Here is a 72089-nt window from a genome sequence, read left to right on the forward strand (position 1 = left end):
CCCATTCCATTCAAACGCTTAATTCCTCTCCAGATATATATGCTCGCCTTCTCTCAAGTGTCTTCGCCCAAGCACATGCATGTCACAACTGAAACCAGTGGATCATCTTCACCAACTGTTAGGGCAAATGAACCATTCCAAATGATCAATTTGTCTGATCTTGTATTGGATGTTGCTCTCTTATCCACGGTTCATCCACCCCCTCAGAAGAAAGTTACGCCATCTGTGTCAAAGAATGTCAAGACTTCTGGTAAGTCTTCTGTGTCTGAACCTATAATCCCTAGTGAAGATAAAATTGTTGTTGAATAAGGGTCTAGGTCTAAAGGGTCTGAGATGAGAAACCATACTATGTATATTGGCGGCACTGAGAATCAAACGGAAGCGAAAAGGAGTGCCATTGATAAGGAACTTCGGAAGTTTGTTACCTCTGTGTTAAAGGAAGTGAACTCAGATGTTTTGCCATATTTTCAAACATCTTTGGCAAAAGAAACTAGCCTTGATAATGACTCTAGTGAAAAAGTTGAGGAAAGTGTTCCTGAATATACTTCTCTTGAAAGAAGGAGTAAGAAGAAGTATGATGAATGTGTCCTTTAGCATGCTGCTCATGAGAGAAGAAGTAAACAAGAAAGTTGATCATGTAGTCAATGTTGATGAACTAACTTCTGTTGAGGAACCTCTTACCAATATTATGACTCCTAGTATAGCCAAGAGACTTCAGAGACAAAAATGAAAGTCAGTGGTGTTTTAAGATTCTCCCTCCAAAGAGATAAAAAGAAAATCTAGTGGTTTGAAAAGCACTCCTTCTAGAAGCTCCATAGGAAAATCTTCTGTTGTACTAGATCATGGAGTAAAGTTGTTACCCCTACTAGGAAGAGGAAAACTGTCTCTTCTAGTAATTATGAGTTTGAGGTTGAAAAGGATGTCCAGGACATCACACCTATAAAAAGGTCTGCTACCAAGAAGCCTCATGATGTTGTGCCTGAGGCTCCACTAGACAATGTGTCTTTACATTATGTCAAGAATGTTGAAGGTGGAAGTATGTTATTCAAAATAGGGTAGTTTTAGAGAGGGAATTGGGTAAGGATGCCCTAAAATGTAAGGAGGTTGTAGATCTTATCAAAGCTTCTAGGTTGATAAAGATTGTCACAAAATTTGGCCCTTGCTATGAAAGTCTAGTCAAGGAGTTTGTGGTGACTATTCCTGATGGGTGTGATGATGTGAAAAGTGAAGACTATAGAAAGGTGTATATTAGAGGAAATGTCGTGACATTTTCTCTAGTTATGATCAACAAATTTCTGGGAAGAACAGAAGAGCCCCAGGTTGAGCTAGAGGTTATAGATGACCAAGTGTTCAAGGAGATAACTGCCAAGCAAGTGAGACACTGGCCAAACAAAGGGAAGTTGTCTGTTGGAAAGCTGAGTTTCAAATATGCTATCCTTCATAAGATTGGGACGGCCAACTAGGTGCCTACCAATCACACCTCAACCATCTCTACTGGACTTGGGAAGTTTATTTATGCTATTGGGACAAGAAGAGCGTTTGACTTTGGGAAGTACATTTTTGAACATGTTTTGAAACAAGCCTTTTCAACTACTGTGAAAATGCCTATCTTCTTTCCATCTCTCATCTATGGAATAATCCTGAACCAACATCCTGGAACCTTACTGCCTATTGATAGTGTGAAGAAAAGTGATTCCCCTTTATCCCTCCACTACAAACGTTTTTCTGGAACACATGTCCCAAATATTGTCATGACATCTTCTCAGGTTCCTGGCCCTGCCACTTCCAAGAAGAGTGTTATTGCACAACTGAAGGAGACTTGTAAAGAGTTGGAGGATTCCATCAGGTCTAACATTGCTACAAAGATCAAACTTGAGAAATCGATGAATGTTTGATGGAAGAAGAAAAGAAGGAAGCTGAATAGGGTGGTGATGACAATGGAGGAACTGATGTTGAGGACTCTACTGGTGGTAATGATGTCGAGACTGATGAAGAGAAAGAAGATGAAGGAGAGGAGTATGCTACTGCTGACTCGGATAGTCAGGAAGATATCTGATTATCGTTTATTTATTTATCTATTTATTTGGTTTTGTTTTGTGGTCTCAGACCAGGATTTTTGCACCCTTAAGTGCCCCTTGTGTGTGATAATTAACTTTATGAATGTGGTTTCTCTGTTTTGGTTAGATATTTACCTTTTTCATATTATGGCTAAAAAGGGGGAGTATTGTCTATGTGCTCTAACCACTAACAGTTGGCTGTGTTTAAGGATGAGTTCTGGTTCTGGAACTTTTTGGGCTGCTTTGAAGTGATGTTAGACATGATGTCCTGACATCAACTTGTCTGAGGAATTGTTATTGTGTAAAGTTCTTTTTTTGTTCCATATGCCTCAGATGCGGGTACTTGGACAAGTCATATTTGCTTTGGATGATCCCTTGAGGGGGAGTCCTGTTTATGTGTGACAAGGGGAGTATATAATTTGTCTGGTGTGATTGCTTGATTAGCTTTGTGGTGTGTGTGTGTTTGATTTGTTTTTTTCAATCCTATGTAGTTCTATGTAATTTGGACTGTGGTGATTGTGTGCAAGGGGTATTTGGTTGTGTAATACCCCAAATTTTACCCTCAGATTAGTCGATTCATGTCGCATGTCATCTCATTTTCGCATCAGCTAACTATTAACGGGTTGTGTAGTTTTGTTTCGTTTTGCAGAAACCGCGTCTGGTACACTTTAGTTGTTAAAGGGCAAAATGGTCATTTTCACATTGTTTACTGACAGTCCTCGAAGCTAAGTTATCATCAGGGATTTATTGAATAATTAGGGCCTTCGCTTCCGAGTTTTTTTTTTCTTTGAGGATAAACAGAGATGCACGGTAACTTTTGGCATCAGGATTTTTTGAGATACGGTAATTAATTCAACGGGCTGAGACTCTGTCGTCAATTGAGTTCCGAGACATTTATTTTGTCACTTGGGTTGGAGTATGTTTGAGACATTAAGCTGGTTCGGTTCAAATCGGGACAAGATTCCATGCGGCGGAATTTCTGTTTTAATCAGTCTATTTTTCTGTTCTTCTGCTATCTGCCAGTTATTTTTGAAGCCAAAGCAGTAGAAATTCTGATTCAGATTCGGGTTTTGATTGTTGTTTGATTGAGGTTTATGGGCTGAATTGGTTTATGGTTGGGTATTTTATTCAGAGACGCAAATTGAATTTTAATGCGGAATGCATTTCTGTTTTCACTGTTAATCGATTTTCTCTGCTTCCTTCCTGTTTTAATTCGTTCAAGACTATCATCAATTCTATCATCAAGCGCGATTTTAATTTGGAAATATTGGATTGGAACTGAAGGTTACATCATGTTTTAAGCAACACGGTGTGAGATGACGAAGTTTAATTCATTTGGGTTTTTCTGGAATTGATTCATATTGGTTTCATACGGTGAAGTTGGTTTTATTATTAATCGTCTAAATTTAACTGATTAATTTCATTCAGAGAATTTTGACCAAGTTGATTTTTAATCAGATATGGTTTTGGGTCGTTCGGTTTGCGACAAAATTAAATCATGGAAAGAAGAATCAAACGTTGTTCTTGGGTAGAAATGTTTGTAAATTTTATTCATAAATAATTTTATTACAAATTATAAAAGGAAATACATTTTGATTTTTATTTCTAGGTCCTATGATCTTCATGCCGGTTCTTCATGTTTCTTCATCCGATGTTTCCTTCCGTACCTGCACACAGACAAAGAATAGAAAAGCGGAGTAAAAAATGTTAGAATTTATTTTGACACCCTCAGAAAAATGTCATCACTGGGTGTCGGGAGGGCACGACAATTGCCGAAACCAACTCCCATTCCGATTCACGAACTCGACATCAACCAGTAGTATCCGTTCTTTTCGGGACAGCAGAGAAGAAGAGAAAAAGAAGTCCTGGGCCGAAAATGATTCTGCCGGAAAATTGTTTCGAAGCCAAACGGATTACCCACATGAATCTAAAATCCATATCCCTCTATCAAGTAAATATATCCAAGACAAATCCAAATATCCATATTTCAAAGCCAACCGAAAATCCAAATCTGGAGCTATGGATCCAAGAAGAATATTTTGGCAAATCCAATATCTGAAAATAAAACGGATATCTAAATCAACATCAGAAAAGAATCAAACTCATCCAAGATCCGTAAATCATAATTAAATCCAAAACAATATCAGCCAGCAAATCCGAAATAAAATCAATAAACGTAAAATCCGGATCCAAAAGCACAACAACAACATAACAAAGTCGTTCAGTCAAAGACTCATTAACAATCTGTTCCGAAAATACCTCAACAAATCTAGCAACAACTTCAGCGGAAATCATGAAAAATCAAAGCCCACAGTGGATTCGAGGGGGATATAAATATTAAGAGGGATCCCCAATCCTGAGGGGGAAAGAAAAAAGCCAGAATCGCAGCTTCGTCGTAACGGATCAACGTCGGGAACTCGTGGCGGCCGTGGATCCTTCCGATTGCCACTACCACCGGGACCCATTACCGTCATCGAGCAACGCCTCAGTCGCAAAACATCACCGGCTAACGAACCTCAACAAACGCCGTCGATAACAAACGCGTACAGGTAGGATTTTATTACCGTAAATCGTTTTGCTCTGATGTGTGCATTTCAGGTTTAAGAAGAAGATGCGTAGGATAGAAGAAAGAAACATGGAGCATGCAACAATGGCCGCCGCCGGCGGTATAAGGATTGACAAACCCTAGCAGCAAGCACAAAGCCAAATGACCTTTTTCTTTTCACGTTTATCTTGTCTGTTGGGTTTTGGTAAATTGGTATTAGTAATTGTTTTAAATAAAAAAGCACCATTAGTAGTCAATTAGTCATTAACATAGTAAATTGAAAAGTTTTTTAATAACTTCTAATTAATAAAATTAGTAACGTTAATAATTGCTATTAAGTAAGTTTTTTTTATATAACTTTTACGTAACAAATTTTCTTTGTTAAAAAAAAAAAGCTAGGTACATAATTTATAATCAAGTTTGTTTTTGTTATTTAGATTAATTTGTTTTTATTCATAATCTATAATTAATTTGTTTTAAAAGCTAGGTACATAATTCATAATTTGTTTTTATCATTCTCCACCGTTTAAAAAAGGATAATAATAACACAGTTTTTTTTAATATTTAGATTAATTTGTTTTTATTTATTTACCGCAAAAGTTAAAAATAAGTGCTTTTCTTAATCAAAAAACCTTTCAAATTAAAACAATTTGTTTTTTTAGAAAAAAGGCATTAGCCTTAAAATAACCCTTCCTTATCAAAAATATAAAAAAATATATAATAACTTTTCTTTTCAACAAAGAAAAATCTCAAAAATTCAGTTTTGACTTATCCGTTTCATTTTTGTCTAACCCCCGTAATTTGTTTGTTCCAGTTTATCATTATTATTTCATTTGTTCGTTTTTGTTCCATGGATGTAATTTATGCGAGGCCATGGTCGCGGTTTATTTTATTTCGCATTTTTGGGGATTTCTAATTTACGCGAGTGGTCGCGATGCTTTCCTTTACTGCTTGCTTTATTTTCATATTTTTTATGCCTGCCATGTAATAATTTTGTTGCTTGCATGTTTTTACCGTCTTGCCCTCCGAAGGAATTAGGTTTAGCAGTGTGACCGCCGAGTCAATAACCCTAAATTTTGACCCTTTTCAAACCCTTGACCGTTTCCAAAACCTCAATAGCCTAGGCGTCCCGCCGTGGACGAAAACGCCCTTTACCCTAGCATTAGGTCAAAGAGTCGTCGTACTCTGCTTTAGGGTTTCCCGCCGTGGAATCCCTAATTTTAGCCCTAATTTCAATTCAACGCCTCAACGTAGAAATAGGAGTTTCAACGCTCCACGTAAGCGTTTCCTTAAGAAATGCTTATGCCCCATCGAAACCTTGACCACAGTCAAGAAGTTTCTAGCCTCCCTTTCGAGGGGAACTACAATTACTCTGATTCCATTCCCGTCAGGATATGTAGGCACAAGATGCGACGTCTTGCCGAGTAAACTTAGGACTAACCCTTAGGTCTCTTTTAGGTCACTTTATCCTTTAGCTCAGTACATATTCCAAACAGATAATAAAAATAAAAAGACATACAATAAACAAAAGGTTCCTGTAGAGTACTACAGAAGTTTAGGGTGCTAGTACCTTCCCTAAGCTTAACCAACCCCTTACCTAGGTATCTCCCCGCCTTGTGCTTACGATGCAAGAATAGGTTTTTCCTCTTTTGACCTTTTCCTTCGGATAAATCAAAGAGCGGTTGTGAATTAAGAATTGTGATTCAAGCTAATTAATAGTTTGATATCCTATTTCCACCGCAACAGAAAATGGCGACTCCACTGGGGAACAATATAATTAAGGGTTGCCCCTATTTTGTTTATTGTATGATGTTTTATACTATTAATTGTCTGTATATATTATTGTGTATTATGGGGGGTATCTTTGTTGTGAGATAAGTCCTACACCCGGATTTGAGTGAACTTATTATAGGAGGTGATAGATTCAACGAAGCTTATAGGGAGTTGAATCCCGACCAAGCCGACTTGAAAATCACCGCTCAGTTGAGGCCCTTTTGAAAGGTAGTTCTGTTGAACGAGTAATCGTGAAGACACTTACTATCTTCGATGGGAGCCTATGACACTGGGGACCGTAGTTACCTTAACACCACTTTGGCCTTATATAGGACGTAGTGCGGGGACTATGAGGGAGTAATCCCAAAATAGTTGCTACGCGATACCACACTCAAAAGAGGTTCTCTTGAGAATATTATTAACCACCGAGTCAATTGGGAAATTGATAATATCCGAAAGATGGACTGATGACTTTGGGCACCGATTTAGAACCCTTGTTCCGCAGGTACAATTAACCCTATAGTACATACCTCTGTGGGATGGGTAGACCTTGACTTCCGCTCATATACCTTTAACCTAGGACTTTGTGTGTTTATGTTCATTACAGCCATAAAACATCACATTGCATTACATCTCATGGAATTCAAACTTTATTTATGAACATCGCAGGCTACCATGGATTACAATAAGAGAAACACCTTGAAATACTCTTTTAAGAATTTTAAGTTGGATGACCTAAGGAAGCTAGGAGCTTTGGTTGAAGATCAAGAGGGGTTCAAGGATAAGTACGGAAGGCTATTATCCTTATTGAGAATCCAAGTGAAGGATGGGCTTCTTTCTACATTACTACAGTTCTATGATCCGGATTACCATTGTTTCACGTTCCCAGATTATCAGCTATTACCTACCTTAGAAGAGTACTCTCAGTTGGTGGGGTTACCTATTATGGATAAGTCTCCGTTCCCTTTCTTAGAGAAGGACCCTAAAGAGGAAGACATTGCTAAAGCCATATGCTTAAAGGTGTCCGACATCAAAGGCAACATGATCGCCAAAGGCGGAACTGTAGGGTTACCTACGCATTTCTTAATCAAGAAAGCCCAATATTATGCCGATCATTTAAGCATGCCTACCTTTGAAACAATCCTTGCTTTGCTTATTTATGGAATGCTACTCTTCCCAAGTTTTGAAGGATTCGTTGACATTAACGCCATCAAAATATTCATGAAGAACAATCCAGTACCAACGTTATTGGGTAACACTTATCATTCCATACATCTCCGGAATTTTCATGGTGGAGGAATGATCACCTGTTGTGTGCCTTTATTATACAAGTGGTTTATTTCGCACTTGCCCAAGTCTTTTTTGAGTCTTGACAAGGGATTTTGGTCACCAAGGGTCATGGCGCTGACACACTCGGACATCGTTTGGTATAATCGTGTGTATGATGGAATACTAATTATTGACAGCTGTGAAGACTTTACCAACGTACCTTTACTTGGTTTTAATGGAGGAATCAACTACAATCCAGTCCTAGCTCGCCGACAGTTAGGGTATCCCTTGAAAGAACCGCCTAAAAGTGTTCATGTGGAGAAAATCTTCTTTAAGGGTGACAAGGAACTTCAAGATTAGATTGTATCCGCTTGGCGTCATTTGCACAAGAAGGGCAAAGAAAGTTTGGGAAAGCCGAATTGTGTGTCCATGGAACCTTATCTTCGTTGGGTCCGGGAAAGAGCCATCAAGCTGAAGATGCCTTATCCTCGCCAAGATCCTTTACCTCCGAGAAGAGAACCTGTTTTAGTATTCATGTCCGAAGCTGAAAAGTTGGAAATCGCTTTGAAGAGAGCACAACATGAGGCAGAAACGTGGAAAAATAAATATCAGGTTATCGTCAGTGAGAATGAAGAGCTACAAAAGCAGCTGCAGGCGAAGAATGAAGAAGTGCGTTCCTACAAAAAGAGAAGAATCTACGAGGATTTATTTTCCTCCGACTCTCCGCCTACTCGTTGAAGTTGTGGACTACGCTTCCTTAGGGCTTTCGTAGCTTTTATTTAGCTATTTTCTTGTTAAGATTTTTTAAGAATATTTATTTGTAATTCATGTTCAAATTAATAAATAAAGATTCCAGTGGTATTCCGCGATATTCGTAAAGGCTTGAATTCCATGAAATCTTTCATTCGCATTTTGCATCACATTTTGCATTTCATGTGTCTCCCAGTTGTCTCATACTCGGTTCTCTCGCGTACAGTTTCGTCACCCTGAATCGATACAACACTAGAGCTCAAGCTCGAAGAAGGATGGAAGAGCACGCTCAAGAGATGGATCGCGTTAACAACGAGCTAGCAGACCTTCGAGGGAATGTAGGAACAATTATGGAACTACTTCAGGTTATTAATGCAAAGATGGATACTCAGCCTACTGTGGTTTCTGAGATCAACACTACCGCTGCCGTAGATCCGCCGGTTGTTTCAGTTGAGAACTCGTTTCCTTATGGTCTTTCGCAGAGTTTCATACATCCGCCTGTTGTTACGTCAGTTCAACAAACTATGCCGGTTGCACAAAGTGGTCAACAAGCCATGCCGGTTATACAGAACGTTCAACAGACTGTGCCTTTGGTTCCCGAGCCTCCAAAGGTGGTCCCTACCTTCACACAAGCTAATGTCCATACGCGGGTGCAGCCTTATCTTAATGAGCCTGTTTATGAAATTCTGGATGATAATGATGAAGGTTACCATCCGCGTGATAAGCTCCGCGAGGAGGTTGTTACTATTAATAAAAGATTAAGAAAGATGGAAGGAGACCAGATCTTTGGTGCTGCTGCTAGAGACATCTGTTTGGTTTCCGATTTAGTTATTCCGCCAAAGTTCAAGACTCCGAACTTTGACTGCTATGAAGGGACTACATGTCCGAAAAGCCATTTGATAATGTACTACCGTAGGATGGCTGCCCATGTGGAAAATGACAAGTTGATGATCCACTGTTTTCAAGACAGTCTGAAAGGTGCCTCGTCGAAGTGGTATTTAACATTGGACCAATCTCGCATCAAGTCTTTTCAAGATTTGTCTGACGCTTTCATTAAGCACTATAAGTACAACATGGACTTGGCTCCTAACAGGAGACAACTTTTGAGTATGACGCAGAAAAATTCTGAAACCTTTAAGGAATACGCCCAGCGATGGAGGGAAATTGCTTCCCAGGTTGAACCTTCATTGACTGATAAAGAATTAGCTGACTGGTTTGTTGACACCGTTCGTCCTAAGTTCTATGAAAGGATGGTGGGTAGTGTAACCACGAATTTCGCTGATATTGTTGCTGTTGGAGTAAAGGTTGAATTAGCTATGAAGAGTGGAAAGATGTCCAGTGGGTCTAGCAGTACGAGTTCGAAGGACCAAGCTAAGAAGACTTCCGTCAATCCTCAGAGAAAGAAGGAAGGAGAGACTCATGCTGTGTCTTCAGATAGGAGAAGGAATAGGCAGTATCAATATCCTCCACATTATGCCCAACCATAGGGATACCCGGTCCAGTACGCGCCACCGCCGTACGTGGCTGCTGTTGCACCATCTTTTAACCAACAAACTCCACAAGCGCCCGTTTATCAGCCCATGCAACAGGTTCCTGGTTATCCGCCTCCGGTTTATCCTCCTCCGAATTATCAACAAGCATCCAACGCTCAGGCGAGTCAACAACCGAGGAACCAGGCACCTCGCCAGAATGCTCCAAGGAGACCATACAAGACTTGTCCACCGATTCCGATGACGTTCACCGAGTTGTATCCTTACTTAGTGCAACGCGGTTTGGTCACTACTCGAGCTTTGGGACCGCCTCCGAATCCTTTGCCAACCAACTACAATGCCGCCGCTCATTGTTTATTTCATGAGGGTGCGCCAGGTCACGACTTGGAGAACTGTTATGCTTTGAAAAACCTTGTGAGGGATCTGATGGAAAAGAAGATTCTGTCATTCAACGATCCGCCGCCCAATGTCAAAAGTAACCCTTTGCCTGACCATGGGGTTGTTAATGCCATTGATGCTTCGTCTGAAGAGAATTCTATCCTTGATGTAGCTCAGATTAAGACTCCGCTCAAGGCATTCCATTCAAAGCTGTTTAAAGCAGGCCTAGTATCTGTTTCCCATATCGGTTGTACGAGCTGTAAGGGATGTGATAAGGGTTGTGTTATGGTTCGGAAAGACGTTTAGAGATTGATTGATGATGGTTTTTTGCAAGTAGTTAACCAGGCGAAAGAAGTAGCCGCAATTGAGCCTACCTTCAACTTGCCAGAATCACGGGGTAGGATACTAGTGTTTAATCTGCCAGCACCAAATTCTGTCATGCCAGTGTTCAGTATACCGACTCCCGTTACTCCAACAGTGGACCAGCCTAAACCGTTGATTATCCAAAAACCGAGTCCATTTCCATTCAATGATCCCAAGGCAGTACCTTGGAAGTATGATGTAACCGCGATTGACAAAGAATCTGGGAAGGTCATTCCAAGAGAAGAAGTGAAGGTTGATGGTGAAAGTGTGACTAACATAGTTGGGGCAAGCAGGATGACTCGCAGTGGTCGCGTGTACACTCCCCGTTTTGATGAGGCTCCACCTAGAGAGACAACTACTAACACTGTTGTGCCTGCCAGAGATAAAAATAAAGAGGTTATTACTAATGATGAAGATGTTGAATTCTTAAGGATCATCAGGAAGAGTGATTACAAAGTCGTTGATCAGCTTCATCAGACCCCTTCGAAGATCTCTATCCTGTCTCTGTTATTGAATTCACCCGCTCATAGGGCTGCTTTGCAGAAAGTATTGACGCAAGCTCATGTCGCTCAAGATATTACTACCGGTCAGTTTGATAGTGTGATCGCCAATATTACCGCATGTAATACTCTTAGCTTCAGCAAGGAAGAGCTACCGAAAGAGGGCCCGAATCACAACCGTGCTTTGCACATATCAGCGAAGTGTCAAGAGGATAATTTAGCCAGGGTGCTTGTGGATACCGGTTCATCTTTGAACGTCCTACCCAAGAGAGTTCTTAGTAAGTTGGCTTACAAAGAAACTATGGTGAAGCCTACTTCTTTGATTGTCAAGGCGTTTGATGGTTCTGGTAGAGCTGTTATTGGAGAAGTGGAACTTCCAATTCTGATTGGTCCGCATGTTTTCAATATCACTTTCCAAGTCATGGATATCAATCCCAATTACAGCTGTCTACTTGGAAGACCTTGGATCCATGCTGTTGGGGCTGTGACTTCTACCTTGCACCAAAAGATGAAGTTTGTAGTTGATGATAAGCTGGTGATTATTCACGGTGAGGAGGATTTAATGGTCAGTAATTTATCTTCGTTCCGTTATATTGAGGCCGATGAAGACGCGTTGGAAACTTCTTTCCAAGCTCTTGAGATCGCTAATGCTGTTTTAGTGGAGGTTGAGGAGACTGTAGAAGGCCAGAGTAATCCATCATTTGCATCGTTGAAGAGTAGCAGATCAACAATTGACAGGGGAATTCCTGAAGGTTGGGGAGAAATAATCAACGTCAAGACAAAGACTAATCGCCACGGGTTGGGTTACAGACCAACTCATGAGAAAGCTACTACCTATGCCGAAGGACGTCCGAAGATTTACCTAGAAGTGTTTATCAGCGGAGGTTTTCAAGTTAATGCCGTCAGCGAGGGTGATGAAGATGACGATTTAAGCAACCTGGTGTTCAAGAGTAGTGCAACATTGAGTAACTGGGAGGCTATAGAGATTCCTGTTATTTTCCCAGTGTCAAAGTAATTTAATTTTTCATTTGTGTTTTCAAATCCATTAGCTCTGCCCCAGGCTATTGGATCGCATTGTAGGGCCACCTTTCATTTCAAACAATTATTAATAAATGCATTTTGTTTTGTTCCAAGTTGTTCCACTGGTTTTTTTTTTCACCTTTAAAAATGAAATTGGCAATCTTTTCAAAAACAAACTAAAATACATTTTCACTTCTCTCATTTTCATTAAACATTTAATAAAATAAGCCTTTCAACATGCAGTGACATTACAAACCTTGTTGAATCCAATGACGATATTGTCTCTCCTGATTGGGATTCACCCATTTATCAAGCTGAAGATGAGGGTGAGGAAGATTCTGAAGTACCCACTGAACTGACAAAGTTGGTCGAGTACGAGTACACGGAACTTCAACCAGATAAGGAACAGGTAGATTTGGTTAATCTTTGCACAGACGAGGACAAGAAAGAGGTCAAGGTTGGTACAATGCTTGGGGCTGAGATCAAGCAGGGGTTGATAAAGATTTTGAAGGAATATGTTGATGTGTTCGCATGGTCGTATCAAGATATGCCCGGGTTGGACCCAGATATTGTTGTCCACAAATTACCACTTAAGCCAGATTGTCCGCCTGTCAAGCAGAAACTTCGAAGAACCAGACCTGACATGGCTTTGAGGATTCGAGATGAGGTTAAGAAACAGTTGGATGCGGGTTTCCTTGCAGTTGCGAAGTATCCTGATTGGGTTGCCAACATTGTTCCAGTGCCCAAAAAGGACGGTAAGGTCAGAATGTGCGTAGACTACAGGGATCTGAACAAAGCTAGTCCAAAAGACGATTTCCCATTGCCTCATATTGATACCCTTGTCGATAATACCGCTAGTTTTGCAGTTTTCTCATTCATGGATGGTTTCTCCGGTTATAACCAGATCAAGATGGATCCCGCCGACAGAGAAAAGACTACATTCATCACTCCTTGGGGAACCTTCTGTTATAAAGTTATGCCTTTCGGTTTGAAGAACGCAGGGGCAACCTATCAGCGGGCCATGACTGCCCTCTTCCATGACATGATGCACAAAGAAATTGAAGTTTATGTGGATGATATGATCGCCAAATCTTGAAACGAAGAGGACCATTTGGATCATTTGATAAAGTTATTTGAACGACTCAGAAAGTACCAGTTGAAGCTGAATCCCGCTAAGTGTACCTTTGGTATTCGATCTGGAAAACTACTTGGTTTTATTGTCAGTCAGCGAGGAATTGAAGTAGACCCTGATAAAGTCCGAGCCATTCGAGACATGCCAGCTCCGCAGACTGAAACACAAGTCAGATGTTTTCTGGGGCGTTTAAACTATATTTCCAGGTTTATCTCTAATTTGACTGCTACTTGTGAACCGATCTTCAAGTTGCTATGCAAGGGGCAGACAATTGATTGGAATCCCAATTGTCAGCGAGCGTTTGAAAGGATCAAGGATTATTTGCAAGAGCCTCCTATCTTGATTCCTCCTGTTCATGGAAGACCATTGTTCATGTACCTTACCGTTCTTGAGAAGTCTATGGGTTGCGTACTTGGGCAACATGATGAGACTGGAAGGAAGGAACATGCCATATACTATCTAAGCAAGAAGTTCACTGATTGTGAAAACAGATATTCACTCTTGGAGAAGACTTGTTGTGCGCTAGCATGGGCTGCTAGACATCTCCGGCAGTACATGATTTGTCATACCACATTATTGATTTCGAAGATGGATCCAATAAAGTACATTTTTGAAAAGCCGGCTCAGACGGGGAGGCTTGCCCGTTGGCACATGTTGCTATCGGAATATGACATCCAGTACGTACCGCAGAAAGCTATCAAAGGAAGTATTTTATCAGATTATCTGGCAGATCAGCCCGTAGAAGATTATGAGCCTCTCAAGTTCGACTTTCCTGATGAAGACATCCTATTGATAAAGAGAGATTGTGAAGAGCCAGGTCCTGAGGAAGGTCCGGAACTGGGTCTCTGGTGGAGGATGATGTTTGATGGTTCTTCAAATTACAGTGGGCATGGTATAGGCGCAGTTCTGATGAATCCGAAAGGTGGGTTCACCCCTTTTACAGCAAGGTTAGACTTTGAATGTACAAACAATGTCGCAGAGTATGAAGCATGCATTCTTGGCCTTGAAGCAGCTATCGACCTCCGAATCAAACTTCTCAAGGTAAGTGGAGATTCAGCCTTGGTTATTTATCAAGTAAAGGGTAAATGGGAGACGAAGCACGAGAATTTAATCCCTTATAGAGCCTACATCATCGAGTTGATTAAGTATTTTGACGAGATCAAGTTCGAACATGTTCCGAGATCTGAGAATCATGTGGCTGATGCTTTAGCCATGTTAGCATCCATGTGGAAGGTCCAATTGGTCAATGAAGCACCTCTCATTCGAATTGAACGCAGGACCGAGCCCGCGTACTGTCAGGTGGTCGAAGAAAATGAGGTGGATGAAAAGCCCTGGTTTCATGATATTAAGAATTATGTGCTCAAACAGGAGTATCCCGAGGGTGCTTCCTGTCTTGACAAGAAGACATTGAGAAGACTAGCATCCCGTTTCTTCATCAGCAATGGTGTGTTATACAAAAGAAGTTACGACATGGTTTTGCTTAGATGTGTTGACAAGCATGAAGCAGACATGTTACTTCAGGAGATTCATGAGGGAACCTTCGGGACTCATGCCAATGGTTATGCGATGTCTAAAAAGATGTTAAGAGCTGGATATTACTGGTTAACGATGGAGTCTGACTGTATCCAATACGCCCGGAAGTGTCCCAAGTGCCAAATCTATGCTGACAAAATGCATGTTCCTCCTGCACCGTTGAACGTTCTGACTTCACCGTGGCCTTTCTCCATGTGGGGCATTGACATGATTGGGGCAATTGAGCCAAAAGCTTCCAATGGTCACCGGTTCATCCTAGTTGCTATTGACTACTTCACCAAGTGGGTAGAAGCTGCTTCCTACGCCAATGTGACCAAGCAGGTGGTTGCCCGCTTCATCAGGAAAGAAATTATTTGTCGTTATGGAGTTCCAAGTCGGATCATAACTGAAAATGGTACCAATTTGAACAATAAGACTATGAAGGAGTTGTGTGATACCTTCAAGATTGCACATCATAATTCTTCTCCATACCGTCCTAAGATGAATGGAGCTGTTGAAGCTGCGAACAAGAACATCAAAAAGATCCTACAAAAGATGGTTAAGACTTACAAGGATTGGCATGAGATGTTACCATTCGCTTTGCATGGATACAGAACTACTGTTCAGACTTCAACAGGGGCAACACCTTTCTCACTAGTATATGGAATGGATGCCGTCCTCCCCATTGAAGTTGAGCTACCTTCCTTAAGGGTATTGAGGGAAGCCAAGCTAGATGAAGCCGAGTGGGTTCAAGACAGATTCGACCAGCTAAACCTCATCGACGAGAAGCGTTTGACGGCTATGTGCCATGGTCAGCTATACCAGAAACGGATGAAGAGAGCCTTCGACAAGAAAGTCCGAATCCGTGAGTTTCAACAAGGGGAACTTGTACTCAAGAAGATCTTGCCAGTTCACAAGGACATGCGCGGGAAGTGGATGCCCAATTACGACGGTCCATTTGTTGTTAAGACAGTCTTCTCCGGAGGATCGCTAATTCTTACAACAATGGATGGAGAAGAGCTCGCACATCCTGTGAACTCCGATGCAGTCCGAAAATATTATGCCTAAAGAAAATAAAAAAAATAATAATACTATGGCTCGCTAAGTTGAAAACCCGAAAGGGCGGCTTAGGCAAAAAGGAGCGTCCCGGTGGATTGAAAACCCGAAAGGGCAGTCCAGGCAAAAGTTAGGGACATGGCATTTCACTGCATCGGATGACACCAAACATCGCAGACACATTTACAGAAGTCCACTTCAAATCCAATCACTCTCTTCATGAGCAAGGTTTTGGGTAGTCTTAGTCATTAGGGATAGTAGGTCGTTGGATTCAATGTAACCTTTCCCATATTGCCAATTTAAAATTGTAATTTTCCATGGAGCTATGCCTTTAGCAAGTTACCATTCTTCAATAAAATGTACCTTTTGCTATTCAATTTCCTTGTTCACATTATCTCCGTTTTATTTTGTTATGCAATTTGCTTTTGTTAATAAAATTTGAACGTGAAAAGTGTTTTCAAAACCAAACTAATTTTCTCGGAAATACATTTGGAAACGAAAGTTACTTTGACTCATGGAAATTTGTGAAGGATCTCTTCGCTCCCCGATAAGTCTCGGTGTTGCATAAGCATTTGATCATTACCAGCATCTTCCCAGAGACAATCCCCAGCGAGATTTTAAGTTGACAACACTTTTGGGATCCATCCGATAATCCAGTGACTCTCAAGACTGCAGAGATATCCCGGTATCCTCCAAGTGATATCCATTCTGGAAGACCCATCCTCAATGGGATCATCTGTTCCTCAGCGGAATTGCCTTACTTGCCTCAGGAATACTTCCCCCAGGAATGGCTGTTGAATTCTCCCCAGGAGGAAGCCGAGGTACTATTCCCAGGAAGTTGCTACGTTGTCTCCATGAAGTTGCCTAATTCCACATCGTCCCCACGAGGCGGATATTTATTTTATCCTCGGAAGTCTTTGATCCTAAGAGTTCTTTGGCTGACTATGGTTTATGACAGCTATCCCCCACGGGTAGTCCTGACATCGTATCCTCATGCATAGGTCAAAGATCCCCAGTGGAAGTCATGATATTCTCTCCCCAGGGAAGTTATACTTTGAAGCCAGATTCGGTTCTCCCATCAGCTCTTCTTATCCCCTGAGAGGGGTACTATTGCAGAGGTCCCCGGATATTCCCGTCGAAATGCTTATTTCATCTCAGGTACTCCGCTCGTCGGTTTTGTCAGCATACGCATGAGCCTAAGCATTGCATACTCATTGCGTGACGTTTTCATACATATTTACATACACATTAGTATACACTTTGGCATGCACATTAACATGTTTGTTATTCATCTTCATCCTTTGTCGTTACCGCCGAGTAACTGGGTTAGTCCGCCCTCTCCAAGTAGATCGTCAACCTAAGCATAAAATACTATTTATTTCCAACTAATCCCCATAGAGTTCAACCCTCGTGGACGATGGTTATTTCAGTTATCTTTCCGCGTTAGGATAAGATAATCCCCATTTGAGGTTATTTCCCCAATGGAGTCTTGTTGGGCAGTTCTTTCTAGCCCAGTTCCGGATCGAACTTCGGTCACGTCGGTCACTGAACCTACCTGGACGTGCCTTTATTTTGCACTATCTTTCAAGGAAATCATTTACAATCCTTTGCAGACAAGCGACAGTTCCCAGCCGAGGATCGTATCACCTACATCAAACCTTAAGATGTTGAGTCACCGCACTCATTCTTGAGCATCCCGCCGTGGACATATCTTTTCCTAAACTTCAAAACGTGGAGTCGTCGTACTCATTCTTGGGCCTCCCGCCGTGGACCATTTTATCCTTTAGTAAAAGAAGGAGCTGGATCATGTTCAGGGTGCCGACCTTGAAGTATGAAGAAGTTCATTTTATCCTTTAGTAAAAGAAGAATCTGAATCGTATTCCGGGCGCCGACCTTAGATATGAAGAGGTTTATTTATCAGATGAGTGACAATTCCCTCCAGCGGAGCTCATCAATCAATCAATTTTTCATCTATTATCCACAGATAAGCAACAACCTCTTTATTGGAAAGCTTATTTAGTTTGGCATATAAGTCCCTTCCAACGATAAGTGGCAGTTCTCTCTCGAGAAAGCTTATTAGGGCATTTCCCATTAAAGTCCATTTATTTTGGCATACAGCCGGTTTTACCCCGTATATTTCCTACGGATTCCTAAAAATTCCGTTTGATCCTGTCACGAGGGAGAGTTTCCAGAAGCTCGGAGGTTATGCTTTGCTCAATGCTCCAGCATCTTGTTAATCGATCCTACAGTCGTGCCGATCCTACTTTTTTACCCTAGAGTATCAGTCGGTCACACCTGAACCTGTTGATCATTTACTCTCAGATATTCCCCAGTGGAGGCCGTCCCATCGGTGCCATCTCCATTGAGGATCCCGTTTTACCATTCCCTTTCTAAAAGTGACGGTTGGTCGTGCTCGCACCAGTTGACCATCATCTTTAGAATTCCCCGTGTCACGCTGATTCCCCAGTGCGTCATATTCCCCAGTGTGGTTCGTTCATTGCGTCTGTCCCCTGTGTCGTCGTATCGTCTGTATCATTGCATTTATCATTCCATCATCCGCATCATACGCATCATAGCATGGTCAGCATTATTCTATTCCGTTTTGTCCCTAGCAGTGCATATCGCCGCATCTAAGGGCAAAATTTTCGGTTATCTATATTTAAACCTCTCCACCGTGATTTCTCGAGTCTCTGCCGCTCAAATCATCCGGTGTAGCTATTTAAATAGGGGCAACTGTAATACCCCAAATTTTACCCTCAGATTAGTCGATTCATGTCGCATGTCATCTCATTTTCGCATCAGCTAACTATTAACGGGTTGTGTAGTTTGGTTTCGTTTTGCAGAAACCGCGTCTGGTACACTTTAGTTGTTAAAGGGCAAAATGGTCATTTTCACGTTGTTTACTGACAGTCCTCGAAGCTAAGTTATCATCAGGGATTTATTGAATAATTAGGGCCTTCGCTTCCGAGTTTTTTATTTTTTTTTCTTTGAGGATAAATAGAGATGCACGGTAACTTTTGGCATCAGGATTTTTTGAGATACGGTAATTAATTCAACGGGCTGAGACTCTGTCGTCAATTGAGTTCCGAGACATTTATTTTGTCACTTGGGTTGGAGTATGTTTGAGACATTAAGCTGGTTCGGTTCAAATCGGGACAAGATTCCATGCGGCGGAATTTCTGTTTTAATCAGTCTATTTTTCTGTTCTTCTGCTATCTGCCAGTTATTTTTGAAGCCAAAGTAGTAGAAATTCTGATTCAGATTCGGGTTTTGATTGTTGTTTGATTGAGGTTTATGGGCTGAATTGGTTTATGGTTGGGTATTTTATTCAGAGACGCAAATTGAATTTTAATGCGGAATGCATTTCTGTTTTCACTGTTAATCGGTTTTCTCTGCTTCCTTCCTGTTTTAATTCGTTCAAGACTATCATCAATTCTATCATCAAGCGCGATTTTAATTTGGAAATATTGGATTGGAACTGAAGGTTACATCATGTTTTAAGCAACACGGTGTGAGATGACGAAGTTTAATTCATTTGGGTTTTTCTGGAATTGATTCATATTGGTTTCATACGGTGAAGTTGGTTTTATTATTAATCGTCTAAATTTAACTGATTAATTTCATTCAGAGAATTTTGACCAAGTTGATTTTTAATCAGATATGGTTTTGGGTCGTTCGGTTTGCGACAAAATTAAATCATGGAAAGAAGAATCAAACGTTGTTCTTGGGTAGAAATGTTTGTGAATTTTATTCATAAATAATTTTATTACAAATTATAAAAGGAAATACATTTTGATTTTTATTTCTAGGTCCTATGATCTTCATGCCGGTTCTTCATGTTTCTTCATCCGATGTTTCCTTCTGTACCTGCACACAGACAAAGAATAGAAAAGCGGAGTAAAAAATGTTAGAATTTATTTTGACACCCTCAGAAAAATGTCATCACTGGGTGTCGGGAGGGCACGACAATTGCCGAAACCAACTCCCATTCCGATTCACGAACTCGGCATCAACCGGTAGTATCCGTTCTTTTCGGGACAGCAGAGAAGAAGAGAAAAAGAAGTCCTGGGCCGAAAATGATTCTGCCGGAAAATTGTTTCGAAGCCAAACGGATTACCCACATGAATCTAAAATCCATATCCCTCTATCAAGTAAATATATCCAAGACAAATCCAAATATCCAGATTTCAAAGCCAACCGAAAATCCAAATCTGGAGTTATGGATCCAAGAAGAATATTTTGGCAAATCCAATATCTGAAAATAAAACGGATATCTAAATCAACATCAGAAAAGAATCAAACTCATCCAAGATCCGTAAATCATAATTAAATCCAAAACAATATCAGCCAGCAAATCCGAAATAAAATCAATAAACGTAAAATCCGGATCCAAAAGCACAACAACAACATAACAAAGCCGTTCAGTCAAAGACTCATTAACAATCTGTTCCGAAAATACCTCAACAAATCTAGCAACAACTTCAGCGGAAATCATGAAAAATCAAAGCCCACAGTGGATTCGAGGGGGATATAAATATTAAGAGGGATCCCCAATCCTGAGGGGGAAAGAAAAAAGCCAGAATCGCAGCTTCGTCGTAACGGATCAACGTCGGGAACTCGTGGCGGCCGTGGATCCTTCCGATTGCCACTACCACCGGGACCCATTACCGTCATCGAGCAACGCCTCAGTCGCAAAACATCATCGGCTAACGAACCTCAACAAACGCCGTCGATAACAAACGCGTACAGGTAGGATTTTATTACCGTAAATCATTTTGCTTTGATGTGTGCATTTCAGGTTTAAGAAGAAGATGCGTAGGATAGAAGAAAGAAACATGGAGCATGCAACAATGGCCGCCGCCGGCGGTATAAGGATTGACAAACCCTAGCAGCAAGCACAAAGCCAAATGACCTTTTTCTTTTCACGTTTATCTTGTCTGTTGGGTTTTGGTAAATTGGTATTAGTAATTGTTTTAAATAAAAAAGCACCATTAGTAGTCAATTAGTCATTAACATAGTAAATTGAAAAGTTTTTTAATAACTTCTAATTAATAAAATTAGTAACGTTAATAATTGCTATTAAGTAAGTTTTTTTATATAACTTTTACGTAACAAATTTTCTTTGTTAAAAAAAAAAGCTAGGTACATAATTTATAATCAAGTTTGTTTTTGTTATTTAGATTAATTTGTTTTTATTCATAATTTATAATTAATTTGTTTTAAAAGCTAGGTACATAATTCATAATTTGTTTTTATCATTCTCCACCGTTTAAAAAAGGATAATAATAACACAGTTTTTTTTAATATTTAGATTAATTTGTTTTTATTTATTTACCGCAAAAGTTAAAAATAAGTGCTTTTCTTAATCAAAAAACCTTTCAAATTAAAACAATTTGTTTTTTAGAAAAAAGGCATTAGCCTTAAAATAACCCTTCCTTATCAAAAATATAAAAAAATATATAATAACTTTTCTTTTCAACAAAGAAAAATCTCAAAAATTCAGTTTTGACTTATCCGTTTCATTTTTGTCTAACCCCCGTAATTTGTTTGTTCCAGTTTATCATTATTATTTCATTTGTTCGTTTTTGTTCCATGGATGTAATTTATGCGAGGCCATGGTCGCGGTTTATTTTATTTCGCATTTTTGGGGAGTTCTAATTTACGCGAGTGGTCGCGATGCTTTCCTTTACTGCTTGCTTTATTTTCATATTTTTTATGCCTGCCATGTAATAATTCTGTTGCTTGCATGTTTTTACCGTCTTGCCCTCCGAAGGAATTAGGTTTAGCAGTGTGACCGCCGAGTCAATAACCCTAAATTTTGACCCTTTTCAAACCCTTGACCGTTTCCAAAACCTCAATAGCCTAGGCGTCCCGCCGTGGACGAAAACGCCCTTTACCCTAGCATTAGGTCAAAGAGTCGCCGTACTCTGCTTTAGGGTTTCCCGCCGTGGAATCCCTAATTTTAGCCCTAATTTCAATTCAACGCCTCAACGTAGAAATAGGAGTTTCAACGCTCCACGTAAGCGTTTCCTTAAGAAATGCTTATGCCCCATCGAAACCTTGACCACAGTCAAGAAGTTTCTAGCCTCCCTTTCGAGGGGAACTACAATTACTCTGATTCCATTCCCGTCAGGATATGTAGGCACAAGATGCGACGTCTTGCCGAGTAAACTTAGGACTAACCCTTAGGTCTCTTTTAGGTCACTTTATCCTTTAGCTCAGTACATATTCCAAACAGATAATAAAAATAAAAAGACATACAATAAACAAAAGGTTCTTGTAGAGTACTACAGAAGTTTAGGGTGCTAGTACCTTCCCTAAGCTTAACCAACCCCTTACCTAGGTATCTCCCCGCCTTGTGCTTACGATGCAAGAATAGGTTTTTCCTCTTTGACCTTTTCCTTCGGATAAATCAAAGAGCGGTTGTGAATTAAGAATTGTGATTCAAGCTAATTAATAGTTTGATATCCTATTTCCACCGCAACAGAAAATGGCGACTCCACTGGGGAACAACATAATTAAGGGTTGCCCCTATTTTGTTTATTGTATGATGTTTTATACTATTAATTGTCTGTATATATTATTGTGTATTATGGGGGGTATCTTTGTTGTGAGATAAGTCCTACACCCGGATTTGATCGAGTGAACTTATTATAGGAGGTGATAGATTCAACGAAGCTTATAGGGAGTTGAATCCCGACCAAGCCGACTTGAGAATCACCGCTCAGTTGAGGCCCTTTTGAAAGGTAGTTCTGTTGAACGAGTAATCGTGAAGACACTTACTATCTTCGATGGGAGCCTATGACACTGGGGACCGTAGTTACCTTAACACCACTTTGGCCTTATATAGGACGTAGTGCGGGGACTATGAGGGAGTAATCCCAAAATAGTTGCTACGCGATACCACACTCAAAAGAGGTTCTCTTGAGAATATTATTAACCACCGAGTCAATTGGGAAATTGATAATATCCGAAAGATGGACTGATGACTTTGGGCACCGATTTAGAACCCTTGTTCCGCAGGTACAATTAACCCTATAGTACATACCTCTGTGGGATGGGTAGACCTTGACTTCCGCTCATATACCTTTAACCTAGGACTTTGTGTGTTTATGTTCATTACAACCATAAAACATCACATTGCATTACATCTCATGGAATTCAAACTTTATTTATGAACATCGCAGGCTACCATGGATTACAATAAGAGAAACACCTTGAAATACTCTTTTAAGAATTTTAAGTTGGATGACCTAAGGAAGCTAGGAGCTTTGGTTGAAGATCAAGAGGGGTTCAAGGACAAGTACGGAAGGCTATTATCCTTATTGAGAATCCAAGTGAAGGATGGGCTTCTTTCTACATTACTACAGTTCTATGATCCGGATTACCATTGTTTCACGTTCCCAGATTATCAGCTATTACCTACCTTAGAAGAGTACTCTCAGTTGGTGGGGTTACCTATTATGGATAAGTCTCTGTTCCCTTTCTTAGAGAAGGACCCTAAAGAGGAAGACATTGCTAAAGCCATATGCTTAAAGGTGTCCGACATCAAAGGCAACATGATCGCCAAAGGCGGAACTGTAGGGTTACCTACGCATTTCTTAATCAAGAAAGCCCAATATTATGCCGATCATTTAAGCATGCCTACCTTTGAAACAATCCTTGCTTTGCTTATTTATGGAATGCTACTCTTCCCAAGTTTTGAAGGATTCGTTGACATTAACGCCATCAAAATATTCATGAAGAACAATCCAGTACCAACGTTATTGGGTAACACTTATCATTCCATACATCTCCGGAATTTTCATGGTGGAGGAATGATCACCTGTTGTGTGCCTTTATTATACAAGTGGTTTATTTCGCACTTGCCCAAGTCTTTTTTGAGTCTTGACAAGGGATTTTGGTCACCAAGGGTCATGGCGTTGACACACTCGGACATCGTTTGGTATAATCGTGTGTATGATGGAATACTAATTATTGACAGCTGTGGAGACTTTGCCAACATACCTTTACTTGGTTTTAATGGAGGAATCAACTACAATCCAGTCCTAGCTCGCCGACAGTTAGGGTATCCCTTGAAAGAACCGCCTAAAAGTGTTCATGTGGAGAAAATCTTCTTTAAGGGTGACAAGGAACTTCAAGATTAGATTGTATCCGCTTGGCGTCATTTGCACAAGAAGGGCAAAGAAAGTTTGGGAAAGCCGAATTATGTGTCCATGGAACCTTATCTTCGTTGGGTCCGGGAAAGAGCCATCAAGCTGAAGATGCCTTATCCTCGCCAAGATCCTTTACCTCCGAGAAGAGAACCTGTTTTAGTATTCATGTCCGAAGCTGAAAAGTTGGAAATCGCTTTGAAGAGAGCACAACATGAGGCAGAAACGTGGAAAAATAAATATCAGGTTATCGTCAGTGAGAATGAAGAGCTACAAAAGCAGCTGCAGGCGAAGAATGAAGAAGTGCGTTCCTACAAAAAGAGAAGAATCTACGAGGATTTATTTTCCTCCGACTCTCCGCCTACTCGTTGAAGTTGTGGACTACGCTTCCTTAGGGCTTTCGTAGCTTTTATTTAGCTATTTTCTTGTTAAGATTTTTTAAGAATATTTATTTGTAATTCATGTTCAAATTAATAAATAAAGATTCCAGTGGTATTCCGCGATATTCGTAAAGGCTTGAATTCCATGAAATCTTTCATTCGCATTTTGCATCACATTTTGCATTTCATGTGTCTCCCAGTTGTCTCATACTCGGTTCTCTCGCGTACAGTTTCCTCACCCTGAATCGATACAACACTAGAGCTCAAGCTCGAAGAAGGATGGAAGAGCACGCTCAAGAGATGGATCGCGTTAACAACGAGCTAGCAGACCTTCGAGGGAATGTAGGAACAATTATGGAACTACTTCAGGTTATTAATGCAAAGATGGATACTCAGCCTACTGTGGTTTCTGAGATCAACACTACCGCTGCCGTAGATCCGCCGGTTGTTTCAGTTGAGAACTCGTTTCCTTATGGTCTTTCGCAGAGTTTCATACATCCGCCTGTTGTTACGTCAGTTCAACAAACTATGCCGGTTGCACAACAAGCCATGCCGGTTATACAGAACGTTCAACAGACTGTGCCTTTGGTTCCCGAGCCTCCAAAGGTGGTCCCTACCTTCACACAAGCTAATGTCCATACGCGGGTGCAGCCTTATCTTAATGAGCCTGTTTATGAAATTCTGGATGATACTGATGAAGGTTACCATCCGCGTGATAGGCTCCGCGAGGAGGTTATTACTATTGATAAAAGATTAAGAAAGATGGAAGGAGACCAGATCTTTGGTGCTGCTGCTAGAGACATCTGTTTGGTTTCCGGTTTAGTTATTCCGCCAAAGTTCAAGACTCCGAACTTTGACTGCTATGAAGGGACTACATGTCCGAAAAGCCATTTGATAATGTACTACCGTAGGATGGCTGCCCATGTGGAAAATGACAAGTTGATGATCCACTGTTTTCAAGACAGTCTGAAAGGTGCCTCGTCGAAGTGGTATTTAACATTGGACCAATCTCGCATCAAGTCTTTTCAAGATTTGTCTGACGCTTTCATTAAGCACTATAAGTACAACATGGACTTGGCTCCTAACAGGAGACAACTTTTGAGTATGACGCAGAAAAATTCTGAAACCTTTAAGGAATACGCCCAGCGATGGAGGGAAATTGCTTCCCAGGTTGAACCTTCATTGACTGATAAAGAATTAGCTGACTGGTTTGTTGACACCGTTCGTCCTAAGTTCTATGAAAGGATGGTGGGTAGTGTAACCACGAATTTCGCTGATATTGTTGTTGTTGGAGTAAAGGTTGAATTAGCTATGAAGAGTGGAAAGATGTCCAGTGGGTCTAGCAGTACGAGTTCGAAGGACCAAGCTAAGAAGACTTCCGTCAATCCTCAGAGAAAGAAGGAAGGAGAGACTCATGCTGTGTCTTCAGATAGGAGAAGGAATAGGCAGTATCAATATCCTCCACATTATGCCCAACCACAGGGATACCCGGTCCAGTACGCGCCACCGCCGTACGTGGCTGCTGTTGCACCATCTTTTAACCAACAAACTCCACAAGCGCCCGTTTATCAGCCCATGCAACAGGTTCCTGGTTATCCGCCTCCGGTTTATCCTCCTCCGAATTATCAACAAGCATCCAACGCTCAGGCGAGTCAACAACCGAGGAACCAGGCACCTCGCCAGAATGCTCCAAGGAGACCATACAAGACTTGTCCACCGATTCCGATGACGTTCACCGAGTTGTATCCTTACTTAGTGCAACGCGGTTTGGTCACTACTCGAGCTTTGGGACCACCTCTGAATCCTTTGCCAGCCAACTACAACGCCGCCGCTCATTGTTTATTTCATGAGGGTGCGCCAGGTCACGACTTGGAGAACTGTTATGCTTTGAAAAACCTTGTGAGGGATCTGATGGAAAAGAAGATTCTGTCATTCAACGATCCGCCGCCCAATGTCAAAAGTAACCCTTTGCCTGACCATGGGGCTGTTAATGCCATTGATGCTTCGTCTGAAGAGAATTCTATCCTTGATGTAGCTCAGATTAAGACTCCGCTCAAGGCATTCCATTCAAAGCTGTTTAAAGCAGGCCTAGTATCTGTTTCCCATATCGGTTGTACGAGCTGTAAGGGATGTGATAAGGGTTGTGTTATGGTTCGGAAAGACGTTTAGAGATGGATTGATGATGGTTTTTTGCAAGTAGTTAACCAGGCGAAAGAAGTAGCCGCAATTGAGCCTACCTTCAACTTGCCAGAATCACGGGGTAGGATACCAGTGTTTAATCTGCCAGCACCAAATTCTGTCATGCCAGTGTTCAGTATACCGACTCCCGTTACTCCAACAGTGGACCAGCCTAAACCGTTGATTATCCAAAAACCGAGTCCATTTCCATTCAATGATCCCAAGGCAGTACCTTGGAAGTATGATGTAACCGCGATTGACAAAGAATCTGGGAAGGTCATTCCAAGAGAAGAAGTGAAGGTTGATGGTGAAAGTGTGACTAACATAGCTGGGGCAAGCAGGATGACTCGCAGTGGTCGCGTGTACACTCCCCGTTTTGATGAGGCTCCACCTAGAGAGACAACTACTAACACTGCTGTGCCTGCCAGAGATAAAAATAAAGAGGTTGTTACTAATGATGAAGATGCTGAATTCTTAAGGATCATCAGGAAGAGTGATTACAAAGTCGTTGATCAGCTTCATCAGACCCCTTCGAAGATCTCTATCCTGTCTCTGTTATTGAATTCACCCGCTCATAGGGCTGCTTTGCAGAAAGTATTGACGCAAGCTCATGTCGCTCAAGATATTACTACCGGTCAGTTTGATAGTGTGATCGCCAATATTACCGCATGTAATACTCTTAGCTTCAGCAAGGAAGAGCTACCGAAAGAGGGCCCGAATCATAACCGTGCTTTGCACATATCAGCAAAGTGTCAAGAGGATAATTTAGCCAGGGTGCTTGTGGATACCGGTTCATCTTTGAACGTCCTACCCAAGAGAGTTCTTAGTAAGTTGGCTTACAAAGAAACTATGGTGAAGCCTACTTCTTTGATTGTCAAGGCGTTTGATGGTTCTCGTAGAGCTGTTATTGGAGAAGTGGAACTTCCAATTCTGATTGGTCCGCATGTTTTCAATATCACTTTCCAAGTCATGGATATCAATCCCAATTACAGTTGTCTACTTGGAAGACCTTGGATCCATGCTGTTGGGGCTGTGACTTCTACCTTGCACCAAAAGATGAAGTTTGTAGTTGATGATAAGCTGGTGATTATTCACGGTGAGGAGGATTTAATGGTCAGTAATTTATCTTCGTTCCGTTATATTGAGGCCGATGAAGACGCGTTGGAAACTTCTTTCCAAGCTCTTGAGATCGCTAATGCTGTTTTAGTGGAGGTTGAGGAGACTGTAGAAGGCCAGAGTAATCCATCATTTGCATCGTTGAAGAGTAGCAGATCAACAATTGACAGGGGCATTCCTGAAGGTTGGGGAGAAATAATCAACGTCAAGACGAAGACTAATCGCCACGGGTTGGGTTACAGACCAACTCATGAGAAAGCTGCTACCTATGCCGAAGGACGTCCGAAGATTTACCAAGAAGTGTTTATCAGCGGAGGTTTTCAAGTTAATGTCGTCAGCGAGGGTGATGAAGATGACGATTTAAGCAACCTGGTGTTCAAGAGTAGTGCAACATTGAGTAACTGGGAGGCTATAGAGATTCCTGTTATTTTCCCAGTGTCAAAGTAATTTAATTTTTCATTTGTGTTTTCAAATCCATTAGCTCTGCCCCAGGCTATTGGATCGCGTTGTAGGGCCACCTTTCATTTCAAACAATTATTAATAAATGCATTTTGTTTTGTTCCATGTTGTTCCACTGGTTTTTTTTTTTCACCTTTAAAAATGAAATTGGCAATCTTTTCAAAAACAAACTAAAATACATTTTCACTTCTCTCATTTTCATTAAACATTTAATAAAATAAGCCTTTCAACATGCAGTGACATTACAAACCTTGTTGAATCCAATGACGATATTGTCTCTCCTGATTGGGATTCACCCATTTATCAAGCTGAAGATGAGGGTGAGGAAGATTCTGAAGTACCCACTGAACTGACAAAGTTGGTCGAGTACGAGTACACGGAACTTAAATAAAAAAGCACCATTAGTAGTCAATTAGTCATTAACATAGTAAATTGAAAAGTTTTTTAATAACTTCTAATTAATAAAATTAGTAACGTTAATAATTGCTATTAAGTAAGTTTTTTTTATATAACTTTTACGTAACAAATTTTCTTTGTTAAAAAAAAAAGCTAGGTACATAATTTATAATCAAGTTTGTTTTTGTTATTTAGATTAATTTGTTTTTATTCATAATCTATAATTAATTTGTTTTAAAAGCTAGGTACATAATTCATAATTTGTTTTTATCATTCTCCAACGTTTAAAAAAGGATAATAATAACACAGTTTTTTTTAATATTTAGATTAATTTGTTTTTATTTATTTACCGCAAAAGTTAAAAATAAGTGCTTTTCTTAATCAAAAAACCTTTCAAATTAAAACAATTTGTTTTTTAGAAAAAAGGCATTAGCCTTAAAATAACCCTTCCTTATCAAAAATATAAAAAAATATATAATAACTTTTCTTTTCAACAAAGAAAAATCTCAAAAATTCAGTTTTGACTTATCCGTTTCATTTTTGTCTAACCCCCGTAATTTGTTTGTTCCAGTTTATCATTATTATTTCATTTGTTCGTTTTTGTTCCATGGATGTAATTTATGCGAGGCCATGGTCGCGGTTTATTTTATTTCGCATTTTTGGGGATTTCTAATTTACGCGAGTGGTCGCGATGCTTTCCTTTACTGCTTGCTTTATTTTCATATTTTTTATGCCTGCCATGTAATAATTCTGTTGCTTGCATGTTTTTACCGTCTTGCCCTCCGAAGGAATTAGGTTTAGCAGTGTGACCGCCGAGTCAATAACCCTAAATTTTGACCCTTTTCAAACCCTTGACCGTTTCCAAAACCTCAATAGCCTAGGCGTCCCGCCGTGGACGAAAACGCCTTTTACCCTAGCATTAGGTCAAAGAGTCGTCGTACTCTGCTTTAGTGTTTCCCGCCGTGGAATCCCTAATTTTAGCCCTAATTTCAATTCAACGTGTCATACCCCAAAATTTGCCCATTAATTTTGCAAAACATTTCTCGAACCCTTCGTTATGCCACTCGCCCAGCGAAGCACCCAATCCAGAAAAAAGCCCAAACTATCTTGCTCGCTAGGCGAGCAACTCCTTCGCCTAGCGAAGCTTGCGATATATTAGAATTTTCGGGCTTCATTCTGAGCCCATTAGGTCACAACAAGAGCATTATAAATAGCCAAGCTTCAGTCAGAAGAGAGGCACGAAAAGAAGAACGAAAAGGAGAACGAAAAGGGAACGAAAAAGATTCGAAGACGGACAGAAACCCTGGCATAGAAACCCTGGAGACTAATTCAGAGTATTCCGAGTAAAGAAACCCTGAAGGCCGCTCATCCGCGTCGAAGCTACTGCCGCCCAACTCCATCCGATACCAAGAGTGATCAGTCCTTTCAACATCGCAGCTCAGTTGCAAACAGGTTTGCGCATCACTACTGTTTTATGCTTTTAATCGGTAATCTCTACATACATAAGGCATCATGATTAAAGTTTTGGATATGTAATTTGATTTCACATGTGAATTTAAGTCCGCCTGAATATCTTGAATGTTTGTCCATGCTATTCCTGTAATTAAATGCCATAAAGTTCAGGTTCCGGAGATCATGCTGCTATCAAATTCAAAACCCGTGGCCGCTCGCTAGCACATCGCTAAGCGAGCCTGTAGCGAGCACTCGCTAAGCCTTCGCTAGGCGAAGCAGGAGCGAACGGGACAGTGGCTGTTTTGTTCCTTTTCTGTTCTGCCTTATGTTTATCTAATCAAGATTCATTATAATTCTGCATTATTTGGCCTGACTCTATGACTGTTGTGTTGTAGTATAATTTTCAATTGTACTTTATCTCGATGCTCTAACCCGTGTGCTGAATTGTGTAAAGGTTTACATACTCCCGAGGAAATGGCCGGCTAGGTATTCCACTTTATGTGTGGGATATCCTTATGGAGATGGATTCTGAATTACTTAATTTTAATGTGGAGATTCATCCTAAATTACTTAGCTGATTTTAATGTATTGATTTCATCGATTTTAATGTGGACCTAATTACTTAATCGATTACGGCTATCTAACTAATTGTAAGACCTTGCCTTTAAATAAGTGATCTTGGACCTCTCTTTGTTACCCTACGATTACGGTATTATGGTCATGTCCCGCGAATGTGGGGATGCACTTAGCAAAGACCCAAAGACCCTTCGGTTAAATCATCATAGTCCCTCGAATGTTGCCTTTGTCCCTCGATGACCCTTCGGTGTAGCCTACGGTTAAATGATGATCGTCCATTCGAATGCTAAGGTATCCTCACAACTGTTGCCTTCAATGACCAATCGATGACCCTACGATGACCCTTTTACATCCAAATGGATAAGACTACCTACTTCTCAATAGTAGGACAGTTTTACCCTTATAAGGATAGGAAATGCCCGTAAAGACCTTGGGTAGGTATAACTCTCAATTGCTTATTCACAACTTAAAATACCTTTCACACCTCACACCTTTCAAAATATCTTTCAGAAAATCAACGCGAGGCATACATTCGTACTCGAATCATTGCCAAGTTATATTTTTCTAAACGACTTTCAAAACTAAACGAGATAACCACTTTGTATACATTCATTCAAGAATCATTGCAAAGTTAAATTCTCCTTTTCAAAACATTTTCTAAACATTTCTCAAACACTTTTTCAAACTAGAAAAAAAACATAAATGATTAAGCAATTAAGAGCCCATGGATAACCATGGATACAAAGGGTGCTAACACCTTCCCTTTGTATAATGTACCTCCCGAACCCAAAAATCTAAATTAAGGTCTTTTCCTGTTCTTTTCCACCTTTCCTTATTGGATGAAAGAAAAGTCGGTGGCGACTCTTGCTAACCGCGACATTTGCTTTCCAAAGCAAAAACACATAAAGTCAGTTCACCGTATGACATAACTGGCGACTCTGCTGGGGACTACAAAGAGAGGTCACCTTAAGAAAAAATCATTTATGTTGGCAAATTGTTCCTTCTTTTAAGGGTATTTTTGAGCGAAAGATCCTACACCCGGATCTAGTGTACCTTAGGTAAGTAGCAATAGATCATCGCGACTATCCGGCGTATACTGGAATGGTCAAAATGATGGCTACGGTTAATGTGACGCTTTGGATGTCCTGATGTTCCTCATGTTTACTTGAGGAAAAATTTGGCTTCCGCGTGGTGTCATCAAAGCATTAACCAGGCCTTTAGAACTCTAATTGACTCATCCTAGCCATTAGAAAGTAGTGAGATAACTGACTTCGGTTCCGACTGGGGTTGGTTGAGACTCGATACTACACTCTTTGAGATTGGACTTTAGGGAAGCTTTGGTCAACCACTTGGTGTTGCACTGAAGTGGACTTAAAGGAAGGTCAATGATTTGAGATCCTTCTAGAACCCGGTTACTATTCTAGGACAGGTTAAACCAACCAAACTTCAGTGGGGAGGGTACTTACCTATGGAACTCATGCAAGCCTTAAAACCTAGGAATGATTGTTGCGTGACTTGCTTGTGCTTGTTATTTACATAACATCATAACATCATAACATCATAACATCATAACATCATAACATCATAGCATTGTACTAACCATTTCAAGGACTTAGGGATTTAGCTTTGCTCCGTTAAGCAGGTTATGGCTTCCAAGAAGACTATCCGGATCAATCTTGTAGCAACCTCTCCTCAACTCAAGGATTTAGTGTCAGAACTTCCCGATCATGCTCAGTTCATCAAGAGACATGGTTCCCTCCTCAATCTGGTTACCACTGGTTTCAAAGAAGATATGATGAGAGTTCTATTCCAGTTCTTCGATCCTAAACATCACTGCTTCACCTTCCCAGATTATCAGTTGGTACCCACATTAGAAGAATTTTCCAGGCTGCTTGGGATACCTATCCTTGATCAAATGCCTTTCAGTGGTTTGGAAAAGATTCCGAAGTCTGAAGAAGTTGTCGCGGCTCTACATATGACAAAGTCCGACATTAAAGCTAATTGGGTAACAAGAAGTGGAGTTAAGGGTTTACTTGCCAAATTTCTGATAAATAAGGCCCGAGAATTCCTAAAAATTATGAGTGTCCATGCTTTCGAAGATGTCCTAGCATTACTAATCTATGGTTTGGTGTTATTCCCTAATCCAGACCAATTCATAGACATGAATGCTATTAAGATATTCCTCACTCATAACCCTGTGCCTACCTTGCTCGGAGATATTTTGCATTCCCTTCACACTCGTACTATGAAAAGGCAAGGGACTCTCATGTGCTGCGTACCTTTATTGTCTAGGTGGTTTATTTCGCACCTTCCTCAATTAGTCTTAAAGAAGGAGCAAAATCTGAAATGGTCTCAAAGGATAATGTCGCTCTCCCATTCAGACATCCGTTGGTGTCCTCATTTCAAAGAAAATGTTAGCATCATTGACCGTTGTGGAGAATTCTCTAACATACCACTCCTGGGGATAAGAGGAGGTATTACTTATAACCCGGCTTTAGCCCTACGCCAGTTGGGGTATGCTCGAAGAGATGGTCCGCATGAAATGATCCTTCAAGGTACTGTGTTCGACTATGACGACGACTCCCAAGGCCTCCGTCAAAGATTTGTACGAGCTTGGGGCATGGTGAAAAGAAGCACTTTAGGACAGAAAAATTCTATTCCTATGGAGCCTTATCTCAGATGGGTACGCGCCAGAGCTCGTGAACTTGTCATGCCATATCTTGCGGTCGGACCATTGATTGTTGAACCAGGAGTTGAAGGAGGTACTTCTCAGATCATTCCTTATCCAGATATGCCTACTGATGTTGAGGAATTGAAGAGATCCTGGACCCAGTTGAGAGAGGAAAGAGATACTTTTGAAGCTCAGTTCAATGCAGAAAGGAAGAAGGTACTAGAGCTCACCAGCCAGCTTAATGAGGAACAAAGACTCAATGCATATCTTCGCCCAAAAAGAAGCCGCCCCTGGGAGGCCTAAGCTTTTATTGTATTTGTAATGAACATTGACTAAGAAATTAGTAATAAAAGTTCCTCTCTTTTTGGTAGTTTACGCAAAGTTAAATTCCAAAAGTCCTTGAAAACATTTCATACATTGCATAGCATAACATTGCATAACAGGTACTCTAAAGGGATCAGTGTTCTTATGGTCTTCCTCCTAAACAGAAAAATGGCTCTCGAACAAACTGTCAAAGATCTCCAGGCTCAGAATGCTCAATTCCAGGAGATGATGCTGAGCTTATCCAAGGGGAAGGAAGAACTGAAGGCTCTCTTGCTCGAGAAGAAGAAAGACCCGAAACCTGTGAGTTACATTAACCCGGGAAGGAGGCGTAAAGGACAGGCTGCAGGAGTCAAGATTAGACTTCCGAAAGAGCAAGAAGAGGAGACCGAAAAGGATTCAGGAGAGGAGGATGTTGATCTCTCCAACTCTGAGGACGACGATGAAGATTATGAGAATGAACAGTACTCTCCAAGAGATGGCAAGTACAAGTTGCTGGAAGAACGCATGCTAGCTATGGAGGGTCAGAAGGCGCCCGGCCTGGATTTCGAAAGCTTGGGTCAGGTTTCCGACGTGGTCATTCCCCGCAAATTCAAGATCCCCACTTTCACTAAGTACGATGGTGCGTCTTGTCCTCAGATGCATCTAAGAGCTTATGTGAGAAAGATTCAGCCGTATACCACTGACAGGAAGCTTTGGATCCATTTCTTCCAAGAAAGCCTGTCTGGCACATAGTTAGAGTGGTACTATCAGCTCGAAAGCTCTAACATCCGCACCTGGACTGATTTAGCAACAGCTTTCTATAAACAGTACCAGTATAATTCTGAACTAGCGCCTACTCGGCTACAGTTGCAGAATATGACTATGGGATCTAAAGAAAGTTTCAAGGAATATGCTCAAAAATGGAGAGATTTGGCGGGCAGAGTCAAACCCCCTATGACTGATCGGGAATTAGTAGACATGTTCATGGGTACACTGACTGGCCCATTCTACAGCCATCTACTGGGAAGTTCTTCATCAGGTTTCACTGAACTTATATTGACAGGTGAACGGGTAGAGAGCGGCATTCGAAGTGGAAAGATACAGGCGACTACCTCTGCAAGCACCAAAAGGTCCTACCAGGGGAGGAATGAATCAAATGCTGTGTACGGTCAAAAGGGTCGTAACAAGAAAAATCGTGACCATACCATTGGAGCAGCTACGATTGCGGCACCGCCATCTCAAAACTTCCAGCACAGACAAGACAGGCCGAGAAGGCAGTTTACCAAGATCAATATGACCTTGGCACAGGCGCTGCAGGGTATGCTAAAAGCAAATTTGATTACCCTCAGAGATCCTCCTGAAAAACCCAACACTACTTCTCCTAGTTACCATCCCAATGCCAGGTGTGCATATCACTCTGATAGCCCCGGGCATGATACAAACGATTGTTGGTCGTTGAAGAATAAAATCCAGGATATGATCGACGCTGGGGAAATTGAATTTGAGCCTCCGGAGACTCCTAATGTCATCACCGCACCTATGCCTAATCATGACAAGGCTGTTAACTCTATGGACGACAACTCTCACATTTCTAATGTAGCTGACTTAGCATCTCCTCTCCTGGACATCAAGAAGAAGTTGTTGCGAGCTGGTTTATTTCCAAGTTGTGCTGAAAATTGCGATCTATGTATACTCCGACCCAGTGATTGCTTGAAGTTGAGAAATGGTATTCAACGGCTGATGGACGATCATACAATCCTCTTCGAAAAGGTTCCTAAGGTGGAAAACACTATTGAAGAGATATCTGTGATTTCAAGGTCCAAAGTTCCAGTGAAGATTACTGCTACCAGAGCACCTGTGAAGATTACTGCTGAGCCCAGGGTAGCTCCCCTAATCATTACTGCACCTGGCCCAGTACCGTATTCCTCAAGCAAAGCCATTCCGTGGAATTATGGAGGTGATGTTTATATCCATGGTGTAAAGCAAGATGATAATTCTGCTAATTCTGATGACGTTGACATTGTTGGGACTAGTAAAATTACTCGAAGCGGAAGGATCTTTTCTCCAGAGATCTCACCTCCAGTCCCCGAAAATCGAGGAAAGGAACCGGTCAACCCTTCTCAGTCAGAGACCCCGGTCGAAGTTACTACCGAAGATGTTGCCAAACAAGAAATGGAAGAAGTGCTGAAAATCATCCGCAAGAGTGATTTTGATGTGGTAGAACAGTTGGGGCATACCCCGTCTAAGATCTCGATGTTATCCTTGTTGTTATCGTCTGAATCTCATGCCAATGCCTTGATGAAATTCTTGAAGACTGCTCATGTACCTCAGGAGACCTCCGTCGATCAGTTCGAAAACTATGTTGCTAACCTGACTGTTGACAATGGCCTAGGTTTTTCCAATGCTGACCTGACACCAGCAGGGAAGAATCACAATAAAGCTCTGCATATCTCCATTGAGTGTAAAGGGATCACCTTGTCTCATGTGTTGATTGATAATGGCTCTTCTTTGAATGTGCTACCGAAAGCCGTGCTCGATAAACTTGACTGCAAGAGCATTGAACTGAAGCCTAGTGACATTGTGGTGCGTGCTTACGATGGTGCGAAGAGTGTTGTCCATGGTGAAGTGGTTCTCCCTATCAAGATAGGACCTCAAGTCTTTGACACTACCTTTCATGTAATGAACATTCGTCCTACCTATTCCTGCTTGCTGGGACGCCCTTGGATTCATGGGGCAAGTGTTGTAGCTTCATCTCTCCATCAAAAGCTGAGATATCCAATAGAGGGTAAGATCGTCACTGTGTGTGGGGAAGAAGAGTATATTGTCAGTAGTGTGCATACCTTCAGATACGTCGAGATGGATGGTGAATTCTTCGAGACTCCGTCTCAATCATTTGAAGTAATTCCTCCGACTAATCCTGTCCTTAAGCCAACTTCCTGTGCGCCCAAGGTCATTCGTGCTCCTCCTACCATGATTTCTCTGAAAGATGCTCAAGCTGTGGTTGAAGATGGTGGTCGTACTGGCTGGGGTCAACTGATTGATGTACCATACAAGTCTGATAGATTCGGCCTGGGATTTAGCTCTGAGAAGGTAGTCAAGAATCAGATTAACGTTGTAGAAGATGCTGATAGTGATTGCGACCTGGATAGCTGGATCTTCCCAACAATTGGTGACGGACTCAATAATTGGAAGGCTGAAGACACTATTCCGATTTCCTTTAGTAAGGAGTAATTGTCTATTTTAGTGTTGCAAATTTTTAATGTTTACAATTGAACTTCTCAAAGCATTGTGTCTATGCCCGGGGCACAATAGCTAATTTGTTAAGGGTTTTGTCATTTTCATAAGCATATTCACATTCAATAAATCAATGGACGTTTTGCATTCAAATATTGCGCTCTTTATCTTTCATGTCATCTTCCAAACAAGCTATGCTTTCTTACACACACTCATGTAACAAATTGCAGATCCGCACCCACTCTGGATCCTGTTGATAATAATGCCACTACTGTTTATTATGACTTTGAAAATCCGATCTACCAAGTCGAGGATGGAAGTGAGGAAGAGTGTGAAGTCCCTGGTGAACTTGCCAGACTGTTACTGCAAGAAGAAAGGACTATACAGCCGCATGAAGAGTCAATCGAAATTGTAAATCTGGGTACTGAAGTAGACAGAAAAGAAGTCAAAATAGGAGCAGGCTTGGAAAACAGTATCAAAGAAAGATTGATTCAGATGTTACATGACTATGTAGAGATTTTCGCTTGGTCTTATGAAGACATGCAAGGACTAGATACTGATATAGTAGTGCATCAGCTGCCAATGAAGGAAGACTGTCGTCCTGTTAAGCAAAAGGTTCGTCGCATGCGTCCTGAAATGTCTGAGAAAATCAAAGCCGAAGTTATGAAACAATTTAACGCCGGTTTTCTAGCCGTTACTTCTTATCCTCAATGGGTTGCTAATGTGGTACCAGTGCCGAAGAAGGATGGTAAGGTGCGAATGTGCGTAGATTATAGAGATTTGAATAAAGCGAGTCCCAAAGATGACTTTCCACTCCCGCACATCGATGTTCTAGTAGATAACACCGCTCAACACAAAGTATTCTCCTTTATGGATGGATTCTCAGGTTATAACCAGATTAAGATGGCGCCTGAGGACATGGAGAAAACTACGTTTGTGACGCAATGGGGCACTTTCTGTTACAAAGTGATGCCGTTCGGTTTAAAGAACGCCGGGGCAACGTACCAGCGTGCTATGGTGGTTTTGTTTCATGATATGATTCATCATGAAATAGAAGTATATGTGGATGACATGATAGCCAGATCCCATACTGAAGAAGAACATCTCGATCATTTATACAAACTGTTTGAGAGGTTGAAGAAGTACAAGTTGAGATTGAACCCGAACAAATGCACCTTTGGAGTAAGATCCGGTAAACTCTTGGGCTTTATTATCAGTGGTAAAGGAATTGAAGTTGACCCGGCTAAGGTGAGAGCTATTCAAGAAATGCCGGCTCCTCATACAGATAAAGAAGTCAGAGGTTTTTTGGGGCGCTTGAATTACATTGCCCGATTTATCTCCCATTTGACCGCTACCTGCAGACCCATCTTCAAATTACTGAGGAAAAATCAAGAGATGATATGGAATGATGAATGCCAAGAAGCTTTTGACAAAATCAAAAAATATCTCCAGGAACCTCCAATTCTGGTACCACCAGTTGAAGGAAGACCTCTAATCATGTATTTGACCGTGTTAGAAAATTCAATGGGGTGTGTGTTGGGGCAACATGACGAGTCTGGTCGAAAAGAGCATGCCATATACTACCTTAGCAAAAAGTTTACCGACTGTGAAACAAGATACTCACTGCTCGAGAAAACTTGATGTGCTTTGGCCTGGGCTGCTCGCCGACTAAGACAGTATATGTTGAATCATACCACTTTGTTGATTTCTAAGATGGATCCTATCAAATACATATTTGAGAAACCTGCCCTCTCCGGAAGAATAGCAAGATGGCAGATGATTTTAACAGAGTACGATATCCAGTATACTACCCAGAAAGTAATCAAAGGAAGCGTGCTGGCCGATCATTTGGCTCATCAAGCAGTGGATGATTACCAATCTATGAATTTTGAGTTCCCAGACGAGGACGTCATGCTTGTTACTGATTACGAAGAACCTGGACCGGATGAAGGACCCGAACTGGGATCCCGATGGACTATGGTTTTTGATGGATCTTCTAATGCATTGGGCAATGGTGTTGGTGTTGTAATCGTTTCCCCCAAGGGTGGCTATACTCCTTTCACTGCTAGACTATGTTTTGATTGTACCAATAATATGGCTGAGTATGAAGCCTGTATTTTGGGACTCAGAGCTGCTATAGACCTGAGAATCAAGTTTTTGAGCGTGTACGGGGACTCAGCATTAGTAATCAGTCAGGTCAAAGGAGAATGGGACACTAAACATCCGAATCTCATCCCTTATCGAGAGCGGGTGTTGACATTAATCCCATACTTTGAAGAGATTACATTCGAACATATCCCACGAGAGGAGAATCAGTTGGCAGACGCATTGGCTACCATGTCGTCTATGTTCAGAGTCAGATGGGATAGTGAAGCTCCCAGGATCACCATTGAACGATTAGATGAACCAGCATATTGTTATGAACTTCATACTGAGGGAGTAGAGGAGAAACCTTGGTTCCACGAAGTGAAAAGATATTTAGAAGCTCAGGAATATCCTGAAGGGCATCCATCAATGACAGAAAATTCCTGAGGAAGTTCGCCGCTAAATTCTTTTTAAGTAATGGAGTATTATACAAACGTAATCATGATTCGACTTTGCTTCGCTGTGTGGATAAAAAGGAAGCAGAAAGGATTATGGAAGACATGCATGACGGTATTTTCGGGACTCATTCTAGTGGACATACAATGGCCAAGAAGATTCTGAGGTCAGGCTATTATTGGTCTACCATGGAAGCTGATTGCCACCATCACTCTAGAACTTGTCACAAGTGCCAGATCTATGCGGATAAAGTACATGTGCCTCCTGCTCCATTAAATGTGCTGACAGCTCCTTGGCCCTTTGCAATGTGGGGCATTGATATGATTGGAGAGATTAAACCTACTACTTCTAACGGACATCGTTTCATCCTTGTTGCTATTGATTACTTTACAAAGTGGGTAGAGGCGGCCTCATTTGCTTCTGTTACCAAGAATGTGGTGGCCCGGTTCATCAAGAATAGTCTCATTTGTCGGTATGGCATCCCTGAAAGAATTATCACTGACAATGGTACTAATTTGAACAACAAGATGATTACTGAACTTTGCACGCACTTCAAAATAAAACACCATAACTCTTCTCCATGCCGGCCAAAGATGAACGACGCCGTGGAAGCTGCTAATAAGAATATCAAGAAGATCATACAAAAGATGGCAGTAACGTACAAAGACTAGCACGAGATGTTACCGTTTGCTCTCCATGGTTACCGCACTTCGGTACGAACTTCGACAGGGGCAACTCCTTTCTCTTTAGTCTACGGAATGGAAGCCGTTTTACCAGTGGAAGTTCAGATTCCCTCTCTAAGAATCATGAAAGAGGCGGGCTTAGATGAAGATGAATGGATACAGACTCGACTCGATCAGATAAATTTGATTGATGAGAAGAGACTTGCGGCTGTTTGTCATGGGCAGATATATCAGAAGCGCATGACCCAGGCATTCAACAAAAAGGTCAAGAGACAGGTGTATCAAATTGGCGACTTGGTGATCAAGCGTATCATTCTACCACAAGGTGATCCCAGAGGCAAATGGACCCCCACATACGAAGGGCCATTTGTAGTTAAGAAAGTGTTCTCTGGTGGAGCCATGATGCTTGCTACAATGGATGGCGAAGATTTCCCGCATCCTGTGAACGCGGACATAGTTAAAAAATACTAAGCATAAAAGAGACCCGCTAGGTCGACGTACCTAGGCAAAAGTAAGGGCATCCCGGCAAACCAAAAGGGTTCGGGCAAAAATTAGGGATAAACATATAAAAATGTGCACCCGGCAAGTCGAAAACCTGAAAAGGCGGCTTGGGCAAAAAAGGGTATCCTGGTGGACTGAAAACCTGAAAAGGCGGTCCGGGCAAAAATTAGGGATTAAAGCGTATGACTATGTCCCGTTCTCAGTCACCTTCATCCAAGTTCAAAGGACTGAACAAGCCAATCACTTCTATCCGACAGCAGGAGATGAGACGCTTGAAGACATAATGACAGTAGTGGAATTAAAATCAATAGGACTTTTTCTGCGTAGCTTTCTCTTTGTTTTTTTGACAATTTCCTCTTACTAGGATTTCTGTCTCCTTGTACGCAAACTGCCTGTTTATAGACCCTCTTTCAAAATCAATACAATTTTATTTTCAAAAAAATGATTTTACTTTCTCTGTTTTGTTTGCGTAAACGTCCATTGATTTAATTTGAATTGATTTATGCATTTGAACATGATCAATGTTTACCAAAAATACATGCCTAAAATAGCAATAGCAATTACTACACGACTACAGGATCGAGGAGAAGGTCTAGCCATGTGTTCCAATGAATCCGGTTGCTGATTCTATTCCCCAACAAAGCCAGTTATTCCCCAGAAGAAATTGGCATCACCAGACAGACTGGTCATCTCTTCCATCCCCAGCCAGGCTCTATTGAGTGTTTCCATCGTCAGACAGAAATCAAGTATCCCCCAGCTAAGAAAGGATCATCAATACAAATATCTCCGACCAGCAGACTGAGATTTACATCCCCAATAGAGTCCCCTGGAAGAACGCTTCAGACGCATAGTGCATTCATTACATCATTTCATAACATATACATGCATACAGTGTTCGCATTTATTTCAGACGCGTAATTCACTCATTACATCATTTCACAGCACATGCGTGCATACAACATATGCATCTCATGCATCATGACATGGCATGAAGCTAACTTTATTTTTCAGGTTGATTATCCTCTTGATACAATCAAAACAAAGGTCCATTCAGATGGACATCTTTATCAACTACATTCAGGATTCAACTACATCTTTCAGATATACTCCATGTCGACATTCATTCCGACATCCTCCTAACGATGGCATCTATAAGCCCATCCCAGACATTTATTGCAAATACTGCCTATACAAATACTATCAGATATAGCCTAGCGTACAGTTCATCCTGATTCATCCCAACATATGACTCCTTCAACTCAGATGCGATCTAACGTACGGTCCATTCTGACCTTCAACAACTCCAATACGGTCTAACATACGACCCAGTTAGGCCTTCAAGTCCTCAGATGCTACCTAGCGTACGGTACATTCTGAAGTGTAGTCTAGCGTATGACTACCCCTTTTGTCATCGGAAACAGCCTAACGGACGGCTTATTCTGCAACTCAGATACGATCCAGCGTATGATCCATTCTGATCTTTCATCCCCAGCGAAGTCATCCGCCTAATGAACAACTCACTCTGCTATTCAGATAGGGTCTAGCGTATGATCTATTCTGATCCCTTATCTCTAGCAGCGTATAACACACTCTGACTCCCCGGCGAAGTCAACAGCCTAATGGAGGGCTCACTATACGGTCTAGCGTATGACCCGGTATGACACCCATGTCTTCAGATATCGTCTAACGTACGACACGATCTGAAGCTCCCAACATCAAACTTCCTGGATGGCATCTTTAAGCCCATCTCCATCAAGACTAATCTTTGATTAACCAGTGCAAATTTTTGGGGCATTCTAGTGTTCAATAATCTTCCACCTCCAGACCACGAATGGCGTGCATACCATTCTAACTCTCTCGGTTCAAGAATATTGAACAGGGGCAGCTGTCATACCCCAAAATTTGCCCATTAATCTTGCAAAACATTTCTCGAAGCACTCCAACTTATTCTGCAAGGCATTGACCTTAAAGGAAAAAAGGCCCAAACTAGCTTGATCGCTAGGCGAGCAATTCCTTCGCCTAGCGAACCCTTCATTATGCCACTCGCCCAACGAAGCACCCAATCCAGAAAAAAGCCCAAACTAGCTTGCTCGCTAGGCGAGCAACTCCTTCGCCTAGCGAAGCTTGCGATATATTAGAATTTTCGGGCTTCATTCTGAGCCCATTAGGTCACAACAAGAGCATTATAAATAGCCAAGCTTCAGTCAGAAGAGAGGCACGAAAAGAAGAACGAAAAGGAGAACGAAAAGGGAACGAAAAAGATACGAAGACGGACAGAAACCCTGGCATAGAAACCCTGGAGACTAATTCAAAGTATTCTGAGTAAAGAAACCCTGAAGGCCGCTCATCCGCGTCGAAGCTACCGCCGCCCAACTCCATCCGATACCAAGAGTGATCAGTCCTTTCAACATCGCAGCTCAGTTGCAAACAGGTTTGCGCATCACTACTGTTTTATGCTTTTAATCGGCAATCTCTACATACATAAGGCATCATGATTAAAGTTTTGGATATGTAATTTGATTTCACATGTGAATTTAAGTCCGCATGAATATCTTGAATGTTTGTCCATGCTATTCCTGTAATTAAATGCCATAAAGTTCAGGTTCCGGAGATCATGCTGCTATCAAATTCAAAACCTGTGGCCGCTCGCTAGCACATCGCTAAGCGAGCCTGTAGCGAGCACTCGCTAAGCCTTCGCTAGGCGAAGCAGGAGCGAACGGGACAGTGGCTGTTTTGTTCCTTTTCTGTTCTGCCTTATGTTTATCTAATCAAGATTCATTATAATTCTGCATTATTTGGCCTGACTCTATGACTGTTGTGTTGTAGTATAATTTTCAATTGTACTTTATCTCGATGCTCTAACCCGTGTGCTGAATTGTGTAAAGGTTTACATACTCCCGAGGAAATGGCCGGCTAGGTATTCCACTTTATGTGTGGGATATCCTTATGGAGATGGATTCTGAATTACTTAATTTTAATGTGGAGATTCATCCTAAATTACTTAGCTGATTTTAATGTATTGATTTCATCGATTTTAATGTGGACCTAATTACTTAATCGATTACGGCTATCTAACTAATTGTAAGACCTTGCCTTTAAATAAGTGATCTTGGACCTCTCTTTGTTACCCTACGATTACGGTATTATGGTCATGTCCCGTGAATGTGGGGATGCACTTAGCAAAGACCCAAAGACCCTTCGGTTAAATCATCATAGTCCCTCGAATGTTGCCTTTGTCCCTCGATGACCCTTCGGTGTAGCCTACGGTTAAATGATGATCGTCCATTCGAATGCTAAGGTATCCTCACAACTGTTGCCTTCAATGACCAATCGATGACCCTTTTACATCCAAATGGATAAGACTACCTACTTCTCAATAGTAGGACATTTTTACCCTTATAAGGATAGGAAATGCCCGTAAAGACCTTGGGTAGGTATAACTCTCAATTGCTTATTCACAACTTAAAATACCTTTCACACCTCACACCTTTCAAAATATCTTTCAGAAAATCAACGCGAGGCATACATTCGTACTCGAATCATTGCCGAGTTATATTTTTCTAAACGACTTTCAAAACTAAACGAGATAACCACTTTGTATACATTCATTCAAGAATCATTGCAAAGTTAAATTCTCCTTTTCAAAACATTTTCTAAACATTTCTCAAACACTTTTTCAAACTAGAAAAAAAACATAAATGATTAAGCAATTAAGAGCCCATGGATAACCATGGATACAAAGGGTGCTAACACCTTCCCTTTGTATAATGTACCTCCCGAACCCAAAAATCTAAATTAAGGTCTTTTCCTGTTCTTTTCCACCTTTCCTTATTGGATGAAAGAAAAGTCGGTGGCGACTCTTGCTAACCGCGACATTTGCTTTCCAAAGCAAAAACACATAAAGTCAGTTCACCGTATGACACAACGCCTCAACGTAGAAATAGGAGTTTCAACGCTCCACGTAAGTGTTTCCTTAAGAAATGCTTATGCCCCATCGAAACCTTGACCACAGTCAAGAAGTTTCTAGCCTCCCTTTCGAGGGGAACTACAATTACTCTGATTCCATTCCCGTCAGGATATGTAGGCACAAGATGCGACGTCTTGCCGAGTAAACTTAGGACTAACCCTTAGGTCTCTTTTAGGTCACTTTATCCTTTAGCTCAGTACATATTCCAAACAGATAATAAAAATAAAAAGACATACAATAAACAAAAGGTTCCTGTAGAGTACTACAGAAGTTTAGGGTGCTAGTACCTTCCCTAAGCTTAACCAACCCCTTACCTAGGTATCTCCCCGCCTTGTGCTTACGATGCAAGAATAGGTTTTTCCTCTTTTGACCTTTTCCTTCGGATAAATCAAAGAGCGGTTGTGAATTAAGAATTGTGATTCAAGCTAATTAATAGTTTGATATCCTATTTCCACCGCAACAGGTTGTTTTAGCCAAAATTTGCCAAAGGGGGAGATCGTTAATTCTATGTATTTGTGATTGGCAGTAATTTTGGTAAAACTAACTTTGCCACAACATGTTGAACAAGATGTCCTAACATGTGGATTTGACATCTTATCTGAAACAAGTGACTCTTGGTAATAATTGATTGATTAACTGATTATTGAATATTCTACGAATATTAAGTAATCCCATGTGGCATCCAAGATTGAGGAATCAAAGATTTTATTTTATTTTAAACTTATTTTGTTTTCTAAATGCTGAGACATTTTAGAAAACTTTTGATTATTGACCTAATGTTTTGCAGTTGTTTCACTATGTGTATGAGGCCCAAATCTAGTCCAATATTTTGCTATATATAGAATGCCTCAAACCTAATTGGGAGACGAAGGAAATAAGGTGTGAGTGTGGTGTTAGGGTTTGAGTGTTCTTGTTAATTGTGAGCCTCTCTAATATCATCTTGATATATGAGTAAGACTATTTCTATTGAGTTGTAAGTTTTGTCAAACACTCATAAGCTTTTAAGCATTGAGTGGTTGTGTGTCTGTGAAGTGTGACTTCAGAATCTTTTGTAATTGTTTGAATTTTCACTGTTGTGATTGAAAGGGAGGTGAGAAGGGTCTCATACCTAGGAGTGTCTTAGGTAGAAGTTAAGCACGAGTAATGATTAAGGAGTAGATTATAACTGGAAATAGTTTGCTGAAGGTCTACAAACTAATACTATTTAGTGGATTTCCTCCCTGGCTTTGTAGCCCCCAGATGTAGGTGTTGTTGCACACCGAATTGGGTTAACAACTCTGTGTGTTCTGTTATTTTCTGTTCTTATATCTGTCAGTTATCTTATTATTGTATTTTGATCAAATATCAGTGTCTCAACATCTCTTAGGACATCTGATATCTGCATACCAAAATTGTATATCCCACTTGGTAGTGAAGTAAGAATTCAATGAGGTATATGTATGAGGTCATGAGTTTGAATCCCATGTTTTCCAATTTTAGAGTTTTTTTCTCTTTTTTGTGTTTTATCCATCCATATTCATTGGTATATATAAAACTTCCTAATCCGAATCAATATCATTCAAGTCTTGACCTAATGTTTACAATATAAATAGGACCTACAATTTTGATGAAAATCATCCATAATTTTACAAACTTAATATCTTAATGTTGTTGCTCTTCACATTGAAAAATAACAACAACTAAACCCTAATCTCAGCTTCAGCCGTCCCCACAACCAAAGATCCAGTAAACAGTCCCTCGCACCAAAGGAAAACAAGAATATGAGTTAGAAGGAATTCAAGGTCGAAAGAGGAAAGAAAGAGAAAAGAGCAAAGATAAATGATACATTTGCTCAAACTAGGGAAATCATCCTCCATATAGGTTGGTCCTCCATTCCTATTTATCCATTTGCATAAAGTTTTATTGTTGTTGCACCTTATTGTCTTAATCTATTGTATGATGCTTGTGTTTAATTGTGTGTTTCATGTATGTTAGTACTAAGTAATAACCTGTTAAAAAAAACATAACCATTTTCTAATCAAATTCAAACTAATCATAAATCAATTTTTTTTAAAAACAAATAGCATGAATCAATTTTTTTTAAACATATATCAATTTTTTTAACTAATATCATAAAGTAATTTTTTAAAATCAATTTTTTAAAATCAATTTTTTAAACAACTTTTTTTAACTAATATCATGAGACAAATTTCTAAACAAATATCATAAGTCCAACTTTTTTAACTGTTGTCATGAGTCGATTTTCTTTAAACAAATATCAGGAAGCCAATTTCTAATCAAGTATCCTAAATCAAAATTTTCAAAACAATATCATGAATTGATTTTCGTTAAGCATGCATCGCGAATCAAATCTTTTTAAACAAATGTCATGAGTGAAGTTTCTTTTATAAACAAATAAGACTCAAAACTGAACTAAGTTATAACATATTCATATCAAAATAATACTCAATTTCAAATCAATTCCAATCATAATAATAACCAAGTTTCAAATCCTAATAATACTACCGTTCAAATCAAGAACCAATACCCCCGTAAAAAATCAAAATGATACTCTGTTCACATCTAGCAAAGACAAATTCAAATCAAATACAATTTTTTTTTCAAATCAAAACCCTTGTTTTTAATTCACTTATAATTTAATTAATTAATTTAATTATTTCATTTAATTTAATTACTTAAATTTTGATCTTATTTTCAATTTGGTCATTTACTTATGTTAGTGGCGATCTACCCATCTTAAACTTATTTTTTTTTAACTTTTTTAAATTTGATCCTTTTAGTTAATGTTTTTTTTCAAAGTAATCCTATTTAATATTAAAAAAGGAAAAATACTTATTTTTTATTTACATTAAATACCCAAAAATATGTTTCTTTCTTTTAATGATAAAACATCAAGAACAAATCTTTTCTCTTATAAATAATTCTTATTTTTATCTATCATCAAATTATTTAGTAAATCAAATTAAACATATTTTTGCAAATAAAGTGGGTACACATTCACTACACCTTTAAGTGATCAATGGATTAGTGCTCATTGCGTCGATCGATCACTTGAGATATTTAGTAAATCAAATTAAACATATTTTTGCAAATAAAGTGGGTACACATTCACTACACCTTTAAGTGATCAATGAATTAGTGCCCGTTGCGTCGATCGATCACTTGAGAGCAAATCAACATAAAACCAACATAATTCATCAAATCTATTTTGTGCCTAATGCATTTAATTCAATTTTTTTTCATAAATTTAAATCGACCAGTAAACCAATCTTTTTCTACAAAATACGGAGCTCTAGTTTTCTCATTGCACCCGAAAATACGTAGGCATGAGAGTTTGAATCCTCCGAGACCTCAATAATAAAAAATATGTTCTTTTTCTCTTTTCTTTTATAAATAAATTTCTCTTTTTAAATACTTTAATAAAAATAAATTGATAAATACGAATAAGAATAAAACAAATTCCCTTAATAAGCAATCAACCCTTAGAAGTATAGGAGGTTCCCGTTGAGTACATCGAAAGTGAGGGGTGCCTAATACCTTCCCCTCACTTAACCGACTCCTGAACATATATTCGGTTGCAATGACCGTCTTATCCTTTTCCTTTAGGGTTTTATCATTATTTCCCTATTCCTTAGGAATGAATAAAATATGGTGGCAGCTCTGTGCAATCTTGCGGCACATAGTGTAAATACTCATTTTCTTCTGAATCAAACTGTCTAACTAAATCATCAATCTCACCATGGACAATAATATGTTCAGGTTCAGGTTCTTTCTCAGTATTATATGAGATATTGATGGTTTAGTCATAGGAATCAGGGGTTAAGGGTTCATTGTTTCGGATATGTTCCATGAAGATATCAATGACAAATTCACTTATGATGTTAGGTTGAGGGGTGAAGTTGGTGTATATTCTGGAAAGGCACGACCTTCTGGAAGAAATAAGGTGAAGGAATTGTTAATAGGATGGATCGTTTCAGAAGTAGGATTTTCTAGCTGATTATGTTGAGTTTCTATGGGGATTGTTTCAGTAATTGGTGGTTGTGTTTGTTCAGATGGTTGTTTAGTAGTTGTAATAATGGGTTGTTCAGGTGGTGTATCAGTATATTGGTTTATGATTTGTGAGAGAAGAGTCTTTGGAATTTGTGGGGGTTCTGTTATAGTGGTTTCATATGGTTTGGGTACAAAAGTAGTCATTGTTTCAGATACAATAGGCTGTTTTTGTTTGGGGTTGGAGATGGTTCCAAATGGTATGGATACAAAAGGTGTTAGAGTTGGTTGGACAGGAGTAGATGAAGTAGTGTTAACAATATTATCCGAATTAAAAGAGGCCTCAGCTAAATGAGAATTACCAAGAGGTCTATTTTGAGCAATAAAAACTTCAGTTGGCTTATCTCTCCCAGAAACTATAGCTTCTTCATCTTGTCTCATAGTATTCCTCAAGATGTCAGAAGTTTTGGCCACTCTGGTTGGGGGCTTCACTGTTCCAGAGGGCCCATCACTTATTAACTTGGGCTTCCTCTTCCTCTTGAGAGATTAAACATTAGGAGCGGTTTTTGGAAGTTCATCGTAGAAGTATGCTACTAGAATGAGGCCAATGGTAAGACAACCAGTGATGTAAGATTCTAGAAGTTCTACGGGATCTTCCTTGATGAAGATTGGATAATCATCAATAGGAATATTTCTAGAGGCAACGTCATTCTTATCCAGATCTTCTAAAGGGTCATTGACATCACTTATCATTGACATATTTTTTTAGATTCTTCCCATTGAAGCTTTTCCCAATCTCAATTTCAACTACATTGGTCAAAACAACATCAATCAAAGTCTGAACCAGCATGCTTTCAAAAAGCACATCTGAAATAAGTCTACCAAGAGGAATCTATTTTCTGGGTTTTGGGGTTCTATTTCTGGTTTCCTTAACCAGCTCCCTCAGATACTTGAACATGATTGAGGGTAGATTCACCTTTGTTCTAGAAGAGAGATAGAAAAGCTTGTACTTATGATATATGTTGATGTACTCAGAAGAGTTTGTTGGGGGTCTATGGTGCATACAACCCAAAAGACTTGAACCATACCCTGAGATGGTTGTGCAGATTCTTGGCGTTTGAAGAATTCTTTCCATCTTGGAAAGTAACTTTAGCAATCTCCTCTAGCTTAGACCTCTTAGATGGCATCTAAAAACACCTCTTCCCAGAACCATCATGATTGAGAAGTTTTGCTATGGACTTCTCATAAATGCTGATCTTGTGCCCTAACACATAAGAGGTAACTTGAAGTTTTGAAGCTTTTGAAAAAATCCAAAACTGTTTTACTAACTCATGGTAAATCGGCCCTTTGAGACAGTTAAATAACTCCTCCCAACCTTGAGATTTCACCCCTTCAATAAGATCAAACCCATTTTCTTTGAGGTTGTCGAAATGCACGATAATCTCACAGAGAACCTCTAATTCATTAACTGGAGTAGAAAGAGTGAGCTCTTGTATTCCTTCTTTATGTCGATCTTGAGTAGATTGTTGTTGATGGTATTGAACTTGTTGTTGTTGATCTTGAGTCATGGTGTAAAACTGGTGATTAGGGTTGTAGAGAAATGAAGGTTTGAAAGAGAGAAAATGCGGGTTTGTGAGTAGCGTAAGTGTGTGAAATGTGAGTGAAGTGGGTTTTATAAAGTTTTTGCAATCATGACAAAATCTTGAATAGTGTAATAAATATGACAAGGGGGAGACATAGAAATATTTTACTTATTCCCGATAAATCTCTTTTCCCAAGGTCACTCAGTCGTTAGAAGCGTTTTAGTTTAAAGACAGTTGTCTTTAATCTGATCCGCAAACCTAGGTTGATTGATAGGTAATTAATGTAGCAAATGTTCAGTATCCATAAGGTAATTTTTTTTCCAAAGAGGTTCTAATTGAATACTTCTTAACCATGAAACCTTCTCACTTCAGAAGACTAAATTTTCAGAGCCAAAAATCTCAGAGTCTCATTTGATCATTTTGAGAAATTAGACATTTTGACATAAACATATTTTTCATTCTAGACATAAGTCCATTTTTAAATTCTTTAGAATAAAAACAAATCTATCTTCAGCAAGGGTTTTTGTAAATATATCAGTCCATTGATGGTCTGTATTAATAAATTTTAAGTTTAAAATTCCCTTATGAACATATTCATGTATAAAATGATGTTTAATCTCAATATGTTTTGCTCTAGAATGTAAAATTGGATTTTTAGATAAACAAATAACTTAGGTATTATCACAGAGAATAGGGACATTATGTAACACCCCGAATTAAATAAGAGGATTATTTAAATTAAGTTAATAATATATTTAATAATTTAATTAAATAAATTGAATTATTGGATTATTATTATTATTATTATTTGGAATAATAATTATTTGGAAAATATATAAGTTGGAATAAGGAAAAAGGGTTTTCATTTTTGGTAAAGAGTTTTCACGTGAAACAGAGAAGCGGCTGAAAAGTGAAAAGTGGAGAAAGGGCAAAGAGGAAGAGCTAGAGAGCAAAGGTTGAAGAACGGAAAAGCTTGAAGTTTAGAGATTGCCGGATTATCTCAGGTAAGGGGGGTTTATCGTCGTTTGATGGGTATTATAGATTAACATGTCATGGGTAGTAATAGCCGTTGAAGTGACCCTAATTGGGATGTTGAATGCTGAAATATTGTGATGAATAAGTTGTATTAAAGCTGTAATTGAGTCTGTAATTGTGTGGGTCGTGTTCCCCCGAACGTATAGCTTTTTACGGAAATTGAATCGGAGGTCCGGAAGTCCTCCAACGGCGGAAAATGCGGAGAACTCTGCATTCTGCCTTGTGTTAGCGCAGGAACTGCTGTTTTGTCTGTGTTAACCGGTTAACCCAGGGCGTTAACCGGTTAACACTGTTATATTTTGTGAAAATGTGCTGTTTTGCCTGCGTTAACCGGTTAACCCAGGGCGTTAACCGGTTAACACTGTTGCGTTTTGCCAGAAAATGAATTTTGTCCTGCGTTAACCGGTTAACCCAGGGCGTTAACCGGTTAACACTGTTGGAAATCAGAAAAATTGGTATTTTAATGTTGTGAACATAATTGGTGATTAGCCTATTATCGTTAATTTTGATGAGTAATTCTGTTGGGTTATGTTATGAAGTGTTGATATAAATATGTTGATAAGTTGTGTTAAAGTTGTTGAAAATACTGAGTTGTAGGCTGGTGAGCCAAAGTTGATTATAAGTTGATTTGTTGAAAATACTGAGTTGTAGGCTTGATGAGCCAAAGTTGATTACAAGTTGATTATGTTGAAAACCTTGTTGTGTTGCTATTATTATTATGTTGTCGGAATTTAAAGTCGTGTATGCCATGTACATTCATATGCATTAAGTCGGAGCTTTGCTCACACCACGTTGGCCTGGATTGGCAAAAAATCGGAGCTTTGCTCACACCACGTTGGCCTGGATTGGCAAAATTTTAAGTTGAAAGTTGAAGGCTTATGCCTTGATGCCCACTAAAATGGCAATGATTTTAAGTTGGGAGTTTTACTCCGAATGGTACCACATGCATGACGAGTCGAGTCTCATTTGAGTTGCATTTTATGTTGTTATTGAGTTGCATTTTACGTTGTTATTGAGTATGATATTTGAGTTGATGTGCCGTTACTGAATGCAGGATATGATTAGGGTGATTAACGTGTAAATTTACTTAGCATTACATGATGATTTATAATGCTTATTATATCGATTGAGGAACTCACCCTTACAACTATTTTTCAGGTAACGAGCAATGAGTGAGTAGAAGCTAGTGCCTGGAGTCTAGTGTAGTCTACGTAGTGGGTCGTGCTCAGATAGATGTAACATCGGGACGGGATGTTTTAATTGTTTATTGTTGATTGTTGAACCTTTTTACCTGTAAAACGTTATATGTTTTGAATGGTTGGTTGATTCTATCCGCTGCGTATTTTGCAAGAAGTGTTTATGTTGAATTAAATAATGAGCATGACTGATTTTTATGGTGAAATGTGTGAAGTGTTGTGTGACACCCTTAACTGCAATAATTACTCTGATTTATATATTGGTTGTTGTAAATTAAATATTTGGGGTATTTTAGAAGGGTGTTACACATTACTCTCATATATTTGAAAATCTTCTAGTTGTCTTTTCATCCAAAGCATCTGAGGCTTGCAGCTAGAAGCTGCAATATATTTAACTTCTGTTGTTGATAATGCAATAGTTGATTGCCTCTTGCTGGACCATGAGATCAAGTTGTCTCCCAGAAACTAACAACTTCCAGAAGTACTTTTTCTTTCAAGTCTGTCTCCAGCGTAACCAACATTATAATAACATATTATCTTGTACTCTTTTGATTTTATATAACACAATCAAAGGTTAGTAGTACCTTTCAGATACCTGAAGATCCTCTTAACAGTTGTTAAGTGGGTTTATCTAGTATTTGATTGGAAGCGAGCACATAAACAGACATTAAATAAAATGTCAGGTCTAGAAGCAGGTAAGTATAAGAGAAAACCTACCATACCTCTATATACTTTTTGTGCTACCTTTGTGCTTACCTCGTCCTTCTCCATACTACACGTATGACTCGTTGGAGTTTTAGCTATCTTACATTTTGACATGTCAAACTTCTTCAGAAGTTCTTTGGTGTATTTACTCTAATGGATAGATGTTGCTTCTGGACTTTGATTAATCTGAATACCAAAAAAGAACTTGAGTTCTCCCATCATGCTCATCTCAAACTCTTCCTTCATTGACTTAGCAAACTCCTTGCACAAGGTAGCCTTAGTAGAACCAAATATGATATTGTCCACATATATTTGAATAATAAGAATATCATTTTTAAATGTCTTACAGAACAAAGGTAGTATCAACCATTCCTCTGGTAAAATCATTTTCTAAAATAAAATTGCTTAGTCTTTCATACCATGCTCTAGGAGCTTATTTCAGACCAAAGATTTCTTAAGTTTGAAAACAAAATCTGGATTTTTTTAATTTTCAAAACCATGAGTTTGGTGTACATACACTTCTTCAGTTATGTAACCATTCAGATATGCACTCTTAACATCCATATAATACAAGATAATTTTATGATTAATAGAAAAAGAAATTAAGAGACAAATAGACTTTAACCTAGTAACTGGTGCAAAGGTCTCAATATAGCCAATCCCATCTTGCTGACTATAGCTTTGTCCAACTAGTCTGGCCTTGTTCCTTACCACTTCTCTTTTTCATTCAGCTTGTTTTTGAAGACCCACTTTGTCTCAATGACATGAGTTCCTTTGGGTCTAGGAAGAAAAGTCCACACATCATTTTTGGAGAATTTGTTCAATTCTTCTTGCATGGCCATAATCCAATCAGTGTCTAGAAGTGCTTCATCAATAGATATAGGTTCTATGAGGGACATTAAACCCAAAAGCGTCTCTTCATAAGGTTTGAATGAGGATTTGGTTTTGACTGGTTCTATTTATCTCCCATAATCAATTCTTCAAATTGTGAGGATCTTTGTTTGTGCTTTCTCATAGGAGTCTGAACTTCAAAAACTTCTGGTTGAATAGTTTCAAAGTCTTTTGCCTCAGCATCTTTAGCTTCTGAAGCTTTACCTTTAGAGCCTGAATAAGTGATCTCCAGATCTACAAACTTCTCAACTACCTTTGACTTTTCAGAGTCAAGCTTATCATCAAATCTAACATGAATTGATTCCTCAACAACTTGTGTTTCAGTATTATACATTCTATAGACTTTAGAGCGTTCAGAGTATCCTAACATTATACACTTTTGTGACATAGAATCAAACTTGTTCAGATTGTCCTTAGTGTTCAGAATTAAACAAGTTCATCCAAAAGGATGGAAATATGAAATGTTGGATTTTCTACTCTTCCACAATTCATAAGGAGTCTTACCCAGAATAGGTCTTATAGAGATCTTGTTCAGAATATAGCATGATGCATTAACTGCCTCTGCCCAGAAGTGCTTGGCCACATTAGTCTCACTAATCATGGTTCTGGCCATTTCTTACAAGGTCATATTCTTCCTCTATACAACTCCGTTTTGTTATGGAGTTCTAGGGTAGGAGAAATTATGGGAAATTCCATTTTCACCAAAGAGTTTTTCAAAATCTTTATTTTCAAATTCACCACCATGATCACTTCTGACTTTAACAATTCTAAAGTCTTTCTCGTTTTGCACTTGTGAGCAGAAGGTAGAGAACACATAGTGCGACTCATCCCCGTGTCTTAAGAATTTGACCCATGCCCGTCTGTTGTAGTCATCAACAATGACTACACCATATTTCTTGCCATTGACTGAAGCAGTTTTCACTGGTCCAAAGAGGTCAATGTGCAAGAGTTCCAAAGGCCTAGAGGTAGAAATAACGTTCTTTGCTTTGAAAGAAGTTTTTTAAAACTTGCCTTTCTGACATGATTCACAAATAGGATCTGGAGAGAACTTCAGATTTGGAAGGCCTCTGGCTAAATTAAGCTTATTTAGATGAGAAATCCTTCTCATGCTAACATGGCCCAATCGTCTACGCCAGACTCATTGCTCTTCATTAACAAAAATGATACATTTTACATTTTGATTTTTGATATCATAAAGTCTAATTTTGTAAATGTTATTTTTCCTCTTGCCATTGAAAAGAATGAAGCCATCCTTATGACTTACAACTTTACGAGACTTTTGATTAAAGATTATATCATAACCATTGTCACTTAATTGACTTATGGGCAATAAGTTATGCATTAATCCATAAACTAATAAAAATTAGTAATAGAAGGGATGAAGTTTTTACCAACTGTTCCGGAGCCTATGATCTTCCATTTCTGATCACCTCTGAAACCTATGAAGCCACTTGACTTAAGTTCCAGATCTTGGAGCATATTACTTCTTCCTGTCATGTGTCATGAGCACTTAGAGTCCAGGTACCATGATTAGTGTTTCAATTAAGCTGCTAAGGATGTCGACAACATATATTATCTTGTCCTTAGGTACCCACATCTTTTTGGATCCTTTCTGGTTAGTTATCCCAAATTTCTTAGAGAACTTGGGTCTTTGTGAAGAATAATCATTTTGTGTATGTACATAAGAGAAATGGGAATACATGGCTTTTGGTTTTTGCCTTAGGTTTTGAAATAGGTGTTTCTTTAGGAACATAACCAATTCCTCTTCTTCCATTTCTGCTAACTCCATAGATAATTGAATCCATTTTGCTTCTATCTATGTTTCTAGCCAGAAATGTCTGAAAAATTTGTCATATTTCTTTATGACATTTTTCAGAATCCATAAAAGCTTCTGAAATAATTTTTTCCTAAATTTTAGAAATTCTACTTTGAAAAGCAGAGTTTTCATTTTTTAGAATAAAATTCTCTTTATTCAAAGTGGAAAAATATTTCTTAAGCTTATTATGTGCTCCAGATTCAGATACTTGGACTTGTTTCAAATCCTCGTATTTGTTCTAAAGCTTTTTATATTTCTCCAGTATTTCAGAAAGAAAAGATTCTAATTCAGAGTGAGATAAGTTAGGAAATACCTCTTTAGAGTCTGACTCAGATTTTGATTTTGATTCTGGTTGGATCTTTTCATCAAATGCTTTTGTGCTTGTCATCAATGCCACATTAGCTTTCTCTCCCTCAAAGTCATCTTCTAAGGATTTATAGTCATCCCAAGTAACCATCAGACCTTTCTTCTTCCCTCAGCTTGGGACACTCATTCTTGTAGTGACCTGGATCCTTGCATTCAAAGCAAATAACACCGTTGTTTGCACCTGACTTCTTCAGTCCAAATGTAAACTTAGAGCGACCACCTATCCTTCTGGAGCCTCTGAACTTGCTTTGTCTTTTCTTCCAGAGTTAGTTAACTCTTATGGAAAGAAGATACAATTCATCTTCTTCTTTAGAGTCTTATTCAAAATCCTCTTCTTCTTCAGATTGAAAGGCTTTAGTCTTTTCATACTTTCCCATTGATTTCAGAGCCACAAATTTAACTTTTCTTTGAGGCTCATTCTCTTCAAACTATATATCATGACTTCTCAAAGAACTCACTAGTTCTTCAAGAGTTGTGGTGTTCATATCCTTAGATAGTTTTAACGCAATTACCATAGGCCTCTATCTCTTAGATAAGCTTTTGATAATTTTCTTAACAGGATATGTATTAGAGTAACCTTTGTCCAGAACCTTCAGTCTTGCAACAAGAGCTTGAAACCTTGAGAACATGTTCTCAATAGTTTCATTATCTTCCATCTTGAAGGCTTCATACTTTTGTATCAAGGCAAACACCTTAGTTTCTTTCACTTAAACATTTCCTTCATGAATCATCCTTAAAGAATCAAATATAGAATTAGACGTATCTCTATTTCTGATATTTTCATACTCAGAGTATGATATAACGTTCAACAGGATGGTTCTTGCTTTATGATGATTCTTGTAATCTTTCTTTTGTTCATCACTCATCATACTTCTTTCCACCTTGTTAGCACTGCCATCAATGGGATGAGTGTATCCATCAACTAGTATATGCCATAGATCCACATCATGACCAAGAAAAAAACTTTTTATTCTATCTTTCCAATAGTCAATTTTTTCTCCATCAAAGACTGGGGGGTTTGGAACTATAGTGGCCTTTTTCATTGTTACTAGCGACTGCAGCTGGTGTATAGATTTCTGCCATAGTGTTTTACAAGTCTTGATCTTTATCTTACACAGTGAAGTGTTTGATACACAATCAATACCAAAATCGGAGCTCTAATGCCAATTGAAGGTAATGGAAACACAAGAAATGGGGGTTTGAATTGGGTTTCAATAATTAAAACTTTTGCAACCCAAAGATACAAATAGAAAACTGAGAGCAAAAATAAAGAACACAATTATTTTTATCCTGGTTTGTTGTTAACAAAGCTACCTCTAGTCCACCCGCCAAGGTGGTTTTGCCTTATCACAAGGACTTAATCCACTATAACCAAATTGATTATAACACAAAGACTAACCATCAGTGTCTTCTTGAGTAAGTCTGACTAAATCCTAGTCACTAAAGGAAATACAATCGCAAAGATTAAGATACAAAGCGTGTTTATAAAATACTTCTAAGAAAGCAGAATACACAAATGAATTACAATGTGTTTCACACAAAATATATTCTATGAATATTACGAACAAAAATTCCTTGTGTGTAAGTTTGTTTTGCTCTCAAATGTTCCACAAAGTGCACGATTCACGTATATGATTATCTCTTAGAGTGTAGTACTGTTCCATTCTTCCAAGTCTTCTTTATATAGGCAATATAGAGATCTGTTGGAGCGTAGAATTGGAATACTCAAATATATTTGTATCCTTTCATAACGGTATGTGAAAATGGGAGACATAATGGTACAATAGTCAAGTTCTTATCCCACACAATCAGTATAGTGGAAGGATTATTTGATCTTGTACTGTGTACTATTTTCTCACGTAAAACCTTTAAGATCTTATCTTCAATATTCAGGGGCTTCTTATAGAGAGGTGATGAAGCGTGCATAAAAGAAGAGTAAGAGTCTGGTTGATAGAATATTAAAAAACATGGTCTTCAAAGTCTTGATCCAGTTCATCCGAGTTGTTTGAGCGCAATACTTCAAAGCTTGAAAACGTCAGAACTTTAGAGTCATAAAGCTTTTGATGAGTAGAGTTCAAAAGCGATGAGTACAAAATCCAGAGTTTGGTTATCTTGTAGAACACACATCTCAAAGTCAGAGTGCACTAGATTCAGAATCTAATGATGTGACACATCATTTCATTAGAGCTAGAACTTGTATCTAGTATCTGCATACTAAAAAAATCATTAGGATACAGAATTGTTCTTTAAGAGTTTATGTATTGTTATCATCAAAACATAAGGCCATATGTAAAACCAAATCTTGTTCTTACAAACCTTTAATCTATCACAAAGGTTGTTATTAAAGAACGTGATTAAATGTTTTTCAATTAAATAATAAAAATTTCAGGCGCGCGAAAATGAGTTATTACTACGGTTGTTTAAACGGTTGTGATAAGATATATTCTGTAGTAGTGTGAGTTCTTCTAGATATAGACTCTTGAATGGTGTTCCCTCGTTGAGGCGCGTTATGGAGGTTTTCCTCAAGGCAAATCAACATTTCTTCTATCGATTGTGAATTTTGCTTCCGAACGATGTGGTACATTTTGTTCAACAACTCATTAACTACTTACAATCCAAGGTTAGCTTGCAGTAGCTGGAAGCTAGGTAAGACTTTAGCTCATAAGATTGGAGGTGGAATCAGAGTTGCGACTAGAGGAACTTGGACAAATCAACCTACTTGAAGAATCTGGACCAGATTTAGATGTAACAAAACTTCTTCTCCAAGATTTACAATGCCTTGTTAATTAAAAATATAAATAAATAAAAAGTACTTTTAAGTCTAGTCTCCTTTTTTTAATGTGATGATTAAGTGTTTTTTTATATAAGTGCTAGTACTCATAAAAAGATTTACTTTATATATTATTATTTATCATCAAAATATTTTAGTATATTAATTTTAAATATATAACAAAAGAATTGGAAATAATTGAATTTAAAAATTTAGGTTGTACGTTATATTTAAAGAGTTAAAGTAAATAATTATTGATTAAGAATGTAAAAAAAAAATTACTTTTAAATCTAGTCTTTTTTTATAATGTGATGATTAAGTGTTTTTTTTATATCAACCGTTAGTACTCATAAAAATATTTACTTTATATATTATTATTTATCATTAAAAAATTCTAATATATTAATTTTAAATATTTTTTATAACCAAACCAAAAATGTAAATACATTTAATATAAATAAAAATAAAATGATAACAATATAAAAAAAGAAAATGAAGAGTATATTACAATAGTAGGAACCAATTATAAAAATTAAAATAAAACATAAAATTTATAGTAAATGCATTTCAAGCTAAACAAAGAAAATATGCTATGCTTAAGAAGTAGATTTCAACACCTTTTTTTTTAAATCTTAATTTTCTTCTTTTTATAACAGAAAATTTTAATATAAGATTTTGATTTAAATTTTAATTGATTCGGTTTTCACCTCCAGTATCCGGTCTACTAAGCTGATTAATCTAATTTAAGAGTTATTTCTGACATCAAATGGTTGCAACCCCTCTCAATCGCATTTGTAACTTTTAGTTGGCGCTTCAACAATTCGAAAGACGCATAGTTATAAGAGTGAGGAAAGAAAAACTCAAAATAAGTTTTTGGTGTATTTTGAAATGAAACAAGGAACTTTCTTATATAATGAAGTGAGGAATGAAATATATCTCACCCAAACAATGTGAGACTAAGGAATTTTTTTCAACTAACACACAATGTGGGACTTGACTTAAGGTACTTTTTCGAATTCATCTCCGTATATTTGAATATTGACATAATGTTCCAACAATCTCCCACTTGAATTTAAAAAAGTGTTTCAGAAGTATCGTCGAAGTTTCTAAGATTGGCATAAACAAAGGTGTCTACGACTCGAACCTTTGCGTAGCAAGTAGGATTCGGATTCAACAAGAGTGACACAATTGTCTTGAACTCTATCTCAGACATCAAACCTGCACGCAATCTTTTCTTAAGGTGTATTCTAATAGCCTGTGCTTTAATGGCCATGCACGTGTACCCCGGTTTAATGAAGACTCTAGGAATTATGCCTCGTAATTTTATAGGAACTGGCCTAAGTTCCACAATCACATAGGTGAGTCTATCAAGAGTACTCATGTAGCATATGCACTCCCTCATACAAAGTATAGACCTCATTAAGAGTTTCTATTATCTCATCCTCTTATCGCTTCAGGATTCATGCTTCTCTTATTTACTCTAACATGATCACCTCATATTACTCACAACTTGTTATTACCCATTGAACCTATTTCTTGGGATCTTGAGTTGTTTAAATCAGGTTACCATCATGAGCAACTCATTTCTCTATATGCATTAGTCCCATCTTCTTTGATGTATTCTGGACTTTCTCTCTAGCTAATTCTTTCGTCAAAGGATCTGCTAAATTTACATCAGTGTGTACATGACCCACTCTTACAGCTCCTTGAGAGATACAATCTCTAACAGTGATGTGCTTTCTTCATATTTGACGTCTTTTATCATTATAATAATGATTCTTAATTTTTGCAATAGTCGCAGTACTATCGTAGTGGATCAACACAGCTGACATAGGTTTTTCCAACAAAGAGATCTCAGCTAGCAAGCATCTTAACCAACTTTCTTCTTTATTAGCAGTTACTAATGCTATCATCTCAGACTCCATCGTAGACTGAGCCAGGATAGTCTATATTTTTGATTCCCAAGATACATCTCCTCCAACTATATTGAATATATAGCCACTAGTTACTTTAGAATCATCTGATAAGATATTCCAATCTTCATCATTGTATCCTTCAAGTATAAAAGGAAATCTATGATAATGCAAACCAAGATTCACAGTTTCTTTAGGATACCATATGACTCTCTAAATAGCTTGCCAATGCTCACTACTCGATCTGCTAGTAAACATGCACAACAATACTACGACATATGCAATGTAGGGTCTAGTACAATCAGAGGCATACCTAAGATTGCCAATGATGCTCGCATATTCTATTTGTCTGACACTTTCACTAGTGTTCTTAAATAGTTTCACATTTGGATTGTATGGCATGCATGCAGATTTATAGTCAAAGTAATTATATCTCTTTAAGATCTTTTCCATATAGTGTGATTGATCCAAAGAAATTCCTTGCTCGGATATCATGATCTTGATACAAAGAATCATGTTCGCTTCTTCGGGGTCTTTTATATCAAAGTTGTTGCACAATAATGATTTCACATCATTTACAGCCTGAATGTTTGATCCAAATATGAGTATATCATCTATATAGAGACATATGATAGTGCAAATGCGATTCTCAAATTTGTAACCAATGCATTTATCACTTTCATTTACTTTGTATCAGTTCGATATCATTAAGTTATCAAACTTCTCATGTCTTTGCGTTGGACCTTGTTTTAGACTATACAAAGACTTATCTAACTTACAGACCTTGTTTTCTTACCCATGAATTACAAATCCTTCTAGTTGGTCCATATAGATTTCTTCTTCTAAGTCACCGTTAAAAAAAGTTATTTTAACATCCATTTGTGTATTATTAAGTTATAAACAACATCCATTAAAATAAGTATCCTAATGGATGTAATTCAAGTGCCTGGAGAAAAAGTATCGAAGAAATCTATATTTTCTCTTTGCCTAAAACCTTTGGCTACAAGACGAGCCTTGTACTTATCAATTGTTCCATTAGGTTTTAGTTTCTTTTTCAAAACACGTTTAGAAATGATTGATTTACAACCACGAGGCAAGTCTACTAAGTGCAAGATCATGTTAGATTCCAGAGAATCTATCTTATCATAAATAGCTTCATGCCACAAATCCGCATCCAGAGATGACAAGGCTTCTTGAAGATTTATTGGATCTTCTTCTACATTATAAGCCGCATAATCGACCTCATAGTCTTTAGCAACTCTACTATTTTACTTCGTCGAAGTTCTGTTTCTACTTCGTTATTTCTTTCAGTGCTTCTTATCACAGGAATGTGTTTTGATTTAGTGCCCCCACTATTTCTCAATTTGAAAGGAAATTTGTCTTCATAGAATTCAACATCATTCGATTCTATGATCACTTTAGCATTTAGGTCATAACACCTATATGCTTTATTGTTTGCTGCATACCCAATGAATAAATATTCATATGCTCTATTAACGAGTTTGACTCACTTCAGATCCAAAATTCTGACATAAGCCAGATAGTCCCAAGTTCATAAATAAGACAAGGTTGGTTGTCTTTTCTTTAATATCTCACAAGGATAGATCTTACTTTTTGACTTTGAAACTCTATTCAGAAAATAGCAAACAGTCAATAAAATTTCCCTCCACCAGTGAAATGCAACACCAGAATTCAATGTAATAGCAACAACTAGTTCAGTAAGAATTTTATTCTTTCTATCTGTTTTACCATTCATTTCAAGAGAATATGGTGCAGACGTTTCATGTACAATTTGCGGCACTGCCCAAAGTTATACAAATCAGTCGAATTACCACGCCGCCTGGAGGATAAAAAAACTCAGTTCTATATTATACGATGACTACTTGCACGGTAGATAATCGGTCTAGAAATACACCCTCTGATGGTACAAAGACCATTCGAATATGATATAAATATTACTCATAGTATCTGGTATAACGACCAATTGTAATAATTTCTCAAACCAAGAGAAATTCAAATAATTCTCCAAAGATAATTCAATAATGGTCATTTGACAACTCAATAATTTCTCAACTAGAAAAATTCAAATAATTCTCCAAAGAGAATTCAAAAATTAATACTTATAATTTCTCAACTCAAACGAGAAAAAATTAACATAATTCTTTAAAGAGAATTCAAAAAAATATTCAAAAAATTCATTGAGTAGAAAGAAAGAGGGATAAGTTGGTGTTTCGACAATTCGAAAGACATAGAGTTATGAGAGTGAGAAAGGAAAATTTCAAAAATAAGGGCTTGTTTGATTCAATTTCAATTTTTTGTTTTTAAAAACTGTTTTATAAATTAGTTTTAAGAATTATTTTTAGAATGAAAACAAAATAAAAATTCATTTGGAAATTGTATTTTGTAAAACTATTTTTGAGATGATAAAAGAAAAAAACTTGTTTGATTGATTTGTTTTTAAACTAATAAATAGTGTGATTATAAGTAAATGATAAACAATTATCTATATTAAATAGTTATTAAAAAAAGTTATAAAATTATTTCTTTTAATATGTATAATAGTAATCACAAAATAAATACACAAAAAAATAATAATTAAATTTTCTTAAAAATTAAAAAAATAGACAAATATATAATCTACATGTTATAGACACGAAGATATCTAACCAATTAAAATGTGTTCACTTATACAAACACAACATTTTTCATTTGTTGAATTCTTCTTAAACACAACAAAAATATATTTTCTATTACAAACTCATATTTAACAAATGAATATAATTATAATCATACCATCAATAAAAATTTACAATTTCCCGTGTGTTGTTTTCAGTTTTGATTTAGAAATTCAAAAGTAAAACAGCTTTTTACAAATTTTGGTTTTTTAGTTTTTAAAACTAAAAAACAAAAAAAAAAACAAAAAAAAACAAAATCCCTTTTTAAAAATCTATTTATCAAAATAAACTTTTAATTTTTTAATTTTCAAAAACTAAAAAACTATTTTTAAAAAGGGAATCAAATGGGCCCTAAATTTTTGGTGTATTTTGAAATGAAATAAGGAATTTCCTTATATAATGAAGTGAGGAATGAAATATATTTCACCCAAAAAATATGGGACTAAAAAATTTTTTCAACTAACACATAATATAAAATTTGATTTAAATTTTTTTTTCAAATTCATCTCCTTATATTTGAATATTGACGTAATATTTCAACATAAACTTAAAAAAATAACTGCTAATTAAAGTAGCTTTAAACTCGTTGTTATTCTTTCTATATGTTGTCCACTAGCTTCACTAAAATCTAACTATACTCATCAGAAGAATAACTAGTCATTTGAAATCTTACTGTTAAAAGTAACTAAGCAATTCATAATAATTAAAACACCGATCAATAAGTGTAACTAGCATAGAGGTAATAGTATTATTTAACTTGTTTAACAAGTTATGTAATTTTCAAAAAAGTGGTTGTTGATGGACTGTGTAAATAGCAGAGGTCCTAAATTCTGAACTATATATAAAACATATGCAATGCCTTTGAAATATGCTCCTTTTTTTAGTACAATTAATTAATCATTTTTAACCATCTTTTTACTAAATAATTTAAAACTCTTCGTTTAACAATATTTTTTTACAACTAATAGAAATTACTTATGATATCTTCTATATATACAATACATTTTAACATATGATATAGCCTGCATAATGCAATTCTACTATATATCAGCCTCATTGTATTATGAAATTATTATCTACCTATCATTGTAAAATTGAAACTCAATTAAGAGTATATACTATCAAAATTCAAAATGGAAGAAGGCAAAGAAATGAAGATAGCAAGATTTTCAAGCTGTCGTGGCGTAGCATTTGAGATCAATCATAGCCGAAGAAGCAGCCCTTTTGCGATCGACTCACCAACAAAACCAGAAAGATCGATTGGAACATGGCTTTGGATTCCATGGACAAGAAACAATTCATTCAAAATTCTTCATCAGCCTCAAGCTATTAGTCCAACTCGGAGTCGAGCAAGCAGCCACTTCTGTGACATCAACATCGACGCAGACGATGTCGAGCTAGAGTTTCTATCAGAAGTTGAAGACATGGAAAGAAACCAAGAAAAAGTTAAGGTACTTCCGAAATCAGAACCAGCAAACAGAAATTCAAGGTTGTCTATTATTCTGCTAGATCAAGGTTTCACAGTTTACAAAGGACTATTCATGGTTTGCATAACCTTGAACACGTTAGCACTTGCTCTTTCAGCTTCAGGGAATTTTTCATATGGTAAATCAAAAGCTACACTTTTCTCCATTGGAAACATTCTTGCTCTAACACTATGTCGAAGCGAGGTGGCGTTAAGGTTTCTTTTCTGGCTTGCTGTCAAGACAATAGGGAAGCCTTTTGTTTCTCTTAGAGTCAAAACAGCAACAACTTCATTTCTTCAAAGTGTTGGAGGAATTCATAGCAGCTGCGGCGTTTCCTCGATAGCATGGCTAGTTTATTCTCTCGTTCTAACGATCAAAAACAACGACAAAACCTCGCCTGAGATTCTCGCAGTTGCATTCACCATCCTCTCGCTCATTACGCTCTCTTCGCTGGCAGCTTTTCCTCTTATCCGCCATCTGCATCACAATGCTTTCGAGCGAATCCACCGATTCTCCGGTTGGTTAGCTCTTATTCTTCTATGGTTATTCATTCTTCTTAGTATAAGCTATGAGCCTAGTTCAAAAACCTATCACTTAACCATTTCAAAGATGGTTAAGAAACAAGAGTGTTGGTTCACTTTATCCATCACAATTCTCATTTTAATTCCTTGGTTAAGTATCAAAAAAGTCCAAGTTCATGTTACAGCACCATCAAATCATGCTTCAATTATCAAATTCGAAGGCGGTGTTAAACCGGGTTTATTCGGTAGAATCAGTCCATCACCATTATCTGAATGGCATGCATTTGGAATCATATCAGATGGAAAAAAAGATCACATGATGCTAGCTGGTGCAGTTGGTGATTTCACAAAATCATTAGTTTCATCACCTCCTAAACATCTCTGGATTCGTTCAGTTCATTTTGCTGGATTACCTTATCTAGTAAACTTATATCAAAAAGTGTTGCTAGTAGCAACAGGTTCCGGAATATGCGTGTTCTTGTCATTTCTTCTGCAGAAAAATAAAGCTGATGTGTATTTGATTTGGGTTGCTAAAGATATTGAAATGAACTTTGGAAATGAGATAAAAGAACTAGTTGGAAAATACTCAAAGGAGAAAGTGATTGTTCATGATACCGCAGTTTCGGGTCGTCCTAATGTCGCCGAGATTAGTGTTAATGCTGCTATTAATTGGAACGTTGAAGTTGTTATTGTTACTAGTAATCCTGAAGGTAGTAGAAACGTTGTTAAAGCTTGTAACAAAGCTAACATTCCTGCATTTGGTCCCATTTGGGACTCTTGAATGGCTCAAAATTACAGTAACTTGTAATGCAAGTAATTTATTGTTACTTCTATTTTTGCATTAAACAGTGTAAAAAACTAATAAATTACTTTTGTTTACCTATAGTAGTAAACTAGTAGTAGTAACCATTATAGTAAGGAAAATAATGTTGACTAGTATCAAAACACAATTCTCTTATTCTGTCTTATTTTTTGTTTCCTTATCTCCAAGTTGATTCATTATCTCTATAAAATAAGGTATAAATGAAGGTCAAATTTAATGATATGCCACCTTCTTGTAATCAAGAATTTCTTTATAAAGGAATGACTCTTGTGCTGGATTGAAAGATACACCTTGATTATAATAACTTGTTTTAATATTCAAAATCGTTTTGGAGTGATTAAAAATGTATAACTATTATTAATGCAGGATTTGGTAGGTAAACTCATAAGTGGATGATTAAAGACTACTAATTTTTCTCAAACTATACTATTATATGGTTAAATAATTTGCAAGGAACATTAGCAATAACAGAATATTAAATAAAAGTATATATTATTACATTACAACATTGACTTACAAAAGACATAAGCATAAGATATATTTGCTATTATTGACAATCTCAAGAATGAGATTGCAATTTATTCACACAACTCCATAAAACACAACCACAAAACATTGAACTTCTTCACTGACAGCTAATTAAGATTAACATATTACTAAACTTCTGCATCAAACAAACACATTCATTGTCTTCAAACTTTGGAATTAAGAAACATTATTCTTTGGTGCTCTATATCCTTCATGCTTGGCACGATCAAGAGAGTGAGAATCTGACCCAATATTCTTCTGCATTGACTTTTCTACTTCATCATCTTCACCAACAACAATGACTTTAGTTGTATGTGCAATCTCAGCTATAGTTTCACCAATAGCATCCAAAACACCACCAGCATCTTGTCCTTTTGGTGTAATAGTAGTGCCACCATGTTCCTTAACTTTAGTATTAGCATTATCTATTGGTTTAATCATGCTACTTCCAATGTCACTCACAGTTTCAGTCACAGCTCCTAATATATCACTTCCTTTTCCTTGTACCTTCTCTTGAAGATTGGTTCCTTGTGCTTGAGTTCTTTCTCCACTGGGTAACACTTTTCCGATACCTCCGGTAGATGGCAAGATTTCTTCACCTTCCTATAATCAAACCTCAATTTTCAGTGTAAAGTTAACAATAGTGTAATAAATGTTATGAATATAGAGAACAAAACCTGAAGTTGAGAAGCCCTTTTAGCCTCATATTCCCGCCATGATTCTTCTTTCTTCCTAGCAGTAAACTCCTTAGCAGTTTCACCAGCAGAAGCAGCCAAACCCTTAACAGTTTCCACCGATTTCGCCGCAAGCTCAGAAGCTTTAGGTGCAACATACCCAACCGCTCCTTCAACAGCATTCGCAGCAGCCCTAGTTCCATCCACTGTCAACTGTGTGGCATAATGCGACGCAGTCCACCCTGCCACAGTGGCCTTCTCCTTCAAATCAACCGCCACTTTGGCAGCAATTTCCGCGGCACACTTGGCTTTCTCCGCCGCTGTCTTACCTGTTTCCAGAGTAACATCTTTCGCCTGAACAGCCACACACCTGGCTTTCTCCGCAGCAGGAGTAGCATACTCCGCCGCAGTTCTTGCAGCATTTGAAACTGTGTCTCTTGTTGCCTCATAACCTTGTTGTGTCTTTCCAAGAGTTGTATTTTTAGCCTGTGCTGCTTTCTCAGAAGCAGTTCTTGCAGCATTTGAAACTGTGTCTCCTGTCACTTCATAACCTTGTTGCGTTTTCTCAACAGTTGCATCTTTCGCTTGTGCTGCTTCTCCTGTCTCTTGTGCAGCCTGTGTCGTGTTGCGTAGTGTTTCATTTGTTGCTTGTTTGGCTCTTTCGTATTTCTCTTGTGCCGCTGAAAGTGCTTCCAATGCACTTTGTTGAGCTTGGTTTCTATACTTGGATATCTCTTCCATTGTTAACCTTTTCTCTTCTTCTTCCATTGCTCTTTCTCTTGCTCTCTCTCTTTCCTCCACAACTTGTCCTTTTCCCAATGCTTCTTTAATGTGAGGTGTTCCAGTAACCATTCTAGATCGTGTATCGAGAGTTTCTCTATCTTCTGCCAAACTCTTATTCCCTCCTTTGGACTCCATTTGAAACTTGCCCATATCACGAACACCACCAAAATCTTGTTTTTCTCTAACTCTGTGTTCTGGTACATTTGCATTCAAAGGAACACGTGCACGATCAAGGTAACTTTCTGATACATTTGCACTCAAAGGAACACGTGCACCACGGTCAAGGTAAGCTTGATTCTCGTTGCGAGGGAGAGACTGAAAGTTTGGTCCAAGTTCGTGGGTCTCTCTAAGCTCGAAGTGGGTTGTCCTTTGAGGGACATTGTCTTCCGCGTTTTGAATCTTTCTCTCGGTTGTGATGTTTTCTCTGCGAGATAATTGTTCAGATGCCATTGATCTGTATTGGTTATGAAAATAAAAAGAACAGAACAAAGTACTATGTACGGTTTTTCTTTTGATGTTTTTAAAGATGTTTGAACTTGTGTTTGTGATGGTTATGAGAATGAGAATGTTTGATTTAAAAGAGAAATGGGATTGGCGGTTTGAAGAGGTTGGTGATGAGAGGTTATTGCATGAGGGAGAACATGTGTGCTTATTACTCACACGTGTGATGATATTGTGTGACTCAGCGTAGTGAAATGGAAATTACAATGATTGGATCGTTATCGACGCTAGATTTTTCATTGTTAAAGCCATGTGGGAAGTTTAACGAGTGCCACGTATGCGTTTGTGTTCGGTAATTGTACGGTAAGACACGTTGATGGCCCAAATAGTATGGTTATTTGTCAATGCTGATGCTTCATTCCACAATTATGCAATTTTATTTTGAATTGTTTACATGAAACATAAATTATACACCATTTAAATATAAATTTTATTTTGATTTTTTTAAGGTGATACTTATTTCTATTAAGATAATATTCTTGTAATTTCATATAATATATTGACATCTTCTAAATTAAATTAATATTCATATATATTTGTAATTTAAAATTACTTTTTCATTTATTTAAAGTTTTTTTATATGTATATATTAACCATCATCGTACTATATTTATTTACTAATTATAACGACATTAAGTGATCTGTGTGAACGCACGATTAAATGACTACTTAATTATTTCATTTAATTTTTTTATTAAAATATACATTTTCGACGGGCCGAGACTACCTAATTTACATATATTTTATATAAAAAATTTAACCATCACTATACTATATTTATTTACTATTTACAACGACGTTGTATTACTCGTGCGAACCCACATGTAGATGACTATTTTATTATTTCATTTATTTTTTCTACTAAAATATACATTTCAGACGGTCTGAGACTACTTAATTTGTATATCTTTGATATAAATTTCTTAACCATCATTATACTATATTTATTTACTATTTATAACGACATTGCGCGACTCATACTAACACACGAGTAGATGATTACTTTATTATTTCATTTATTTTTTTATTAAAATTTACATTTTCGACGGGGCAAAACTACTTAATTTGTATATCTTTTATATACATTTCTTAACCATCAATATACTATATTTATTTACTATTTAGTCTATAGCCTAATTCTTATAAACACATATTCTTTGTATTTTAATTTTAGTTAAACTTCTTGAGGGACTAAGTTTAGTTTGTAGTCTCGAGAAGTCAATGACAATTGATCTTTGAGTTTATAATCTGTTTGATTAGTGGATTAAGTCCTTGTGAGAAGGCAAAATAATTCTGACGAGTGGACTTGATTAACTTAGTCAACAACGAACCAGTATAAAAATCCTGAGTATTTATATCATTGTTGTTCTTGTCATTGGTTTGTGAAAAGTTGTCATATATGAAATCCAATTCAAACCCCTTATTTTTGGTGTTTCTTGAACCTTCACGCTCTTCCCCTTTTGTACTTCTCTTTTCTTCGAATTAATGAATCGGTTTGGTAATGATGTTTCTTTTGATTTTGGTTTGCTAACCTTACCAATGTCAGTATGAACAAGAACCACAAAGTCACCATAAAAAGAATGAACCAAAGTGAACAACATTGAAGTTCCTTTGTAGGTTGACATTTGATGAAGAAAAGGGAAGCCGACTACTTGTACTCGATCTCCATATACCTCAGCTAGTAAGGTTTGAGCCAAGTATTTCCATTATTCACTTTTCTTTCTTATAAGAGTATTTGTGCATTAGTTATTTTCTACTTGCATTGTTTCTACTTATTCTATTAGTCTGATGAATACACACTAAGGCAGTTGTTTTTGAAAACTCTGAGCCTTTTAAGCCAACCTGAATTAAAATGATTATATCATTTTCTAACCACTTTAAGACTTAAGCCATTCTTTCAGTTACATAGCATGTTATATAGCCATTTGACTTGAAAGATTAAATCTTTCCACCCTCTTTGGAGTTAGGTAGAAAAAAGAATTTTTCTTATGTGGTGAAAATGAATAAGTTTGGGGTTGCTCTTGGAAGTTATCAACGTTTAAGTTTGGAGTAGGGTACTAGAGAAATTGGTCAAAAGAAAGAAAAAGAAAAGGAAAAATAAGAAGTTAAAAATGACTTCTTCAAAAAAAATTGTGAAAAGGAAAAAAAATGATGAAAATGACCAACAAAGTGAATTCTCTAGTATTGATTGACCAGCAAAATAGTGATATGAAGGGAATTTCAAGTAACATAAGAAAAACTAGATACCTAATTCTGAAGGTTTAAGCCTACTCTCTTAAAATATCTTACCCTAACATAAGCCATGTTACAATCGTAAAAAGACCTCAAAAGTATGTGTTCAAATATGACGCTGATTAACTTTAATAGAAATTTTACAAACTCATTGTTAAATGCTTCTGTGTGTTGATTGTGTGATGACCTTGTCAAATTGAGTGAATAAAGGTGAGATAAGAGACAAGTTGAGTACTTGTGTTTTGAAAGAACTTTTCCGAGTTAATTGGATTGAAGCAGGGAACATACATGTTGATCAAAAGAAGAAAGGCGGCGTTCATTGGTAAGGATACATATTTCTATTTTGATGAAAAATTCAGTGTGTAGGCAGGTTACTTAAGGACAACCAAGAGATTAAGTTTGGGGTTATGATGACATTCGGTCATTACGTAATGTTTACAAGATATTTTTGACAAACCGGTGGAATAATGAGAAAAAGTCAAGCTAAATTGTGGAAGAATTGACCAAAAATAACCAAGAGGAAGTAAGTTGGGACTTAGTGAAAATTTGAAGAAAATGGAAGAAAAGAAGAGAATTTTCCTCTATTTTTCTCATAATCGTGATGTTGACATTGTGGACACGATTACGTCACATCATGGTCGCGATGGATACCAACGCGGGCGCGATGTAGGGAGACGGTGACACGCTTTTTGCAGCTTTAAAAGGACATTTTGGCTGATTTTATAGGAGTTCGAATTTGAGATAGAAAGTGAAGGCCATGCGTTTTGGAGCATGAATCTGGAGAGCATTGTAGCCATTGGAGAGCATATTTTCAACGGATTTTGACGATGAATTCTTATCAACTCATGGTAATTATTGTCATACCCTCAAATTTTCCCTACCCCATATCGTCTCCTTAAGCACCAAACCTTAAGCATACATCCCATACGTATCATCTCATATGCATTTGTGTTTAATAACTACAAGTCCAAGGCATGTGATTTATCTGCAAATCCCCAAGATCCTTTGATCATGTTAAGGTGTGCCCAAGCCACCTTAACCCTAATCTCATCCCCAAGGATCCCACGGAGCTTGTAGGATCACTCAAGACATCTCACTCATTCCCCAAGTCCAATTTAGGTAGTAAGTCCCCTTTGAAGAAGCCTCAAGATTCATTTGGTCACCCAAGG

The 72089-nt window shown here is 38.1% G+C and overlaps 7 protein-coding genes across 7 annotated transcripts; 6 read left to right on the forward strand and 1 right to left on the reverse strand.

The window, feature by feature from the left end:
• Window positions 1-7050: 7050 nt before the first annotated feature.
• On the forward strand, window positions 7051-8004 carry LOC127082365 (uncharacterized). The gene has a single exon (XM_051022598.1). It carries the CDS (start codon window positions 7051-7053, stop codon window positions 8002-8004), a length of 954 nt encoding a protein of 317 aa, XP_050878555.1.
• Window positions 8005-8669: 665 nt separating this feature from the next.
• LOC127082366 (uncharacterized) lies at window positions 8670-9881 on the forward strand. Its single transcript, XM_051022599.1, has one exon. The coding sequence runs from the start codon at window positions 8670-8672 to the stop codon at window positions 9879-9881; it is 1212 nt and encodes a 403-aa protein (XP_050878556.1).
• Window positions 9882-23038: 13157 nt separating this feature from the next.
• LOC127082367 (uncharacterized) lies at window positions 23039-23992 on the forward strand. The gene has a single exon (XM_051022600.1). It carries the CDS (start codon window positions 23039-23041, stop codon window positions 23990-23992), a length of 954 nt encoding a protein of 317 aa, XP_050878557.1.
• A 665-nt stretch (window positions 23993-24657) lies between these two features.
• Window positions 24658-26547, forward strand: LOC127082369 (uncharacterized). The gene has a single exon (XM_051022601.1). It carries the CDS (start codon window positions 24658-24660, stop codon window positions 26545-26547), a length of 1890 nt encoding a protein of 629 aa, XP_050878558.1.
• A 132-nt stretch (window positions 26548-26679) lies between these two features.
• On the forward strand, window positions 26680-28119 carry LOC127082370 (uncharacterized). The gene has a single exon (XM_051022602.1). The coding sequence runs from the start codon at window positions 26680-26682 to the stop codon at window positions 28117-28119; it is 1440 nt and encodes a 479-aa protein (XP_050878559.1).
• Window positions 28120-64525: 36406 nt separating this feature from the next.
• Window positions 64526-66160, forward strand: LOC127082371 (adenylate-forming reductase 06235). Its single transcript, XM_051022603.1, has 3 exons — window positions 64526-65312; window positions 65397-65890; window positions 65942-66160. Exons 1-3 carry the CDS (start codon window positions 64526-64528, stop codon window positions 66158-66160), a joined length of 1500 nt encoding a protein of 499 aa, XP_050878560.1.
• Window positions 66161-66677: 517 nt separating this feature from the next.
• On the reverse strand, window positions 66678-68750 carry LOC127086963 (seed biotin-containing protein SBP65-like). Its single transcript, XM_051027785.1, has 2 exons — window positions 67408-68750; window positions 66678-67333 (listed from the first exon to the last, which is right to left on the reverse strand). Exons 1-2 carry the CDS (start codon window positions 68635-68637, stop codon window positions 66908-66910), a joined length of 1656 nt encoding a protein of 551 aa, XP_050883742.1. The 5' UTR covers window positions 68638-68750; the 3' UTR covers window positions 66678-66907.
• Between the last annotated feature and the right edge of the window lie 3339 nt (window positions 68751-72089).

This window comes from Lathyrus oleraceus, chromosome 5 (assembly GCF_024323335.1).
Source record: "Lathyrus oleraceus cultivar Zhongwan6 chromosome 5, CAAS_Psat_ZW6_1.0, whole genome shotgun sequence".
NCBI lineage: Eukaryota > Viridiplantae > Streptophyta > Magnoliopsida > Fabales > Fabaceae > Lathyrus > Lathyrus oleraceus.

Excerpts from the sequence above, each read along its gene's own strand:
- LOC127082365 (XM_051022598.1), top strand. The coding sequence starts at position 7,051 with ATGGATTACAATAAGAGAAACACCTTGAAATACTCTTTTAAGAATTTT.
- LOC127082366 (XM_051022599.1), top strand. The coding sequence starts at position 8,670 with ATGGAAGAGCACGCTCAAGAGATGGATCGCGTTAACAACGAGCTAGCA.
- LOC127082367 (XM_051022600.1), top strand. The coding sequence starts at position 23,039 with ATGGATTACAATAAGAGAAACACCTTGAAATACTCTTTTAAGAATTTT.
- LOC127082369 (XM_051022601.1), top strand. The coding sequence starts at position 24,658 with ATGGAAGAGCACGCTCAAGAGATGGATCGCGTTAACAACGAGCTAGCA.
- LOC127082370 (XM_051022602.1), top strand. The coding sequence starts at position 26,680 with ATGCCAGTGTTCAGTATACCGACTCCCGTTACTCCAACAGTGGACCAG.
- LOC127082371 (XM_051022603.1), top strand. The coding sequence starts at position 64,526 with ATGGAAGAAGGCAAAGAAATGAAGATAGCAAGATTTTCAAGCTGTCGT. Across the intron at positions 65,313-65,396 it reads CATTACGCTCTCTTCGCTGG|TATGGTTATTCATTCTTCTT; the intron begins CAGCTTTTCCTC and ends CTCTTATTCTTC. Across the intron at positions 65,891-65,941 it reads TGCAGAAAAATAAAGCTGAT|ATAAAAGAACTAGTTGGAAA; the intron begins GTGTATTTGATT and ends TTTGGAAATGAG.
- LOC127086963 (XM_051027785.1), bottom strand. The coding sequence starts at position 68,637 with ATGGCATCTGAACAATTATCTCGCAGAGAAAACATCACAACCGAGAGA. Across the intron at positions 67,334-67,407 it reads AAAGGGCTTCTCAACTTCAG|GAAGGTGAAGAAATCTTGCC; the intron begins GTTTTGTTCTCT and ends GTTTGATTATAG.